This window comes from Emys orbicularis, chromosome 14, assembly GCF_028017835.1.
Source record: "Emys orbicularis isolate rEmyOrb1 chromosome 14, rEmyOrb1.hap1, whole genome shotgun sequence".
In the NCBI taxonomy this organism is placed as follows: Eukaryota; Metazoa; Chordata; order Testudines; family Emydidae; genus Emys; species Emys orbicularis.
In genome coordinates this window covers 38,982,220-39,054,308 of record NC_088696.1, presented here as the reverse complement: position 1 = coordinate 39,054,308, position 72,089 = coordinate 38,982,220, and the positions used below count along the sequence as shown (strand labels likewise).

The following is a 72,089-nucleotide window of genomic DNA, read 5'->3' as shown; positions in this document are numbered from 1 at the left end:
CTGGCTAACCGGTTAGCGATAATTAGACCATGAACTGGTAAGTTTGGAGTCCTGGTCTAGGCCAGGTCGGTGGTAGAGCCTCAGCGCCCCTGGAACGCCTCAATGCCATGATGTGAGTGAGAAAGGGGTGCGGTGCAAGTGCTCCCTGGGCTGCTTCTAGCAACCAAGATTCCACAGGGCTGCCAGCACGTGTTCTGGTGCTTCCTCGGCCTGCAGTGCTGGTGCTCTGAATCTGCGGCCATGCAGTCGAGAGAGCATCGGCCGGGCTGTTGGTAAGCCCAGGCACATGCTTGGCAGTGGAATGAAGCTAGCATGCACATCTCTGTCTGCTAGTGTTAATTGTTAAACACCACTAGACAGAAGAGAGCTTTGAGAGCAGTGGGCCTGGTCTACACTACAAAGTCAGGTCAACATAAGCTGCTTTGGGTCAAACTAGCGGGCATGTGTCTACACTGAAATTTGTCTCCCACCGATGTAAGTGCCCCATTATGTCACCATAGTAACATCACCTCCCCGAGCGGTGTAGAGCCATGGTTGATGTATGGAGGTCGATGCAGAGCACATGTAGACACTGCTTTACTTATTTCAACCCTAACAGTCCTCCAGCCACTGTCCCACAATGCCTGACACTGACCGCTCCGGTCACGATTGTGAGCTCCACTGCCCAGGGGCCACATAGACCAGAAGCCGCCTCCCTCTTTAAAATGCCCGTGAATTTTTGAAATGCCGCCATTTCTACAGCTGGTTCAGCACTGTGCCCGTGGAGCCTCTTCTCCCCACAGACCCAGGACATGCAATATCTCCTGTCTACTCCAGGCCGGAGTGTGACAGCTGCATCGTGCTTTGGAGACATGGCTCAGTCTCATGAGCACTGAGGGACAGACGTAAGGGCTTGTCTACACTTAAAACATAGCATCTGTCCCACTGTAGCACTTCAGGGAAGACACTAGCTATGCTGGGAGGCAGGCTTCTCCCATCGGCGTAGGTAATCCACCTCCCTGAGAGGTCGACCTAGTGCTGTCTACACCAGGGGTTAGGTCAGTTTAACTGTATCGCTCAGGGGGGTGGATGTAGTTATACCAACCTAATTTCCTAGTGTAGACCTGGCCTAAGTCAGGGGCTCCCTTGTTTATCCATATCCCCAGCGGGACAGAGGTTCTAGCATTGAGGTGGCTCCTTACCTGACAGCAGAGTCATAGAATCAATCATAGAATATCAGGGTTGGAAGGGACCTCAGGAGGTATCTAGTCCAACCCTGCTCAAAGCAGGACCAATCCCCAGACAGATTTCCCCCAGATTCCTAAATGGCCCTCTCAAGGATTGAACTCACACCCCTGGGTTTAGCAGGCCAGTGCTCAAACCACTGAGCTATCCCTCCCCCGTCACTGTAGCTCTAAACGCGAGGGTTCATTGGAGGGGAAAGTGTGAGAAGGGTCCTTTCGCTAGATGATCTCTTCCTACCCCATTGTGTTGGCTCACCTTGGGAGAGCAAGTTGTGGGAGTAGTCATTTGCCATCCAATTGCAGATGATTGTCCACCCCCAGCTTGTACATTAGAATTTAAAAGGCTGCATTCTCATGGACAAAAACTCCTGCACTCCAAGGAGAGGCCCTGAGATTAAAAAGGAGAGGAGCTTGGCATTTGGGTGGAGGGGGAGAAGAAACAACTTTTATACTGTAACCTCTATCCTTAAGTGTTGTAGGGACTGTGGGATTCATGGACACAGCCAAGTTGACTAGAACTCAGTGGAAATTGATGAGCACAGCGTGTTTAGGAGTGGAAATTTCCCAGCTTTGGGGCAGGACAGACAAGATACAGTCTCCGCAATCCAAGGTCCTAACCCCATTAAGGAAGTTTGTCCTAAAGTAACTACATAAGTGTGCAAACCCCTAACTAAAGTGAATCAGTCTGAAATGGGGCTTTCACCCATTGAATTGCTGTAGGACAGGACAGGACCATGAGTCTAACTTTGAAGTGAAAAATGGACCCTCCTCACTAGGTGTCTGGTGAGATCAGTCTTGCTGAGCAAGCTCAGAGGGACAAAGTCACCAGCAGCATCAACCCCAGACATGCTAGCTATGGCCAGGGAGTGGCGGTTTCCATTTTCACTTCCCAAAGTGCCAGTTTCTATGTTTCACAGTGCAGGGGTTAGGGGTGCAGGACAGGGGCAGAGGTGAGGGGCGGGGGCTGGGGTTGCAGGAGGGAGGTGCAGGGGCAAAGGGGGGCGAAGGTGCAGGGGCAAAGGGAGGTGCAGGGGTTAGGGGCAAAGGGGGAGTGGGGAGCCCATGGGGCGCAGAGGCAATGGGGGGGCGCCATGCCCACAGGGGTCGGGGCGATAAAATACAAGTTCACCCAGGGCACCATTTTCCCTAAAACCGGCACTGGTTTTATAGCCGTTTCAAGTTTCAGAGTAGCAGCCGTGTTAGTCTGTATACGCAAAAAGAACAGGAGTACTTGTGGCACCTTAGAGACTAACAAATTTATTTGAGCATAAGCTTTCGTGGGCTACAGCCCACTTCTTCGGATGCATAGAATGGAACATATATATATGTATATATATATCTCCTCACTATATGTCTCTAAGGCCTGGTCTACATTGGGGTGGGGGGGATCGATCTAAGATACAAGAATAGCGTAGCTGAAGTCGACGTATCTTAGATCAACTTAGATTGACTTACTTCGCGTCCTCGGGGCGCGGGATCGACGGCCGCCACTCCCCCATCGACTCCGCTTCCGCCTCTCACCCTGGTGGAGTTCCGGAGTTGACGGGGAGCGCGTTTGGGGATCGATGTATCGCGTCTAGACGAGATGCGATACATCGATCCCCGATAGATCGATCACTACCCGCTGATCCAGCGGGTAGTATAGACATACCCTAAGGTGCCACAAGTACTCCTGTTCTTATAGCCATTTCAGCAGCTTCCTCACTTGTACCTCTGAATATAACATCCAGATAACCGAGTGCTCCAGTTAAACCCAGCAGTAATCCAGTGTATCCTGAACTACATCTGGAGCACTAGTTACTCCGTAGGGAAGCCTGTTACAGTGCACCAGTCCGTGATGGACATACGAGGAGAAGCTTTTGATACTTGCACATATTCCACCTGTTCTCCCCTCCCCCCCACCAATTTGGCAAGCAGATTCTAGGCTGTTGGGATTTGATCTCATTCCACACCCAATCCAGGGTTAACAGGTAACCCATAGTCTCCACGGGGCTGGCCTTGTTTGGAATCCCAGAGTCCCTGCTAGATCATAGCCCCCATTTAGTTCACACATTCAGTCAGACGTTGCCTCCGTCAGATGTCCTTGTCGGCTGGTGCTATAATTCACAGTTATGTGACCTTCTCTGCAGCTAATAAGATTTAGTCTGAGCTTTAGATTTATCAGGACTGAGTCATTGTAACAGTTCCTTCACCGGACTCACTGCATCCTCCCATTCACAACCCTGCACACCACCTGACATTCCAGGCCCGTGAAATTCCTCTCTCTCTTCTGTCCTCACGGGATGGAGCAGAGCAATAGGTCAAAGCAACTGACATGGTTAGTGCTGACACAAAGTATTGCCTCACCCACCATGGGGCAGTTCTGTCACTTCCTGTTGGAGCTTTGCGGGCTCTCACTCCTGACACACAGATTTGTAGATTCAGAGATTCCAAGGCCAGAAGGGACCATTGTGACCATCTAGTCTGACCTCCTGTGTAACACAGGCCAGCGACCTGCCCCAAAGTAATTCACATCTGAGCTGGAGCTTTGAAACGCCAGGTTCACCGAATCAGGGGAATCAGGGATGGTGAAGGCCTAGCCAGTTCCATCTAGCATATTCCCCTGGGGTCTGGGAAAACCAGAGACTGTACAATGGTAAAGCATTGTTACTAATTCTTCCTGTCATTACCAATGTCTCTGACTCTCCGTCCAGCAGGCTCTCACCCAAGTATCACTCCAAGTCACTGCATGCATTACCGGCTTCTTCACATCCCAGTGCTCTCTGGGATGGAGAGGAACAAGACCAGAGGGACCTGCTCCCTACCCTCGCTGTAGCACTTCAGTTTAGATGCTCCCTTCTCCAATGGGAAGGAATATCCCCCATCAGTGTAGGGGATCCCCTACCTCGCCAGGCAGTAGCTAGCTTTGGGTACACAAGGACTTAGGGTCAGCTGAACTACGCCGCTCAGGGGTGTAGATTTTTAAACTGATTCATTTTCTAGTGTAGATCAGGCCACAGTGATTTTCTAGGCGCCTAAGATTTAGGTGTGGCAATGCTAAGTGACACCACAGCGAAGTCTCTTTGTGAACCTAGCCTGGACGAGGGCCTGGTCTACAATACAAAGTTAGGTAGACGCAAGGCAGCGTACGTTGACCTAGTCGTGCATGTGTCTACACTTAGATTTGTCTCCCACTGACATAAGTGCCCCGTTACGCTTTCTTAATAACACCACCTCCTCGCATGGTGCAGAGTCACAGCTGAGGTAATTAGGTCGACGTAGGGTGAATGCAGACCCACTGCATTACTTACGTCGACCCTAACTCTCCTCCAGCAGTTGTCCCACAATGCTCCACACTGACTGCTCTGGTCATCATTGTGAACTCTGCTGTCCATGGGTCGCAGAGGCTGGAAGCCCCTCCTCCCATTTAAAGCCCCCTACATTTTTGAAATTCCTTTTCCTCATTGCCACACCTGGCAGCTCTCCATTGTTGTGTGAGGCTGACCATGCTGGCTACACATCCTTTGGCGTACAGAGGAGACATTGGATCTCCTGGGCTTGTGGGGAGAAGAGGCTGTGCAGGCAGAGCTCCGAACCACCTGTAGAAACGTGGACATCTACAGGCTACGACAGGGACCAGCAGCAGTGCCGGGGGAAAGCCAAGGAGCTACAGCAGGCGTACCAGAAGGCCAGGGAGGCCAGCAATCAATTTGGTGCTGAGCTGCAGACCTGCCACTTTTTCAAAGAGCTGCATGCTCTACTCAGTGGAGACACCACCACCCACAGCACCGTGCATACCTCTGAGGAGCCAGAATCACAGGGCCCTGCCGTGAACAGTGAGGCGGAGGAGGTGGCGGACAAGGAAGAGAGGAGGAGGAGAATGGGGGACAGGTGACCAGGGGATCCAGCTGTGCAATGAGTCAGGACCTGGTTTTGACTCCACCACAGCCCAGTCAGTCCCGGCAGCTGAGCATGGGCAAGCCCATGCAGGGGAAGGAACCTCCGATAAGTGTGCAGTTTAATTTTAAATTACAGGGATGGCAAAGCAGCAGACCACATCGTTTGATTGACCATTAATTTACTCGTGCTCGAAGAGGCAGTGGCACAACCAAGAGAGGTAGAGTTGCAATCTGCTTTTCAGTCTCCTGTAGAGTTCGGCAGGGGTGGCCATCCAGAGCCGTTCGTTTATGTACATAGGGATGTCCCTTGAATCCTCCTGAGAGATCTCAATGAAACTTCCATGGAGGTTCTCTGCAATCCTCTGCTGAAGGTTTCTAGGGATGGCTGCCTTATTTCTTCCTTCGTGGCAGGACACGTTGCCACACCGCTCAGTGATCACTTCAGCAGTGCCTGCTGCAGTTCTTGCAGTACAGGCTACCAGCATATGGGCCCAGGCAGCTTTGGGATGCCAGCAGCAGCTGTGCTCTTTCTGCCGGTTACCCGCAGGAGTGAAATAGGAGCTGAAATCACCACCGCCTGTGGAAAACGGTGCCAGTATTCGGTGCCATTGCCCTATGCTACTAGACTCATGCAACCAAGCAATTCCCTCCTCGTTTCCCCAACCCCTGGTGGGCCGCATTCACCACGACTGGTGCTGTGACTGGCGCCGGGCACAAGCAATCCCAAGCAGAAACCAGAATATAGTGCTTAAAACTTTAGGGGAGTGAGTTCAGCATCTGAAGTTTCGCTGACAATGGTACCGCTGTGTGTTTTATCTGCAGCTGCCACCATTGCAACCTTCAGGGTCTCCCCTTTCCCACCTGTGGAATGCCTGAGCCAGATAAGGAGGAGAAAGAAGCGGACTCAGGAGGATATGTTCAATGAGATCCTGCAAGCCAGTGCTGCACTGGACAGTGAGCACAGGGCCGGGAGGATGAACATTGCGGACAGCCTGGAGGATAGAGTGCAGAGGAGAAAGGTGCAGGAAAAGGAGAGGGAGATGCACCAGCACATACTGGGGCTTCTCAGGCAGCAACACACGCTACAGACTCTGGTGGACTTGCAGAGTCAACAATCCCATGCTCACCTCCCTCTGCAGCCCACTGAAACCTGCCTGTACCCCTGTCGTGCTGTCTGGAGTGGTTTACGACCATGCGTGCCAACCGCAGGGCAGACTGTCGAAAGCAGGGCAGATATGCCAAAACTGGGGGCATGTTCTAAAATTAGATTTCACCAACCCAGGAACAAATGTGAACTCCTGGACCACTGTAGCAGTCTTACCATGGAGTCACAGACAGTCCCCATGGGCTCTCCAGTCTATCTTGTCCCCCAGGCAAGCTGGACTTGGTGATAAATGGCCACTTACACCAAAAATCACAAAATATTCACATTGCTCCCAGTCCCAAGAGACTAGTCACTTACCCCAGGTCAGTTTGTACCTTAGATCTCACACCAAAGACAATGCTGGTCGCCAATGAATTAAGGATTTATTAATTAGGAAAAAGAAATGAGAGAGTTATTTACAGGTTAAGGCAGGCTACATATATACAAAGTCTATGGTTCCAAAAGTTGACAGAGATGTAGTCTGTCAGCACTGAATGTCTTTTCAGGGCTAACCCAGGTGACCCTGGAGATCTCTGCTTTTTGTTTCATAGCTCCAGCCCTTCTAAGAATCCAAACAACAAAGAGATGAAAAATCATCATGTTAGCTATTTTTATTTTCCTCGTCCGTTCAAACTGACGGCCTTCTGCATGTACTTCTCCATGGATGGATGGGGCAATTAACAAAACTTGTATTCTACAATGGCCCACTTACATTTGATAGTCCTCCTGGATGGGTGAGTGGAGCCACTCTTCACATCTGAGTTCACACGTTCAGAGCAGGCATTTTTACAATGATAAAACAAACATATTTTACCTTATGGCATGGAATACAGCCATTACAAGTAACATTAATGCATGTGGCAGCTTGCAAGCATTTTATAGAGTGTAAACACATCCTTACAAGTGTTAACACCTATCTTGATCAATATTAACAGATAGGTGAGCTGGTCTGGTTTCTAGCTATGAATTTGTCAGTGCTCAGCTCACGCCTACAGACTTAGGAAGAGAAGGCATGTGGTTTACCTGCATTGCAACCCCCCTCAATATTCAACTTAAAATCAAGGGTCACTGCACTGCCCCTACCACTCCACCCAGAGGACATTAAAGACAATCACTGTTTCACATACTCTGACCTGTGAAAGCCATAGTTGGCGTATGTGAGGCTGAAAGGGAATATGAATGTTCTTTCCCCTTCATAAGTTCTGTTCTCTTAATTTATTAAGTTTTATTACATTTTACATGTATTTGTTTTTAAATTTACCAGGTTTTTCTTTCTGTGATTTTGTAACAGAATAAAATTCTATTACCTGGAACATAATTCATCTTTATTCGTTCACAACATATGCTGGCTGGTGCTCAACAGTTCTGAATGCAACCAATTACCTGTTACTGCACAGTGTCACACAACTCATAAAATCGTTCACAAACAAAATGAATGGGTGCATTGATGATGTTAAATTCCTACATATAAAGCGATTGCCACATGATTCACAAAAGAGCAGGGCCAGATAGAGCACACTACAGCAACACACACTACTCAGGGTCACTATTAAAATGGTCTTTTAAAGCCTCCCTGAGCCGTATAGCTCCACATTGAGTTCTTCTAATAGCCCTTGTATCTGGCTGTTCAAATTCAGTAGAGAGCCGTTCCACCTCCGCTCTCCACCCCTGCGAAAACTTTTCCTGCTTCACAGATATTATGCAGGACACAGCAGGCACCTATAACCATTGGGATATTTTTCTCACTGAGGTCCAATCTTGTGAGTAAACAACATCAGCGGCACATCCCACTGTCATTCTGAGCCAGTAGCTGGAGTGCTCCTTGGTGCTGTCGAGATGGGCGGTGAATGGCTTCATAACCCAGGGGGGAAAGGGGTAGGCTGGGTCACCCAAGATCACTATTGGCATTTCAACGTTGCCAGTGGGAATCCATCGGTCAGGAAGGAAAATCCCTGTTTGTAGCTGTCTGAACAGTCCTGTGTTCTGAAAGATGTGAGTGGGCGGGTGACCAGCTCACACTGATGTCAGTGAGGCGTCCCCAGTGATCCACCAGTGCTTGCATATCCATAGAAAAGGAGCCCTTTCTGTTGATGTACTCTGTGGCAAAGTGGTCTGGTGCCAAAATAGGGATACGTGTGCCGTCTATCGCTCTGCCATGCTTCGGGAACCCCATTGCACATTGCTGAGAGGCCATAGCAGGAGGCAATTAATGGCCCTGCACACTTGCATCACAATGGTCCCAATGGGGGATTTCCTGACTCCAAATTGATTCCCAACTGGCTGGTCGCAATCTGGCATTGCACGTTTCCACTGTGCGATCGCCACTCGCTTCTCCGCTGCCGGTGCAGTTCTCATTCTGGTGTCCCTGCACGGGAGGGCTGGGGCGAGTTCGGCACACAGATCCAGGAATGTTGCCTTGTGCATCCGAAAGTTCTCCAGCCACCGCTCGTCACCCCAAACCTGCATGACAATGCGATCCCAGCAGTCAGTGCTTGTTTCTTGGGCTCAGAACTGGCACTCCACCATCTGCAGCTGCTCTGTGACCACCACCACCAACTGTGAATTGGTTCTTGCTATGTCCCACAGCAATCTGTCCTCCAAGGAATCGTCATGTTCCCTGCGGCTCTGCAAATACTGCAGGATCCTGTGCCCTGTGCTTGCAATGTTCATGACAATAGTGCAGAGCTGTGCAGGCTCCGTGCTTCTATTGGAGATGGTGGACGGCAAGGAAGGCCACACAGGTTTGTGGGATTTTGAAAAAAAGGTGCAAAAATTACAGGATATGGATAACATCACGGGATGGAGACAGTTGCAAACTGGGAAGTTGACCCCATGCTCCCAGTCACCTCAGTATAACTCGTTTTGGCCCCATCATGCATTGCTGAAACGTCCCAAAAGATAGCTATCTGGATCGTGGTGAGTTGCACATGGGTTACCTGCCTGTGGCGCACTGCACCGTGCATCGATACAAGTACTCCTGGTGAGGACACGCGCTGCTGATACCAGAAGCCAAGTTTGCACAGGCACACCCGGTGTATTAACTGCAGTGGCCATATACCCACGTAACCTGAGTCGACATAAGTTTGCAGGATAGACGTGGCCTAGGTAACTGCTTTGCAATGGCATCTCTATGGCAGGTCCTGATTCCGCTGCAGGTAAGGGGCGCTGGCCCCAGGGTAGTCTCTGCACGCTGATGGTGTGAGGCTCGGAACCTGCAGCATGGGAGACACTTGAATTCTGGCCAGGGTCTAAGTTAAACTGACTTCCAACCAGGGACATCGGGGATTGTACAGGTGCCAGGTTCAGTAGACGGGATTTCTTACACTAGCACTATATGCCAGGCCAGCCTAGTGTCGAGCAAGGGGCAGAATGCTGAAGGAAACATTTGTGTTCACTGCGGATGTTGTGAGCACTGCCGAGCCCCTGGCACACAGACAGAAGCTCTCACGGGTGGCTGGACTGCTTCCCCCTGAGGCTGGGAGACGCATGTTTAGAGATGCAATGCTGAAATACTTTTCTGTTTGTTGCAGACCAAACTGAACCAAAGCCCAGTAGAGATCAGCTTCTGGCTGTTCCCAATTTTGTAAGGGGGACATAGACTTGGGGCGCAATCCTGTGCTGTTTCAGTCCTGGACACGCATCCAACGGCCATGCTGGCATCGTCTCGTAAACATTTGGTATGCTGGCTAAGGAGCAGAAGACTAGCTCCTTAAATCCGGGCTTGAAACCTGGGCTGGGAATATTGGCATTGGCCTCCCTTTGTGGGGCACAGCACGGCCCCCCAATGAGCTGTATTTATGACAGTGAAAAAATTGAAGTCTGACTCATTTGCTTGGAGCAGCTGCATAAACTTGCTTGGTGTCCGTCCCCCAGCCACTCCTCACCCATCTCTCCATCCTCCTGGGGGGGCTGAGAACCTGAGGAGAAGAGGCAAGACGCGCTCATGTCTGGAGAACCGCTGCAGCCCTGCACTTACCGCCAGCCATGTACGCCTGACACAGGGCTGGCAAGCTGCCCCGCCCCACCCAGCTGTCAACGGAGGGTTGGGTTTCACAGCCGACTTGTTTTCCAAGCAACTAATTTTGTTGTGTGTCTAGTTGTCACCATAGCACCTTGGGATACAAAGGCCTCACATAAGGGAGCGGGGGAAGCTGGGAATCTAAACCCAGAGTTCAGGGAAGGGCTCGGGGTGGGGAGAAGCTCCTCTAGATGTTAGAAGGGAGCCCAGGACAGAGTGAGGACACGGAGAGAGACGCTCTTGGAAGGAAATATCTAGGTTGGCGGGAAGTGGCTACAAAGCAGCTGTACGTGACCCTCCCCCGCAGGCTATCCCCAGAGCAGGGGCACGGAGTGTGCAAGCCGGGGGATACTGTGCCCCCTCTATTCCTCAGCTGCCACAGGGCCCGGAGGCATCCTTGCAGACAGTGTGCAAATTAGAACAGCCCTCAGCAGCCCCAGGATTGGGGGCCACAAATCACCTCCCCTTACCCCTGCACCAATGTCCGCTCCACGCAGGGATAGCTCCCCGCCAACAGAGATTCCTTCTGGCCGTTCTCAGGAAGCGGGGGCAGGCGGGGGGGCTGCACAGAACTGACAATTGGAGATGTTGGGCAAGGGGATAGTCTGGTCTCCGAGTGCCCGTGCAGGGCATGCTCCAACTCCAAAGGAGCCTCCCAGGAGGCAGCCGGGCAGAGAAAACCTCAAGCAACGAGCTGAACTGAGCACGCATGTGGAAAACAAGCCTGCATTGGGGCTTGGGGAATGGACCGCCATCTCTCCTGTGACCCTGCAACGTCAGAGAAAACAGGAATGGACAGATGGGCCAGTGCTCCGAGCATGGAAGCATTGCCCTGCAGCACAGGCCTCCCAGGACCATTTGCCTTGAGTAAGTTGCAGAAGGTCCATCTGTCCTCCCATTGCACCCCATGACAGTCTAGATTAACAGGCTCATGGCTCCTGTCTCTCTTTGGGACTTACTGAGGTTCTAGTTCCTGAGGCAAAGGCGGGACTGGTCATCAGCCTTCTAACAGGTGAGGCCCTGGATGGGGTGTCCCCTCTGCTCGATCAGAATCACCCCAGGCAACCTTCGCTGACCCCACACTGAGCTCGCACTGCAGAGGTAGCTCTACAGAGACTCCGGCAGGCCTCTGGATTAGCTGCAACATATGCAGCCCGGTTCTGACAGCTGGTGCCGGATATGGCTTGGAATGAGCTGACCCAGCTACACCAGTTCCGTCTTGGTCTCATCAAGGAAATAAAAGATGATCTTGACTAATGACGGAGATACACAATCTCCCTAGGTAATTTATTCCAGTGCTTAACCATCCTGTGAGTTAGGAAGTTTTTCCTAATGTCCAGTCTAAACTGCCCTTGCTGCACTCTCATTGGGTGCCCGGACAATATGAAGGCCCTAATAGGAACATGAAGCTGTCTGAGCAACTGACTGTTGCCTGCTAGGTGCTGCCTAGATTGTCTTGCCCTGCTGCCTCGCTGTCTCACTCGACCTCACCTCCCCATCCCACTGACCCGGGATTGGATCTTCCAGCTACTGACCCCTGTGATGCCCTCAGATCCACTCCCAATACAACAGCACCAGAAATATTGGTCACCACTACCAATGTCCATTTACTATACAGAGACCGCAGATTTGGTGAGGGCTGGATTTCTCCTGTTTGTCTGCAGTGGCTAATGATTAATAGTCACCAATTTAACTCCTGCTATACACATTTTTCTTTCTTTCAACACTGAGTGTTCTCCATGGATCAGACTTATTGCAGATCCTGAGTCCAACAGCACTGTGGTATGCCAGCTGTTGATATCACCAGATACCCAGTAACAGGTATTTGGGCATCTCTTCACATGCGCCATTTTTACAGCTGCTGATGGTGGTCCTACTACATCAGCAACTTCTAATTTCCCTGGTGTGGCTTCCCTCTGGTTGGGCAATTCTGTCTCCGACGGTCTTAGCCCCCACATTGCCTGCAAATGTCATCAGGACTGAGACCCAGTCAGGAAACTCTCTCTTCTGACCCCTGGGATGCCTGTGAATAGCTTGGGCCTCTTCCAGTTCTTTAGCCCTTTCCTAGCAATTATTTCTTGAAGTGCTGCATCTCGTATAAAGGAGTCACTTTGGGCCAGGGAATTAACATCTTATCAGGAAACCCCAGTTACTGCTTCCACAGATATACCTCTGCATATAATCGGGTCCATAGGTTTATCTAATATGCTATCCTCCTGCACCAGCAGGTTATGAAGTTCTCCTGTTAAACCATTTATAAGATGACTTTTCATGCAGGATTCTCTCTTGGATTGCCCCTCTCTGCATTGCCTGTTCCAGGTTTGGCACAGCAGGTTCCACTTCCCTTGAGCCCGCTTCTGACAGCGGACAGCCACCTCGAGCCATGTCCTGGCCAGGATGGCACAGCCCTATCGAACTGTCTCCTCAATGCACACAAGTAACTGTGCAGGGATTCCCCTTCATGCTGCCTCCCAGCTTCTATTCCTTCCAGTGTTTCAGAAAGGCCAATCCCCTGTCATAGCAGTTGTATAAGTGTTTGCATAGCTGTCTGTACGATCCATGATCTGCACTGAGAAGCTGCAGGTAAAAGGCTTTCGCATCACCGTCCAGAGCCACTGCTAGGTACTGTGCTGCTTTCTCATTGGTCCACTCATTCAGAGAGCAATGGGTCAAAGTCTGTCCACTGCTCGCATTCGTAGATTCATAGTTTCCAAGGTCATCTAGTCTGACCTGCTGTATCACACAGGCCAGAGACCTGCCCCGAAAATATTTCCTACAGCAGGTATTGTAGAAAAACATCCAATCTTGATTTCAAGTGTCCATGATGGAGAAGCCCCCATGGTTCTTGGTAAATTGTTCCAATGGTTAATTATTCTCACTGTTAGAAAGTTACGCCTTATTTCCAGGCTGTATTTGTCTATCTTCAACTTTCAGGCATTATTAACTATTTGTTCCCCAGGTAGATATTTATAGACTATAGTCAAGTCACTCCTTAACCTTCTCTTTGTTAAGCTAACTAGATTGAGCTCCTTGAGTCTTCACTATAAGACAGGCTTTCTAATCCTTTAACCATTCTCTTCGCTCTTCAGTGAACCTCTTCAATTTATCAACATCCTTCTTGAACTGTGGACACAAGAACTGGATGCATTATCCCAGCAGCAGCCACACCAGTGCCAAATACAGAGGTAAAAACACCTCTCTGCTCCCACTCGATTCCCCTGTTTATGCATCCCAGGATTGCATTAGCCCTTTTGGCCTCAGCATCACACTGGAAGTTCATGTTCAGCTGATTATCCACCATGACCCCCAAATCTTTTTCAGAGTCACTGCTTCCCAGAGTCCCCCAATCTTGAAAGTATGACCAACGTTCTTTGTTTCTAGCCGTATGCATTTAGGTATATTAAAATATGTATTGTTTGCGTGAACCCAGTTTACCAAGTGATCCAAATTGCCCTGAATCAGTGACCCGTCCTCTTCCAGGTCATTCATTAAAATGTTAAATAGAATAGGGCCAAGAACCAATCCCAGAGGGTCCCCAGTAGAAACACACCCATTCAATGATTGTTCGCCATTCACAATTACATTTTGAGACCTATGTGTTAGCCAGCTTTTCATCCATTTAATGTGTGCTGTGTCCATTTCATAACTTTCTAGTAGAGCTGTTGATTAATAACAGTTAATTCATGTGATTAACTCAAAAAATTAACCACAATTTAAAAAAATTAATCACGATTAATCGCACTTTTAATCGCACTGTTAAACAATAGAATACCGATAGAAATTTATTAAATATTTTGGATGTTTTTCTACATTTTCAAATATATTGATTTAATATACAACACAGAATACAAAGTGTACAGTGCCCACTTTATATTATTTTTATTACAAATATTTGCACTGTAAAAATGATAAAGAAATAGTATTTTTCAATTCACCTCATACAAGTACTGAGGTGCAATCTCTTTATTGTGAAAGTGCAACTTACGAATGTCTTTTTTTTTTGTTACATAACTGCACTCAAAAAACAAAACAATGTAAAACTTTAGAGCCTACAAGTCCACTCAGTCCTACTTCTTGTTCAGCCAATCACTAAGACAAACAAGTTTGTTTACTTTTACAGGACATAATGCTGCCCACTTTTTATTTACAGTGTCATCTGAAAGTGAGAACAGGCATTTGCATGGCACTTTTGTAGCCGGCACTGCAAGGTATTTACGTGCCACATATGCTAAACATTTGTATGCCCCTTCATGCTTCAGCCACCATTCCAGAGGACATGCTTCCATGCTGATGACGCTTGTTAAAAAAAAAATGTATGCATTAAATTTGTGACTGAAGTCCTTGGGGGAGAATTGTATGCCTCCTGCTCTGTTTTACCCTAATTCTACCATATATTTTGTGTTATGGTAGTCTAGGACGATGACCCAGCACATGTTGTTTGTTTTAAGAATACTTTCACTGCACATTTGACAAAACGCAAAGAAAGTACCAATGTGAGATTTCTAAAGATAGCTACAGCACTCGACCCAAGGTTTAAGAATCTGAAGTGCCTTCCAAAACCTGAGAGGGACGAGGTGCGGCGCATGCTTTCAGAAGTCTTACAAGAGCAACACTGCGATGCAGAAACTACAGAACTGAACCACCAGAAAAGAAAATCAACCTTCTGCTGGTGGCATCTGACTCAGATGATGAAAATGAACATGCGTCGGTCGTACTGCTTTGGATGGTTATCGAGCAGAACCTGTCATCGGCATGGACACATGTCCTCTGGAAGGGTGGCTGAAGCATGAAGGGACATTAGAACATAAGAACGGCCATACTGGGTCAGACCAAAGGTCCATCTAGCCCAGTATCCTGTCTTCCGACAGTGGCCAGTGTCAGGGGCCCCAGAGGGAATGAACAGAACAGGTAATCATCAAGTGATCCTTTCCCTGTTGCTCATTCCCAGCTTCTGGCAAACAGAGGCTAGGGACACCATCCCTGCCCATCCTGGCTAATAGCCAATGAATCTTTACTGCATCTGGCACATAAATATCTTGCGACGCTGGCTACAACAGTGTCATGTTTTCACTTTCAGGTGACATTGTAAATAAGAAGCAGGCAGCATCATCTCCTGCAAATGTAAACAAACTTGTTTGTCTGAGCAATTGGCTGAACAAGAAGTAGGACTGAGTGGACTTGTAGGCTCTAAAGTTTTACAGTTTTATTTTTGAGTGCAGTTATGTTTTTGTACATAATTAAGTTCAACTTTCCGGGTAAAGAGATTGCACTACAGTACTTGTATTAGGAGAATTGAAAAATACTATTTCTTTTCTTTTTTACTGTGCAAATATTTGTAATAAAAAATAATATAAAGTGAGCACTGTACACTTTGTATTCTGTGTGGTAATTGAAATCAATATATTTGAAAATGTAGAAAACATCCAAAAATATTTTAATTAATGGTATTCTATTATTCTTTAACAGTGAGATTAATCACAATTAATGTTTGTAATCATGCGATTAATTTTTAAATCGCTTGACAGCCCTATTTTCTAATTTTTCAATCCAAATGCCATGCAGTACCAAGTAAAATACCTTACAGAAGTCTAAGTATCTTACATCAACACTATCTACCTTTTTCAACCAAACTTGTAATCTCATAAAAAAACCCATATTCAATTAGTGTGACAGGATCTATATTCACAAATTACAGTCTCCTCTGCATGACCAGTAAATATCTTAAGTAAAAGTACTTTTGCCATCTTGAAGCTGCTGCCACCAGTTGTAATTAGAGCTAGGTGGAATTTTTCAGTCAAATAGTAAATTTGACAAAAAATGCAGTTTCACCAATTTGGGTCAAACTGAGCTAATAGTTTGGGCCAACTATAAAATGAAGAAAAATGTTTTTGAAAAAGTCAAAATGGGTCATTTTGCCATTTTCAAAATGAACTGTTGAGATATTTAGTTTCGGAATAAACCATGTCGTTTGGAATCAACATTTTCAAAATGTTTGAAACCTTTAGTTCAGGGGTGGCCAACCTGACAAGGCCTGAGAAGGAGCCAGAATTTACCAACGTACATTGCCAAAGAGCCACAGTAATACGTCAGCAGCCCCTCATCAGCTCTCTCCCCCTGCCCCCCACACCTCCCACCCACTGGCAGCCCCGCCGATCAGCGCCTCCCCCTCCCTCTCAATCAGCTGTTTTGTGGCATGCAGGAGGCTCTGGGGGGAAGGGGAGGAGGGAGGAGCGAGGGCACTGCAGGCTCAGGGGAGGGGACGGGAAGGGGTGGAGTGGGGGCAGGGCCTGTGGCAGAGTCAGGGGTTGAGCAGTGAGCACCCCCCCGGCACATTGGAACGTTGGCGCCTGTAGCTCCAGCCCTGGAGTCGGTGCCTCTACAAGGAGCCACATATTAACTTCTGAAGAGCCGCATGTGGCTCCGGAGCCACAGGCTGGCCACCCCTGCTTTAGTTCCACCCAAATAATTTTTTTTTTTTTTTAAATTTCCATTTTGGCAAGCAAAGCAAAAAAATATCCGTTTTGGTTTGACACTGATTTTTTTTCTTTTCAGCCACCAAAACAAAAAGTCAATGATTTGCTCGGCTCTAGTTTGAATACCCGCTTATAGAAATCAAAGGATTTATTGCAATGCTGCAAGTAACAACTCAAGCCCACACAGGCAGGATTTATCATCTGCCCCTCCCAAACCTCTCCGCCAAAAAAAATAACATACTGTGAAAACAAGACAACATTAAGATCAAGATACAGCACCACCTATTAGCAGAGGTGCTATCTCCCCTGTCATTACAATCTCTCTCAGTCCCAGCTCAGTGCATTCTGGGCAATATTTGATTAGCTTTATGGGATAGCTTTGGGGGCCCTGGGGAATTGCGAGGAGGGGCCAACCCCCCAGATGGCCTCCCTTATATCCTTCATCTGCTCTGCCCTACCCTGCCCCTCCCTTGGAGTGTGCACTGCAGGTTTGGCAGGCCTGTTCTGCTGTGCTAAGGGAGGACAGGAATCAGTCACTCGCTGGCTCTGCAGTCTGGGGTGGGAGGATGTTACTATGGGGTCAGGGCTTCTATAATGCGAGTTGCTACAAAACACGGTGAAGTATCTGGGGGGCTTGTGCAATAGATGTACATTAGCCCTGGCAACACCATCACCAGGAGATGGTAACGTAGCTCAGCGGTGTCTGATCAACATCCAGAGCTTGGTCCTGGAGCTTCTTTGGCCCCGTGCTAGAGCAGGGGGAGGAGGAAAGAGGGGACTGTAAAACAAAAGACCCACTGTGCCCGCAGCTTGATAAGTTGCCCTTGAACTGAGAACAGAGAATGAGGACTCTTGTCTTTGGCCCAAGCCAGGAACGAGAGGAGAGGAGTGCTGGCTGCGCCCTCCAGAGGATTCCACAATCCTGTGCAGCTGGCAGTGCGGGGGCTCCTCTCCCTCCTCTGCTTTACCTGGAGGGTGAAGGGGAGCCTCCATGCACACTGAGCCCCTAATGCTGCTCTGTCAGGACCCAGCTCACACAGAGACCGCTCCCAGGAGCAGAGGGCACCAAGGGGTTTAACTGAGAAAAGTTCTCAAATGAACAGGAAACTGACTGGTACCCTCCAAAGGCAGGATTTTTCTGACAAAGCCAAACAGCCATGCTATGCCCTGAGATGCTGCCAGGCAGGGGGCCATGCCCCCACCTGGTGCAGAGTAGACAGACTGCACAGAAGAGACCAAGCTGGAAGGCTTGGACTGACAGAGCAGATGGCAGGTGACCAAGTACCATGATGTTTAAACCAGCATTAAGCCACAGGTTGTTGGGTTTTTTTTCCTGCTTTGCCGCTCCGGCCGCGCCGCAGGTTTGGGGGTTTTTTTTGCTTTGCCATTCTGGACGCCCCAATTGTTTTATTTTATTTTTTTTGCTTGGGGCGGCAAAAAAGCCAGAGCCGGCCCTGCGGGTGAGTGTAGCAATTGAAAAGGCGCTCCCCCTGCGGCGGTCCCGATATTTTGGAATTCTCATCTGGTCACCCTAAGGGCACATGCGCTGCCCCAGTGGGTAACGCTAAGGGGAAAATGGCTGACTCTGGTGCACAGGGCACATGCACATCTGAAGTGGAATGACCATGTGCAATCCTTTGAAAAAGAATGTGCTGATTCAAACTGCAAAGCAAAGACAGCCCCTGAAGCATCTGCCTCTCCACCCTAACATTAACAGGACAGCTGGTGAATACCTCTGGCAGCTGAACACAGTTTGGGAAGGGAAGAGAAAGAAAGCGCTGAGTGGAGGGAGACAGGGAGACAGGTTAGCCATATGAGGACTAGCTGGGACAGCTGAGATAGGTGAAGCTGCCTCTACACCTCTTAATACCCTGGGCACCACCAAATGGCCAGGGACAAGGGAACAAACAGCTATTGCAATGAAGAATGGAAAATGATTAGCAAAGGTCATAGAAAATTTTATTGTAGACAGAGCTGATTATGGAGCTCCACACAACAAGACTCAGAATATTGCTGCATGAGGAGGGAACATTAAAGAATAAGTTGTGATTCAGTGGCTAGTGTTCGAGAGAATTTTCTAGCCCTTTCCAGGCCAATGGGAGTAATCAGCCTTCTGATCATTTCAAGCACAGAGTTTGCACAAGGTGAATTTCACCTAGATGACAGATACAGACAATGACAGATGAGAGAAGTGAAAAGAACACTACAAGGGCATTACCTAGCAGTGATACACCAGTGGTATGATGGCTCTATCCCTGCTTTCAGGCTGAGTGCCCTACAGGTATTGCTCACACACGAACACATGTGCTGCCCATCATGCTCAAAGACCCATGTTACTAATGGGCAGTATAAAAGAGGGAAACTGCATTCTGGACTGAGACCATAGGAATCACCTCTTGGAGATTTAAGCATGTTAATTTCGGTGGCTAGCACATATGGGTCACTCAACCCTCTGAGGGGTCAAACCATCCCAATCCAGGTTCTTTGCAAGGTAAGCCAATGCACAGAGATGGTGAGAAAGCAATCCTCAGAGATCTGGGCTCAATGCACCCCTCTTTCACATATACACCATCTAACAACATTAACGGAGAACAACTTTCCAGAAGGCCAGGATGTTGGTGGATTCAGCACAAGTTTCAGTTGGAGAGGTAGTGTCCCTCTGCCTAGGGGAAGCAGATTTCCATAGTACCCCATAGTAATGTGCCAAGGTAAGCAGAAGTCTCTGATCTGTCACCGTGGTAGCTCTTGCCTCTGGTGGGGCAGCAATAAATGTCTCATTGCAGTCTGGTGGTGACCACAGTTTGGGCGTGGGCTCTCCAGTACATTGGGGAACACCTGAAGTCCCCATATTACAGTCTATGCCCCAACGACACCCACTGCTTCCCCAGGGTAATGGGAAGGAAGCTGAGTTGCTAACATCTCATCCTGCTCTGATGCACATGCTGCTGATCTTGAAGCAGGCAGTAGTCAGGAAGGTGGCATAACAGGTCTCCTTCTGCTCTGCAGCTTGGTCTGCTGGAAAGAAGAATCTTTCCATCAAAGAATCTGAACTAAGTTGACTCCATGGAATAAGATGAGTCACTGGAATCAACATCTTTGGACACCAACATATTTGTAGAGTGAGCCACCTCCTTTCCCTTCCCTTGAAGACAAAATCCTGGAAAGTAAACTTTGGAAGGCGGATGCCTAAGCTGCTCTTGTGTTTGTCCTCATGTCCCACAAGTGTGGGTCCTGCTCATCCACATGCTGTTTGCTAGTGCACTTCCTGTGATGGGGCTTGGATACTATCTCACCAGGTGGGACCGGAGGCTCACCACTGCTCTCGCTCACAAACACAGCAGGTATCTTAGAGAGCAGTTCCAGCTCTTGTTCCCCATCACTGGCTCTCTGGCAGCTTTTCCTTTTTACCAGGTGCCCAGGATATAGATTCTTCTCCCCATCACCTCTGGCATGGGCTGTGGACAAGGAATGATGGTGAAAGTTGTTAAGGCTTTTGTTGGAAGCCCCCGTAGGGGCAGCGCTCCCCAGGCGGGTCTGAGCCACAGGGATCTCATCCATGGACTCTGCAGACTCTGAGTGGTATTCAGCAGGCGGTGCAGCTGCCTGGACATGGCCAATGCTGCTTGCAGGCCTGGCAGCGCTGTGAGGGAAAGCTGGCATAGGGAGATGAAGGCTGTGGGAGGAGGATGAGATGGCAGCAGTGGCTGAAAATTCTGAAGGTGGAAAGAAAGGAAAATGGAAGCATCAGAGGAGACTGTGGTTTCCTTCATCCCCAGATACATGTCCCCAGTCCCAGGGGCGATTAAGATAAAAAAGGGACTGATCCACCAAAATTAAAGGAGCCCATACATGCTCATGCAAAACCAGATGTAAAAAGGCCCACAAGTCAATTCTCAATAATGGAAGAATACATGCACTCAACATTTTACAGTATTCCCAACACCACATGACCAATTCATTTCCCCTTCTAAGGCAGGCTATGTTCTCCCCAATGCTGGGTTCATATACCCCCTTTATCTTCCTTTCCACATACAGGTCCCACAAGCCCCTGGACCCTACAGTTACATTCCCTCATGTATCCTGACATGAAATCACACGTGCATACCATGGCACCTAATGATAAAGTGACGTCAAAGTCCCAAATGTCATGAGTGCATTTCAGAGGACTTGCCCTCACCTTCTAGTGAAGTCTCATTTTCCTGGTGGGTCAAACCCTGCACCACTGAGCTCTGCAGTGCAGAGCTGGTTGGAACCCACTGTGGCACGGCAGCTCTGCCTCACTCCATAGCTGTGGAGTGCCATTAGAGTCCTGGAAAGGCAATGGCAGCTAAATCCTGCCTGGTATTTTCTCATATTTGCTCCTTCAAAAAAACCATTCCCCCAGGCAAGAAGAGGTAGAAGCTGAATAGATTCTACCCCCCAGGTTTGAGAAGAGGATGGGTAGTGTCTGAAACAGCAGCAGCTCCTCAGCTGAACTTCAGAAGTTCACCCATCTGTCAAGTGACAGAGTGGGGAGCAGTGGGGGTCCCATGTGTCACTGCTATTATTTGGAGTCTCCCCCTGGCTCTACAAACAGTGAAGTCATCCTTCCTGCTGCTGGATGCCCAAGGTTCGCATTTCTCCAGTCAGCCATGCTTAAACCCACAGGAGAATAGCTCAGAAGTGCTGCACATCACCCTCCATCCCAGACTGGAGAGTATAGCTCAATTGACACTCCCACCCTCATATCAGAGAAGGTCCAGGGGCATGGGATAGCGAGTTCTCTGGTCCTTGCTGCTGTTCTCAGTCTGGAAGTGCCTTCTCCTCGTTCTCTCCTTTTAAGGGCAGCCATGTGGGAAGGGGCACAGGCAATGCTGCTCCAAGACACGATCACTATAACTGTCGTTAATGTGAAAAGTGTTTGGTCCTTTCCAAAGTTCATCACACACCCTGCTTTGGCTCTTCACTGCATCTCCCCCTTTCCTCCCTCTTCCCTTGCTCCCCCGGCACATACTCCTTTCTTTGTTATGTGGTCTCCTCCCGTCCCCTGCATGTGCTTCCCTGCCACACAGTCCTTTGCTTCCCCTACTTGCACATACTACTTGGTTGCCTCATTCCCTTCCCCCTAAACATCCCTTTCTCATGGGCAGCTCCAGTCCCTGGGGTGGCTCTCATTTCTCCCTTCCTCTTTTGAAGCTGTAGGTCCTAAAAGTTGGGCTGGCTCTTCCTAGTTGTTCCCAGCTCCTCCAGCCTTGTTTCCACTGACGAGCCTTGATATCTGAGGAAGGAGCTACAAGCAAGGGTGAACTGGCATCACGTGACAAGCCAGCTCTCCAGAGAGCTCAGTTTGAAACCAGCTGCCCTATGATATTTGGTATTACCCCCCAGGGATTTGCATTCTTCACTTTGGTTTTCCTCTCTCTTCTGTTTTTCTAACGTTTCCCTGCTAATTCCCTTACATTTCTCCTAATTGTGGGGCTCGAATAGAGGAGCTCCCTGTGGCTCACTTACCTGGTTAGGGTGCTGGGGGAGGAGCTCTCTATGGCACATTCGCCTGCCTGACGGTCATGTAAATGCAGCTGGACCAGAGGGGCTTACTGAAGCACACTCACCTGGTTGGGTAGCTGGGAGAGGGCGTCTGGGCTGACTGCTTGTCTTGGACCTTTCATCCATGACTGAGGATGGAACCTTACACACCTTTTTCTTCTTCCGCTTCTTCTGCTGCTATGAAAACAAGAAGCTCGGATGAAGGAAGATCCACTCATTAGTTCAAAGATGCTGCACTGGCAGCTTTTATAACTCCTGTTTCTGTTTAACTTCCTTCATTTTTTAAATCAGTTTCATAAATGATTTTAGTTTAGAGTTTGGGAGGAAAGGAATTGAGGGGAGCGATGCAAAGAGCCCCTACTGAGTGCACTGAGTCTGGCCTACACAAGCCAAGAAGTTTGCAACCGCCTAGTATGGCCTTCTGTTAAAAGCAACGAGAAACAATTGGGCATAAGCCTTGAGAAAGGCGAGAGCATCACACTACATAGCAACTTGCCACCAGATCAGGAATGAAGAGCAGTGACACCATGGCACAGGTGACTGAATTCTAAGCCCAGTGGAAGCCCCAAACACACAGTCTTTCCCTGGGGAGAGGCTCCAAGGGAAGCCAAGGTTCCTGCCTTTTCCACTCTGGAAATAAAGTGTTCTGCATTGTACTGAGTTGGATGAGACGGTGGGAGAGTGGACACACAGCATGCACTGCTGCTGGGGTACGTCTGTGAGGTGACAGTGCGGTGTACGTGTTGGGTTACTGTGGGCAGGGTGTGTTCTTTGTGAAAGAAAAGAGAAGGTATGCGTATGTGGGTGTTCGCATGCATGAAGTGAGGGGACAGGAAAGCGTATCCATGTGTGTGAAGTGAGGGGATGGGACCATGTGTCTCGGTGGGCGGGTCTACACTAGAAAGTTAGGTTGCTCCAGGGATAAGAACGCTCTGTTTCTGCAGTAAGTGTCTACACTACAGCTACAGTGGTGCAGACATACCCTGTGTGTGAGCACAAGATGAGAAGCCAGGAGGAGGCATGTGCTGAATGAAGTGACAGTAGGGTGCACTGTATGTGTCTGTGCCTGTGAGAGACATGACAACACCGTACAAGCACAGCAGCTCACAGGCTATAGCAGGTCTCCCACTTACCTGGGGGTGGACTATGGACTGAAGAGCTGGGAGCTCAGGAGAAGAGTTGAGCTCGGGGTCTGCTCCATCGTTGTGGACACAGAACTTTGAAAGGCTAAAACACATGAAGAATACACAAGATAGTGCAGCTTTCTTAAGGAACAGTTAACTCTTTGATGCCCAAGTGCCTCAAAACAGCTGGGCTGGGCTCCTTCCTTGCAGGGTGTTCCAAGAGAGTGCTGTGGGGCAATTGCGCCTCCCCTTCCCCCCCCCCAGGGCACTGTTCTGTGGAACACCCCAGGGTTCCATCTTGTTTCCCCTCCTGTTCAACATGCACACGGGATTGATAACTAGGAGGGTACAGAAAAGGGCAACAAAAATGATGAGGGGTATGGAACGGTTTCCATATGAGGAGAGATTAATAAGACTGGGACTTTTCAGCTTGGAAAAGAGACGACCAAGGGGGGATATGAGAGGTCTATAAAATCATGACTGGTGTGGAGAAAGTAAATAAGGAAGTGTTATTTACTCCTTCTCATAACACAAGAACTAGGGGTCACCCAATGAAATTAATAGGCAGCAGGTTTAAAACAAACAAAAGGAAGTATTACGTCACACAACACACAGTCAACCTGTGGAACTCTTTGCCAGAAGATGTTATGAAGGCCAAGACTATACCAGGGTTCAAAAAGGAACTAGATAAATTCATAGGCTATTAGCTATTAGCCAGGATGGGCAGGAATGGTGTCCCTAGCCTCTGTTTGCCAGAAGCTGGGAATGGGTGACTTGGGATGGATCACTTGATGATTACCTGTTCTGATCATTCCCTCTGAAGCACCTGGCATTGGCCACTGTCGGAAGACAGGATACTAGGCTAGATGGACCTTTGGTCTGATCCAGTGTGGCCGTTCTTATGCATCCTCCCCCGAGGCCCTGCCCACCCTCTGCTCACTCCTCTCTGCCCCTGTAGCTGAGGTCCCCGCCCCTCCAAGGCCCTCCCACCTGCCACTCACTCCTCTCCGCCCCCTTCCCGGAACAGCAGGGGCCACCAGGAGGCCATAGGGACATGGCCCCATTACTTTTTCCTGCCTTAGGCGAGCGATGGGAGGGCACCACGGCAGAATATCTGGACAAGTAATGCTCTTGTGTAAGACCACAGGTCCTCACAGCATGTCAATGCTGTGTTTAAAAGTAAGGTGAACAGAAGGATCTGGCTGGTGAAGCCTGTCTGCTACCATCCAACTCCAAGGAAGTAATGCAGATCTCCACAGCAAATGGTGGAGCAGCTCCATTTAAAGTTAAAGATGATCTCAGTACTGGCTATGCAGGACCCTACGTTGGCGGTACCGATGTCTGCATTGATGGCGATCCTGATGAAACTGTTGAAGTAGCTGACTAGGGTGAAATGCTGATTGTACCGCCATTGGTACCAACAGTACCATTATTAATGTCCTGCCACAGGTCAGTACTGGATGATGTAATATAGGTAAATGCAGTACCAATAGACATAACAAGTCTTTTGCAGCCAAAAAAGCTTTTGGCATCCAGAGGACCAAAATAGGAGGCATAGCAGTACTGGTCCCAGTGGTATGGGTATAAAAGTAGCTGAACGGACTTGCGTACAGAGAGTACGTGAAGATGGTACCAGAGTTGGAATGACCTTGAATGCTGAAGGCACCTGTCTTGATGGCCCTGTGCTAGAGGTGACGGTGTTGCCTCTGCCGGTTGGTACCAGAGAGGACTGTTACCTGTGTTCCGACTTCAGCACAGTACCAGAGGACTTGTGTCTTTTACTTGACTCATCACTCCTGGGAGTTGTGGATGAAGACTTTTTCAATCTGGCCTCAGCCTCCAACAGAAAACTGGACTTCTTTGGCTTTGATGAAGCCACAGAGGAAGAAGAAGAACTCCTCTTTTCCCCAAGTTTCACCTTAGGCACCAAGGCAGCTGGAAGAGCACTTTGGTAGATGAGCTTTCAGCCTTCTCATGAGCAGGGCCATTAGGGTCTGCAGAGGGATGTGTTGTCTTCTTGAAGATCTCCAGATTTTTTAGTTCTTGAAGGGAATGGGGTGCAAATACGGCACTTGTCCCTCACATGCCCTCTCTCAAACAAAAGAGACTGTTTATCATTTCCTGGCATTACGGCCATGCAAGTTGAACACAGCTTAAATCCCGGAGATCTCTGCATTGTGACTGAAACACCAGCAAAACTAAATTATCTATAATCTACCACAAAACTAACCTCAGGGCTCGTCTACACTGGTGCCAGACCGAGCTATGGGGGTGTGAACTGCAGAGTGCTCTGTGTTCCGCTCTAACTGCCCCGTGTAGACCTTCCTGGTGCTGGTGCGAAATGAAAAGCCTAGTGTGCGTTAACACAGTCCTCACGGAAACAGGATTCCAAAACAAAATAAACAGTAACATTGGGAGACCAGGTGAAAGTCCAATCTCAAAATGATTTTTTTAAAAGTATTTATTTTAGTTAAATCACGATCTATAATTGAGTTCCTCAGGGGTCATGAATGAGCGGCATCATGGAAGAGAGAGGAATTTGAATAAAGAGGGGGTAGTAAGAAAGAGGAGTTTGAAGAGTAAGGAGCAGCACAGAAGCTGTAAATAGAAGGGAGAGACGGTAGCTGGGAAGGTGGCTTGTGTGGAGGGAAGGGAGTAGGAGAGTGAGAAAAAAGTCATTTTTAAAAGATACTCTGTATGTCGAACAGGACATACTTTGAGTACGTTCTATAGCCTTATGTTAAGGGGTCTATAAACCCCATTCTGAGCACAGACAGAAGAGGGAGGAGAGCCTCTCCGGTTTACAGACAAGCAGCTTGACCACCTCCCCATGCCGAGGCCAGAGCTGCCAATCATGGAGGCAGGCACCGGAGAAGGAAAGGGAGGCTGAAAGGCCTGGGACAGCAAAGGGGTGACACCTTTGCACCAGGCTGCCCGCATGAACAGAGACAAGAGACCGAAGCAGACTGCTAGACTTAAGAGTTGAGAGTCCAAGAACTGCCCTGACTGAGGTCAGACTAAGGAGGAACAGTCAGGAGCAGCAGAGCCCCCTCAAAAGACCACACCAGGAGCTGGGGATGTCTGTGTTATGCAGGTCAGACTAGATGATCACAGTGGTCCCTGCTGGCCTTGGAGTCTATGAATCTAGGCAGAACTTTGAAGGATCAGAAGTTTGAATATAATGTGGACAGTGAGAAGGCGGCAGTGAAGGGAGTGGAATAGTGGAGTGACATGATCTGAGTGTCATGCAAGGAAGACCCATTTTGGATGAACTGGACAGGGGCAAAGTGACAGGCAGGGAGACCAGAGAAGAGAAGGTTGCAGTAGTCAAGGTGAGAGTTAACCAATTTAGCAGTTGGTCTGAAAAAGAGAGGATGGACTTTTGGGTACGGTAAAGGAAATAACACTGTATGGTTTGGTGTGTGGGTCCTTTCTGATACCCAGGGGCTAGTGGTGTGCGTATGTGGGAAGGAGAGAGGAAAGAGTGTGTTAAGTATTTAAAGAGTCTCACACTGCACAGTCGTGAGGGCCTGGGAGTTTTGTGTCCAGCATGAGGGAGGAAGAAAACAAGGGGCCGGATTTTGAACACATCCCAAGCAGGACCCCAACGGTGTGTTCCGAGTACTGAACTTTATAGTAGCATGTGCCATGGAATGTGACAGGGCTGTACGTGAAGGTTAGCCATGCAGTCAAACTTAGTAATTTTCCCCTTATCAGTGCGGTGAGAGCAGGGGATCTCAAAGTAAAGTCGGACTGGGGAGAAGAACCACTTCTACAGGGAGTTCTTTATGTTGTAAGTCACAGGGTTCCCAATCAGAGAGAAGGAGAGTCCTGGAAGTGCAGGGCAAGTGGGAACTCTCTCTCATATTCCTACTGCAGCCCTAAGGGAGCAGATGCCAGGGGCATGTGGCCTGGTGCATATCCCTCTCACAGAGGAACAGTTGGTTGATGCTGGTGTTTCAGAGGAGGGTTATACCTGGGACGGAGTATATCCAGTTGTCCAATTCTGGCTTTTCCTACTGTCCTAACTGCATAAAAGTAGTGGCATACATTCCTCTCTGTCCTTTTTCTCCTCTCCTCTCTATCCCTGGCCTGATGCTGTAGTCCTGGGTGAAGAGAGAGGTTGGAGGGGGAGCACAACGAAGCAGGTTTCCTAGACACACACACCTCCTTCCACTTACATTAACAACATGCTCTCACTGCTCCCTTACCCACACAAACCCCTTCCCTAGGTAAACACATTCAGGCTTGAATTAAAGTCTGTTTTATTAAACACTTATTGATCCTGAGATACCTGCAGGAGCTGTGGGGAAATTTATTAGACACGGAGAATCAAAAGCACCTCAGATAGAGAAATCAGGGTTCAGCCCCACCATATAGAATAAGAGTACCTAGCACTCTTCTGCCTTCAAAGCACTACACAAACACTAACTCATTAATCGTCATGGCACCCCTGTGAGCTAGGTGACTATTATCCCCAATTTACAGGTAGGGAGACTGATGTAGAAAGGTTAAGTCACTTGTCCAAGGCCACAGAGTGAATCAGCATCAGAGCCAAGATTAGAATGCAGGAGTTCCTGGCTCCCAGGCCCAAGCTAAGACTACTAGGTCATGCCTGTCTCTTCCGGAGGCAGATGTTGGATGGCATTGCTATCATTCAGAGAGAACAGCTGGAAGGCATGGAGGGAGGTGCATGATGGAAGGATAAAATCCCCTAGTTTCACTAAAAGGTACTTGGATAAGAAGTCGTCTCTGCCAGTTGACTCCTAGGGCAGGAGTAAGGAGTATTTTCCTCATGCATTTATATTAACCAGCCAGACAGTAAAGTTCCCTGCTTCTTACCCAGGGTAGTTTTCTGTCAACATGCTGTACTACAGGGGTTTCGTGAAATGGTGCCCAAGGACAGGTCAAAATCTCATGAGAGTGGGGTGGCAAACTCTCAGAACAGCAGAGCCCTTTTCATGGTAAGGCAGTCTCAGATACCCAGTTGCTGCCTGCTACTATCTGAAAGCGATCCGATCCCAGTCATGTTCTCAGACATGCCTGTGGAGCTCCCATGTACTCCAAAGACAAGCGCACACCCCTAGTGGAGGACAAAGCTTAGTGTTCTGGTTTTCAGTCATAGTGCACAGAATTTTTCAAGACCACAAGCAGAATTTTCAACAGCAAAGATCCCATAAGAAATTTTCATGTAAGACAGTCCCGCTAGAGCAGGGGTGGGCAAACTTTTTGGGCCGAGGCCACATCGGGGTGGGGAAATTGTATGCAGGGCCGGGGCAGGGGGTTGGGGTGTGGGAGGGAGTGGGAGGTGTGGGAGGGGGTGCGGTGTGCAGGAAGGGGCTCAGGGCAAGGGATTGGGGCAGAGGAGGGGTGCGGGGTGTATGAGGGGGCTCAGAGAAGGGGGTTGGGGTGCAGGAGGGGCGCGGGGTGCGGCAGGGGCTCAGGGCAGGGGTGCGGGGTGCCACAGGGGTGCGGGGTGCGGCAGGGGCTCAGGGCAGGGGGTTGGGGGGCAGGGGGCAGGAAGGGTTTGGGCTCCGGCCCGGCGCCACTTACCTAAACTGGCCCCGGCCCCACGCCACTCCAGGAAGCGCTGCGGCCCCTGGGGGAGAGGGGCTGGAGGGCTCCGCATGCGCTGCCCTTGCCGCGCCTCCAGGTACCTCCCCCGAAGCTCTCATTGGCCACGGTTCCCCGTTCCCGGCCAATGGGAGCTGCAGGGGCCGGTGCCTGGAGGCAACACACGGAGCCCTCTGCCCCCCAACCCGGGGGCCGCAGGGACATGGTGCTGGCCGCTTCTGAGAGCGGCGCGGGGCCCATAGTGCCACAGGGGGCAATCCCATGGGCCGGATCCAAAGCCCTGAGGGGCCGGATCCAGCCCGCGGGCCGTAGTTTGCCCACCCCTGCGCTAGAGAGTTCTAGAAAACATGTTTTCCTGGTAGGTTAAAGAACCTCTGGAGGTGTTTACACACTCTTAGGCACCAAGGTTAAAGCATGGCATGCTCAAACACACAAATGCATTGCCTCAGTCTCCTAAGCACTTTTACCCCCACTGGGGCCTCAGGGGGTGACTTTGGTGTCAATTTCATACACAGCACACACCATGCCAGGAAACCTCTGCTAGTGTTAGCTGTACTCACTCTCTGCCTGATGTTACTGTTGATGAGTCTTCCACCTGTATCTCAGGGTTGGTGTAGCCAAGGTTTCCTGCATAAAAATCCACCTCCTGAAAAGAACAAGAATAAACATTAATAAAACTATATGGGCACCTGAATGAAGGACACACATCAGCAGGGTTAAGGAGCGGGTTTTTCCCCTTATCACAAGTCGGAAGGAAGGCTTTCTGCTCAGCCAGCCAGCAAATGAGACATATCATATTGTTTAATGAGAAGAAAAAAATAAGACTGAGACACCACTGTATGAAATACCGACTGGATCAAACAACAGACTAGATCTGCAGTCCAATCAGAATGGAGAAATGAACACCAACCTCAGTTTCTTTGGACCTTAAAAAAAGTCCCTCGGAAAAATTTTCACCAGGCCCAAACAGCTGGATTAAAGAAAAAGTTATTAGAATATTAAATGCAACAATTCCTGTTAATTCAACATTGAGGTTTCAAAGGGAAATGTGCAAAGGCCAGGAACCACAAGAGTGAAGGTTAACGCTACTCCTTTGGACGAATGTTTTTGTAGACGTACATACATCCAAGATAACATATGATCTGGAATTTACATATTACATTATGATGTCAATATACAAGAGGGCTGAGTTAATACATCTTTTAAATCCCAATAACTGGATTAAGGGGAAGGCCCCCCAACCTACCCACCACCCCAATAAGGAAATAAAGAAACCTGACCACGCAACGGAGATGGCCAGAATACAAAAGCATCAAGATTGATAGGCAGCCATCAGAGAAGACAGACTTGGTTCAGGAGAGCCAGGGCTGAGATACTTCAGTTCAGTTCACTTTTTCCAACTGATTTGAAACCTGAATAACTACCAAGCCAGTCTTCTCCAAAACTGATTTAGCTTGTAGGTTTCATGGAGACTTTAAAGACAAGCTTAATGAAAATCACTACGGTCGATTTAAAGTTATGATGGCAAGATTGTTAAAAGTGATAGTGACTTCGGGTGCCCACTGTGAATACCAAGATGCAATTCAGACCAGTCAGGGGCTATGTCACCCCTGCCCTGCAACCTTGGGTACTTACAATGCCTTGCTGCAGTAGGTCCAACCGGGGCCGCTCACAAACAGCCTTCCAACATACAAGTCACACCCTGAGTGTCTGTGTGAAACTGCAACTTGCCAAACATGCTACACTCTGGCTCTCACCAGCCTGGGTTACTTCTCCAGGGCAACCCCAACACACTGCCAGACCTGGATTATCCCCCAGAAATGAATGTCTTGCACTGCCCAGCCCTCTCCGGACAGTCCAAATATATTAAGTCTATTATTTCTTTACAGGAATCATATACACCAGCTTATTACTTTTAAATAGAGATACCCAGACACTTTAATTTAAAGACACTGGATTAGGTAAAACAATAAAGCAAGTTTATTAACTATAAAGAGAGAAATTCTAAGTGAGTACAAGCAATGAGGCATAAGAGTCAGAAATGGTTACAAGAAAAATAAAAGATAAAACGCTTTCTACTGCCTAACTTAACAAACTACATTAGATTTAAAGCAAAATTCCTCACCACATGCTTCCTATACTGACCAAACCTCTAGGTAGGATCCCTCCCCCAAAGTTCAACAGGTGCTTCTTTTGTCTTCTCAGGTGCAAAGAGTGAAATGGATAGGGAGGGAGAGGAGAAGTGTCATGGGGGGTTTGCCTCTCCTTTTATAAGTGTCAGTCCCCCTCTTGAAAAGCATTTCCAGCTCAGACCCAGGAGACAAAGAGTCTGTCTGAAAGGATGTTCCCTGCTGGGTTTTTTCACCAGTGTATGCTCACATGCAGGTTTCCTTTTGTTTCCTCCATTCCCCTTTCTGCTTGATGATTCTGTTTACTGCTTAAATGCAAATTAAGGCAAGCCCACATTCCTTTGTTTAGGATAGACCTGTTTGCCGACTTCTGCCTGGGCAGGGATGTGGGATTTGGAACATGTGCTAATAACACCATACGGGAGAATCTTATAACTTCACATACAATGTTGCTACATATATTTCACCATGACAATACTGACCGGGAAGTTATGGGTTTTTAAATGACACCTCACAAGGCATAAAGGTATAAAGATTATTACAATAGTGTGTAAGATGGGAATACAGGGGTGCATTCTGTCACACCCACTTTGGGAAATCTTGAAGGGGCTTGCTCTTCAGAAAATTCTGAGCACCCAGCCTCTGAAAATCAGTCTCAAGTCGGGCACCCAAAACTGTAGGCACCGAAAATCTTGGTCTGAATGTTTGAAGTCCTGGTACCATCTTACCTCATGATTAAAGGAAAGCAAAACGGAATACTTCAGAGCTGCCAAATTTTCAAAAATGCTCTTGTCTTAAATTTTAAATGTTCATAACTTTCGAACTATTGAACCAGTTTTCTTAAATATCAAGACAAGTTTGAAAATAATTGGTTTAGTAGATTTAAAGATATGAACTTTCTCAAGTCAACAAACCACTTTGGGAGTGTGCAATTACCTAGCTGTTCACATTATATGAGCAGGGTATATGTCAAATGAGGCAACAGGGAGGACACAGTAAGAGACAATCTCACATCAAGGCAGACATGTGGCAGGAGAGATTTAGATCTTTTCAGAGAAAACCACCTTGTGGCTGAAAAGAGCTGCTGTTGGAGAGATCCAAGCAAGACTGTGGCCATTACAGGGCACAGCTATTGGGAGTGATTAGGGCTTAGTGTTTACAAAGAAGGGGTTTCTCAATGCTGAGTTCAACCCTACAATCTGCTATCCAAACAGTTATTGCTCAGTAACAAAGTGCGACATCTTCTCCCTTAACAGAGTTGGGTGAGAAATGTGTTAGTGACAAGGCGCTCTCAGTTTTCCTCTCATGTTGATCTGTATAATCTTTCATCACTAGACAAAGTATTCTGTTGTCCTACAGACAAAGAAGCTACCCATTAAGACAAGAGGAACATTGATCATCTGTTGCATCACACATTCTTGGAAAACATTCTCTGCTATGTCCACAGAATGCAAACACGTGAGTGAACAGCAACGCAGGCCTGGCAACACCAGTAAGGTTAACAAAGGACACATCTCAGGAATTTTCTGAGCAACACTCTCCTAGAGGAAAAAAAGCTTTCTAAAATCCACTTCATTCATTTTAGTCTTGTAAGTCACATATAACCATAATGGTCACATGACACCCGAACAGAGTAAGGCAGGAGTGGCCAACCTGTGGCTCCGGAGCCACATGCGGCTCTTCAGAAGTTAATATGCGGCTCCTTATATAGGCACCGACTCCGGGGCTGGAGCTACAGGCACCAACTTTCCAATGTGCCGGGGGGTGCTCACTGCTCAACCCCTGGCTCTGCCACAGGCCCTGCCCCCATTCCACCCCTTCCCGCCCCCTACCCTGAGCCTGCAGTGCCCTCGCTCCTCCCCGCTCCCCCCCAGAGCCTCATGCATGCCACGAAACAGCTTATCGAGAGGGAGGGGGAGGCGCTGATTGGCGGGGCTGCCGGTGGGTGGGAGGCGCTGGGAGCGGGGTGGGGGAGCTGATGGGGGGCTGCTGACGTATTACTGTGGCTCTTTGGCAATGTCCATTGTTAAATTCTGGCTCCTTCTCAGGATCAGGTTGGCCACCCCTGGAGTAAGGCATAAGGAATAACAAATGGAAGCGGACCTGACAGCTAGTAAATGTGATGAACTCTCACTGTGTTACAAGAGGAATACTGCACAACACAGCCATAACCCCCTCTTTGGCTCAGAGCATCAAGTAATGGGACACAGTTCTTTAGTCTCCTCCCTCTAGGAGGGCAGAAGAATCTATGCCTTAGATTATCCAAACCCACCTCCCAGCAACATAGTGGTCAGAAAACTTAGCCTCCATCTCTGCAGCAACATAAAATAAATATTACCGCCATGACTGCGTAGTGCTTCAAATTAACCAGCTATCCCGAACCTACCGTACATGAATAATGCCAGGGTACTCTTTTCACCGCTTCCACAGCCTTCGCTGCACATCCCAAGGCCAAGGCCATGCCTACACTACAAACTTTTGTCATCGCAAGTTACACTGGCATAAAGCCAACGCACATAGTATATCGCTTGTGCGCATACATACTTGACTCCTTGCACTGGTGCTGTGCGTACTCACCAGGAGTGCTTGTGTCAATGCAGTGCGGTGCATCATGGGTAGGTATCCCAGCGTGCAACCCACCACCATCCAGGGAAGTTTTGGCAATGCATTGTGGGCCCAAAATGAGTTGCACGGGGTGACAGGGAGCAAGGGGTCAACTTACCAGCATGCAACTGTCTCCATTCCATAGTCATCTATATCCCATCATTTTCACACCAGTTTTCAAAATTCCATGAACCCACGCAGCCCTCCTTGCTACCCACCATCTCTGACAGAAGCACGGGGCTTGCACTATTGTCATGAGCATTGCAAGCACAGGATGCACGATCCTCTGGTATTTGCAGAATCACAAGAATAACCAAATCAGCGGGGGAACATGACGATTCCTTGGAGGACAGACTGCTGTGTGACATAGGCCTGGTCTACACTAACCCCCCCACTTCGGACTAAGGTACGCAAATTCAGCTACGTTAATAACGTAGCTGAATTCGAAGTACCTTAGTCCGAAGTTACCGCGGTCCAGACGCGGCAGGAAGGCTCCCCCGTCGATGCTGCGTACTCCGCTCGCCGAGCTGGAGTACCAGCGATCGATCCGGGGCACTTCCGGGATCGATTTATCGCGTCTTAACCAGACGCGATAAATCGAACTCAGAAAACCGATTGCTTACATCCGGACCCGGATGTAAGTGAAGACGTACCCATAGCGAGACTCAATTAAAGGTTGATGGTGGCACTCACGGAGCAGCTGCAGATGGTGGAGCGCTGCTTCTGGGCCCAAGAAATGAGCACTGTCTGTTGGGGTTGCACTGTAATGCAGGCTTGGGATGATGAGCAGAACTTTTGGATGTGCAAGGCCACATTCCTGGATCTGTGTGCCAAGCTCTCCCCAGCCCTCCAGCACAGAGACAGCAGAATTTCAGAGCTGCCCTGACAGTAGAGAAGCAAGTGGTGATTGCACTGTGGAAACTTGCAGCGTCAGATTGCTACCAGTCAGTGGGACATCATTTTGGAATTGGAAAATCCATTGCAGAGACTGGTATCATGCAAGTATGCAGGGTCATTAATTGCCTCCTGCTATGCAGGTCTGGGCCTCTCAGCAACGTGCAGGACATAGTGGATGGATTTGCAGCAATGGGGTCCCTGAGCTGTGGTGGAGCGATAGACAACATGCATATCCCTATTTTGGCATCAGACCACCTTGCCACAGAGTACATCAACAGAAAGGGCTACTTTTTTAATGTTGTGCAACCATTGGTGGATCACCAGGGATGCTTCACCGATATCAGTGTGGGCTGGTCAGGGAAGATGCACGACGCTTGCATCTTTAAGAACACAGGACTGTTCATAAAGCTGCAGCAGAAACTTCCTTTCCCAACCAGCAGATTGCCACTGGCAACGTTGAAATGTCAAGTGATCCTGGGCGACCAAGTTTACCCCTTGCTCCCCCGGCTCACCACCCACCTTGACAGCATCAAAGAACGCTTTAACTACCGGCTCACCAGATGCAGAATGACAGTTGAATGTGCCTTTGGTCGCTTGAAGGGACTCTGGCATTGTTAACTCACAAGGTTTGACCTCAGTGACAAAAATATCCCAATGGGTATAGATGCCTGCTGTGTCCTGCATAATATCTGTGAGGCAAAGGGGTGGCGGGAAGTTGCCACTGGGGTGGAGGGTGGGCAGGCATAGAGCAGCTGCCTGCTGAATTTGAACAGCCAGACACAAAGGCTATTAGAAGAGCTCAACAGAGCTATACGGCTCAGGAAGGCTTTGACTAAACACTTTAACAGTGAGCCACAGCGGTATACAGTTCTCTATCTAAGCCTGCTGTTTTGGGGCCTGTTAGGGATGGTGTGGTCCTTGGTGGACATGTATGAATATAACATTGTCCATGCGGCTATTAATTTGGTAGCGCTTGCTGTACATTTATGATTATTACACTGTGTTTGTCACTGATCCTATGAGTTGTGTCACACTGCACAGTAACAAGTAGGTAGGTGCTTTCAGAACTGCTAGGTATTCTGCAGCATATGTTGTGAACTAATAAAGATGAATTATTTTCCAAATAATATAACTTTATTGAGTAACAAAATCTGTGCAATTTAAAAGCAAATACATTAAAAACTTAATAAATTAATAGAACAGAATTTAACAATGGGAAAGAACATTCATGTCAATTTTAGCTACACATACAGCCACCATGTCTTTCACAGGTCACCCTATGTGAAGCTGTGGTTGTCCTTAATGTCCTCCTGCATGGAGAGGTAGAGATAGGGGTGGGGCCCCTGATGCCTTGCGGAATGTTTAGTGGTAGGGCAGAGAGGTGCAGCAGTGGAGTTCTCCATGGACTGCAAAGGGAGGTGAGCCTGAGATTGTTGAACCTGTAGGTTCCACAAGAGTCTGCAGCATCTGTGTTTCCTGGCGGAGAAGGCCCATTATATCCTGGTGCATCTTCCTCTCCTTTTCCTGATGGGACACCTGGGCCTTTCTCCTCTCCACTCTCCTTCTCCAGGCTGTCTGCAATGTTCATCCTCCAGGCCCTGTGCTCACGGTCTGAAGCAGCACTGACTTGCAGGATCTCACTGAACATGTCATCCTGAGTCCCCATCTTTCTCCTCCTTATTTGGTTCATGTGTTCTATGGATGTGGAGGGGAACCTCTCCAGGCCGCAATGGCAGCAGCTGCAGATAAAACACAAAGAGATAAATTGTCAGTATAGTCAAAATAGAATGTGAAACTTAATATTCAGAACTCCCTTCCCTGGCTCCCCTAAAGTTTTAAGCAAGACATGCTTATTGACACTTCTGCTCCAGAGCGCTTCTGTGCAGCGCCACTCACAGCACCAGCCATGGTGACTATGGCCTTCCAGGCTTGAGGGAAATGAGGAGGGAATTGCTTGGTTGCATGAAACTATGAGTATAGGGCAATGACACTGAATACTGGCACCATTTTCCACAGGTGGTGGTGATTTTAGCTGATACCTCACACCTGAGGGTAACAAACACACAGAGAGCACAGCTGCTGCTGGTGTCCCAAAGCCACCCGGGCCCTTATGCTGCTAATCTGTGTACTGCAGTTCTGCCTGCTGAAGTTATCACTGACTGACCTGGGAAAGTGTCCTACTGCGGAGAAAAAAGTAAGGCTGCCATCCCTAGAAACCTTTGGGAGAGGATTGTGGAGTACATCCATGAACGTTTCATCGAGACATCCTTGGGATGGGATATTCTTACATATCCAAACAAACTGCTCCATATGGCTCTCCTTGCCTAGGGGAATGAAAAGCAGAGAACACTACCTCTCTTTGTTGTACCGCTACCTCTTTTGGTACGAGTATATTAATGCAAAGTCGATAGATGTGTCCTGTTAAGTTGGGGGCCCCATCACTGTAATGGGAAATAAATTTACACACTTACCCGAGGATCATTCTCCTGCATTGGGCTGGCCTGTGCTCGACTGCTGGGACTGACTAGACTGCAGTGGAGTCTCGAACAGGTCCTGGCTCATGGCATAGCTGGACTCCCAGGTCACAACCCCCATTCTCCTCTTCCTCCTCCTTGTCCTCATCCTCACTGTTCAGGCCAGGGGCCTGTGGCGCGGACTTCTTGGAAGTATCCACGGTGGTGTGCAGGGTGGCAGTGGGGTCTCTGCCAAGTATGGCATGCAGCTCCTTGTAAAAGCAGCAGGTCTGCGGCTTGGCATTGGATCAACTCTTGGTCTCCCTGGCCTTGTGATATGCCTGCCACAATTCCTTTGCTTTCACACTGTACTGCTGCTGGTCCCTGTCATACCCCTTCTCCTGCATCCCTCATGCAATCTGCTCATAGATGTTGATGTTTCTATGGCTGGGTCTGTAGCTGTGTCTGCACAGCCTCTTCTCCCCACAGACCCCGGAGATCCAATACTTCCTATCTACTCCAAGTCAGAGCCTGAATGGAGTGTGTAGCCATCATGGTCAGCTGCACACAAGAAGGGTGAGCAGCTAGGTGTGTTTGCCAAGCTGAGCAATCAGGATAAGGTGTTTCAAAAATCCGCAGGGCTTTAAAGGGGCAGGGGGCCTTCTGGTCTCTGTGACCCCTGGGCAGTGGAGCTCACAATTATGCCTAAAGCAGTCAGTGTCTGGCATTGTGGGAAAGCTGCTGGAAGAATGTTAGGGTCGACACAGGTAACGCAGTGTTTACATTTGTGCTGCATCAACGTCAGTACGTCAGCCATGGCTCAGTGCTGCTCGGGGAGGCGGTGTTGCTATGGCAGGTCACACTTAACAGCACAGCTGCACTGCTCTAGCGCATCAGTGAAGATGCCACCTACGCCAACAGGAGGGCTTCTCCCATGGGTGTAGGTGCTCCACCTCCTCGTGAGGCGGTAGCTATGTTGATGAGAGAAGCCCTCCCATTGACTTAGCGCTGTCTACAGGGGTTAGGTCAGCATAACTGCATGCTCAGGGCGTGGTTTTTTTAATGTCCTAGTGTCTCCTCCCCCTTCCTTTCAGTTTAGCTAATCTCCTCACAAGGCTACCCTCTTCCCCCCAGATATCATGGCACTAACCTGATATTTGCCATGCTTCACACTGTGTGCACTGCTTGTATCTAATATCCCTTTCCACTCATCCCTTGTCTGTCTCGTCTATTTAGATTGGAAGCTCTTTGAGGCCGAATCTGTCTCTTCTTACACTGTTTATATACAGTGTGTAGCACAAATGGGGCTCAGATTTCAGTTATGGCCTCGGACACTACCAAATAATAAACAACAACAAATGCAATGTGAAGTTAAAAGTTCAAACGTCTGGAAGTGTGCGCCGGAAGCTAGAATTGTAGCTCTGCCGCTTGTTCAAGTGCATTAAAATACCATCTTTATTTACATTACCGTGTACTGTTTTTCATGTCTCCAGATGGATTAAGGATGGAGATAAGTCAAATAATTCATTTCTTACAGAATATCAAACCGGTTCTAGTAACAGGTAATTTAGCTGTAAGGGACTAGGTAAGAGAAACAAGGAATTGCCTTCCTGCAGAAGAAAAGACGAGAAACCTCCCAATTTATAACATAACCCAAAAGGATTTGTAAAATATGGAGACATGTTTGTGTAGCAGAGTATAACACACCAGTGCACCGGTTTTGATAAGATCCCTGAAACTCACCTTTGACTCTGGGGTTAAGCTTAAGACTATGGGGAATGGCTGGCTACTCTCCAAACATGATTTACACTCCTTTTCTTTCCTAGATGGTACAACTTGCTACTTGGTATTCCCAAAATGATGCTTTCTCTGAGCTAGTCCAGTCCTGGAGCCTTGTATACCTCTGTCAATGCACCTCAATTATAAACTGCTACTCCTGTTTGGAGCCCCACACAACTCCACCAAAGTACCCTGCCTTCAGCACCTGCCCAACATCCTGAGCAGAGATTCTGGACAAATCTGGATTTCCCACTGAAATGCACCAAAACATTCTGCAGCAAACAAAAGGTTATTTTGAAAGAAAGGCTGAAAGCGCAATCAGTACCTGAGTGGGCCTCACCGGGGAAGGACAAGACTCTAGCTGTTTGTTGACCTCCTTCATCTCTTGTCGGGGACGCTGCTGCACAATGTACTCATAGGTGGTCAATTTGTTCCACACTGGGAGGAAACAAATAGACATTTCAGTGTGTGGAACTCTGTCTGTTTTCTCATTAGGAGCATTCGAATTACTAGGCTGCTTAGTTAAGTGTGGATGCACACACAGCAAAGTCTACTTTCCCTCTGAATGGCAGCAGGAGCTGGTAAAAATACTACAATCATTGTGAAAACTGTACTTCACTTGCACTAAGTAAGACTTTTTAAATCCTCCTGACCCAGCCAAATCTAAACCAACTTTCACTGTGACATTGAAAGGCAGCAATTCTCAGATAGGGAATATTCCTTGCTATACTTCAGCTGTCGCTAGAGCTGGCCATAAACAGGTCACAAGAATATTTTTTTAAAATATTTGGGAAATTGTATTTCCCCTGACCCTTAATGTCATGTCCCAAAATGCTACATAGTTTTTTAAGTCTCTCTAGGTATGAATGTAAAACAATTAATAAGGATAATAAATAAAAATCTCTTTCACACTTATGGATCACAAATGCTTTTAAAACAAAATTCAACTTGGCTCAAAAACTTCCTCTAAAAAAAGCAGAGTAAAATTGGTTCAGCAGGTGAAAATCCTCCTTCATACAAAGGAAAGGCCATCTTTTGTACCAACAATCTGCCAAGAATGACCTTGAGCAGATCACTGCAGACTATGTGGCTCTGGGAAGAAGGATAAGAGTCTGGGTCGCAAGTGACTGTCTTGTCCATCCTCCCTGTTGAAGGAAAAGGCCCGGGCAGGGACCGTTGAATCGTGGAAGTAAATGCATGGCTACACAGGTGGTGTCGGTGAGAGGGCTTTGGCTTCTTTGACAATGAGCTGATGTTCCAGGAAAGAGGATTGCTATTCTGGGATGGGCTCCATCTATCAAATACTGGGAAGAGCATCTTTGGACATCATCTGGCTAACCTAATAAGGAGAGCTTTAAACTAGGTCCAATGGGGGGTGGTGACAAAAATCCGGCCAACATGCATCTAGGCTCAAGTAATGAAAACAAGGGGAAGGGGCTAATTTCTGGAGAAGAGACTAGAAATCACAATTGCATTAAAAAGGCAAGAAAAAAAGCAGCAGGGCAGTCTTCAAAATATCTTCGATGCCTGTATACAAGTGCAAGGAGTATGGGGAACAAGCAGGATGAACTGGAAATCATGGTATATGAAGAAAATTATGACTTAATTGGCATTACAGAGACTTGGTGGGACAACTCCCATGACTGGAGTACCAGCATTGAGGGATACAGCTTGTTCTGAAAGGACAGATATGGGGGTAAAAGGAGGAGGTGTTGCACTGTATGTCAAGAATGAATACACTTCCAAGAGGAAGTGAGCAACGGACCTGCTGGAAGTCTCTGGGTGAGAATAAAAAGGGAAAAGAATAGTAGTAATGTTATGGTGGGGGTCTAGTATAGACCACCAAATCAGAAAGAGGAAGTGGATGAGTCATTCTACAAGCAGGTAACAATATTAGCTAACATACATGAGCTAGTTTTAATGGGGGATTTTAACTTCCCTGATATCTGTTGGAAGACTATTACAGCAAAACATGATATGTCAGGCAAATTCTTAGCATGTGTAGGGAACAACTTCCTGATTCAGAAAGTTGAGGAAACAACTAGTGGGGGTCATCCATTTTGAATCTGGTTTTGACCAAAAAGGAGGAATTAGTTGCGAATGTGAAGGTGGTCGGGAACTTGGGAGGAAGTGATCATGATCGGATAGAATTCAAGAGCCTATGGAAAGCAGGACATGAGAACAGCAAAACAAGGACACTGGACTTCAGAAAGGCAGATTTCAACCAACTCAGAGAAATAGCAGGCAAGGTTCTATGGAAAGACCAGTTAGGAAGAAAAGGAGTCAAGGGATGCTGGCAGTTCCTAAAAGATGGAATACTAGAGGCTCAACATCAAGCTATTCTGATGCAGAGGAAAGACAAGAAGAGCCACAGGAGGCCAATGCTATCTAAGAACCAAAAAGGATACATACAGGGCATGGAAGGAGGGGCATGTCACCAAGGAAGTATACATGGGAATAGCGTGAGTGTGCAGGGACAAAACCAGGAAAGCCAAGGCAAAGAATGAGTTACAGATGGCAAGGAACGTTAGAGACAATAAGGAGTTCTTCAAATATGTTAGACAAAAAAGAAAGATTAAGGACAGTGTGGATCTGCTGCTCACTGGAGAAGGTGTGCTGGTAATGGAAAAGAGCTGCTCAATGCCTACTTTGCTTCAGTCTTCTCACAAAAAATAACATGTGATTGGATGACTAGCAAAGTTACCACAGACAATACAGGGAAAGGGATGCCAATCGGGATAAGCAAAGACTATATCAGAGATCTTCTGACCAATTTGAACGAATTCAAGTCAGCGGGGCCTGATGCTATTCACCCACAGAGGGCAGGACAAGAGCCAATGGGTTCAAACTACAGCACAGCAAATTTAGATTAAATCTCAGGAAAAAATTCCTAACTGGAAGAACAGTAGGACAATGGCACAGACTTCCTAGGGAGGTTGTTGAAGCTCCTTCACTGGAGGTTTTCAAAAGGCGGCTGGAGCCATCTGTCTTGGATGGTTTAGACACAACAAATCCTGCATTTTGGCAGGGGGTTAGACTAGATCAGGGGTCGGCAACCTTTCAGAAGTGGTGTGCCGAGTCTTCACTTATTCACTTTAACTTAAGGTTTCGCCTGTCGGCAATACATTTTAACGTTTTTTAGAGGGTCTCCCTCTATAAGTCTATATTATATAACTAAACTATTGTTGTATGTAAAGTAAACAAGGTTTTCAAAATGTTTAAGAAGCTCAATTTAAAATTAAATTAAAATGCTGATCTTACGCCGCCGGCCCACTCAGCCCGCTGCTGGCCTGGGGTTCCGTTCACCTAGTTCGGCAACGGGCTGAGCGGGGCCTGCCGGACCCCGGCTGGCAAGGGGCTGGCAGCCGGGACCCCAGACCGGGGGTGCAGGTGGGAATGTGGGGCGGGGGGTGCAGGAGCTCCCGTTTGGTGCTCAGGGTGGGGGTGAGGATGTGGGGGGGGGTGCAAGAGTCAGGGCATGGGGTGTGGGGGGCCTGGGTATGTGTGGGAGGTGCAGGAGTCAGAACGGGGGCTGGAGGTGTGTGAGGGGGTGCAGGGGTCAGGGCAGAGAGCTGGGTGCGTGTGAGGGGATGCAGGGGTCAGGGCACAGGGCTGGGTGTGTGTGGGGGGTTCAGGGGTCAGGGCAGAGGGCTGGGGTGCTCGGCTCGTGGGGGTGCTCACAGCAGGGGGCTGGAGAGGATATGCCCCGTTCCCACCCCTTTCCCCAGGGCCCCGTCCACACCTCTTCTCTGCTTCCTCCCCAGGGCAGCGAGCACGCTGCGGCTCGGCTCGGCTCCCCCTCCCCCTCGCAAGGGCGATCAGCTGATCGGCGGCAGGGAGAGGGAGTGGGAGTGGCAGGAAAGCACCACACTGGGGGAAGAAGCGGCAGAGGGGGGAGCTTGGCTGCCGGCATGACCAAGCTTCTGCCTCCTGCCCCCGCAGGAAAAATCGGTGGGCGGGGGGGCTGAGTGGGGCCAGGACCCCGGCAGGCAGCAGTGTACCATCAAAACTTGGCTCGCGTGCCGTCTTTGGCACGTGTGCCTCAGGTTGCCGACCCCTGGACTAGATGACACTTGTCCCTTCTAACCCCATGAATCTATGATTCCATGAGCCTAATCCCAATAAATCAGCACCACCTTGTGGAAACTGTGTATCGATACAGTAACCACATCGCTTGCATTAGATCTGCACTTAACTAAATAGATTCTAGCCATAGGGAACTTTTTCTGATACCGCCACAGCATTTATTTTGTTTGTAGTCTTTTCTATATTACTAAAATGGCCCTTTCATTTTCCAGATGTTATCGTTATTCCAGTACTGGTGCACTCAACTTCCCTTCCACTCTGCTACCACTGACAACTGCCGCTTGCCAGATAGCTCTGGTGAAAGCCAGCTGGGAGTTGTCAGCTTCACTGTTGTTGGAGACTGATACAAGGGTACTCAGAGAGGTTTTCAATGCCATCTATACTTTTAAATGGGAACGCGCCTCCTGGATGAGGCAGAAGGTGGGAGCGACTGTAAGTAGCCCCTCCACTGTGCGTCCATCTATATCCTCCTCCAAATCTCACTTTGGGCAAATGCAGTGCAATGTTCACAATGATTATCAGGGGACCGCAATCAAGAAGTTGAGCTTCCTAATGGAAAAGGAGTTATACAGTTCTTTTTATTTAAATAAAAGCCCTGTGTTATTATATTAACCAAGAGACTCCAATGTGTTAACCGTTTAGTTAGACAGTTTATTGCCTCCTTTCAGCCTTAAATTCAAGAAGCCATCACTTGAATTAAGGACTTAGCGGCTACTGCCCAGGCTTAAACCTTTTTCATAGGGTGGTTCTGGAGAAGGTTATTGAAATGGTTGCAGAAGGGTAACTCTGAATTCAAGGCTGGGTAGAGCAATGAGAGAGCATCAGTATACTTGGTCGGCGATCTCCTTGTGATAGACAAGTCAGGTGTCCATGCTGATTTTATTAGATCTATCAGCAGCCTCTGATACCATTAACCACAAGTGCTGCTCACCCACCTTGGGGGACCTGGCAGAGGTGGGACTTTATTCATGAGTGGCTTCATTCCCTTTTGGAGAGGTACAATGGGCAGCTACCCATCCACCCCAAGAAAGATGGACCAGTGATGATTCCTATAGAGAATTTAGGCACAGCTGAGGCTTAGCATACCTCAGCCAAAGGCTCTGAGATATAAAGAGTTGTTCTACAACTGAAGAACTCCAAGATTAATTTGAGTCTTAGAGACATCATGAAATATTAGTTTACAGACCTGCAGGCCGGAGGACCAATAGGTACTGTGTTGTGCTGTCTCATCACAAACCAAGCATTTGCAGGGCCTTTTCTCCCTGCTAGATTCTGCACTGTACCAAAATAATCTTACTTAAGTTAGGCCTGGTCTACACTAACCCCCAAATTCGAACTAAGGTACGCAACTTCAGCTACGTGAATAACGTAGCTGAAGTCGACATACCTTAGTTCGAACTTACCGCGGTTCAGACGCGGTCCACACGCGGCAGGCAGGCTCCCCGTCGACTCCGCGGTACTCCTCTCGCCGAGCTGGAGTACCGCAGTCGACGGCGAGCGCTTCCGGGATCGATTTATCGCGTCCAGACCAGACGCGATAAATCGAACACGGAAGTTCGATTGCCAGCTGTCGAACTACCGCGGTAGTGTAGACCTGGCCTAAGAGAACATTTCAGGAAAAACGAGCGAGAGACAAGAATTTCTTCTATTCATCCTACAGAAGGCAGAGCAAAACCACACGCTCAGGAGAGAGGCAGGAATGCCAAGGTGTGGGACAAAATCGCTGTGCTTTCATTGGTGCTCTTGCACAATGTGTGTGAGATACGGGTGAAAGCCCAATGAGTGTACAGCATGAAGTGAAGACAGAATCAAGTGGACAGTGCAGTGCAACCGGACTTCGATACCTACTAAGATAGATGTGGAAGATCAGCAGGTGACCTAACAGGGTCACAGTCAGCAGGCCCAGCAGAATGAGACTCCCAGCTAAGACCAAAATGGCAGGCGCTTGGGTCTCGATGGGAGCTGCAGGTAGAAACACAAACCAGATGTCCGTGTCGTTCTTTAATACTGAAAAAGAGAAACACAACAATGGACTGAAAGCACAGCAATAGCACACATCGGGAAGGGAGAGTGAGCAAGTCACAGTGGTGGGGACGGATGTGGGGCGGAGAAGTGGTGAGGCCAGAAAGTAAGGAGCTAAGAGGTGGAGGGAGAAGGTGACTGGGCCAGAGAACTAAGAGGGGGAGTAGAAGGTAAGGGAATGAAAACAAAGGAACTGGTGGGGAGGGGAACAGATTATCCAGATATTAAACACCTCTCACTAATAAAACCTCATAGCTGGAAATATTGTAATTTCGATAAAAAGCTAGCTATAGGCCTGATCTGCTGTCCTGAAGCCCCAGAGTGCCTCTGGATCTTTCAGGCTGTCTAAGAACCTCCTTGGAGAGCAAAGTCATTGGGATCAGGAGGGAATCATTTGGGTCATAGAGATGGTTGCAGTCACATAATAGTTTGAGGCAGGGTAGAGAGCTGGAGGCTACTCTTGCACGAAAGGGCCCAGAGGAGTCCAAGCCCAGTGAACAGCTGAAGCCCAGGCATTTCGGCTGATGCAGGGATCACAAGCAGCTCTCACCGAGAGTGTGGCCAGATACCTTCAAAGTGCTGGTCGGTGCGCAGCATCATGGGGTTAACGAAGAACTCCACAAAGACATAGAATGCAATGAGCAAGAGGAGGACGAGGCCTAGGATGGCAGATACCACGCTGTTCAAAAAGAGCCTGCCAAGGAAGCATAACAGACCTCAGCATCTTCAGAGCAAAATGCAAAACCCACTCCTTCAATAATACCACATACATACAAATAAACAACCCAACCTCTACTGACTGGAAGGAAAAGACAGAGACAGTAAAACAGCTTTGTATACATGCCATAATTTTAGTTTCAGAGTGGTAACCGTGTTAGTCTGTATCAGCAAAAACAACAAGGAGTCCTTGTGGCACCTTAGAGACTAACAAATTTATTTGGACATAAGCTTTTGTGGGCTAGAACCCACTTCATCAGCCCACAAAAGCTTATGCCCAAATTAATTTGTTAGTCTCTAAGGTGCCACAAGGACTCCTCGTTGTTTTTGCATAATTTTAGTGGTGCTCAGAAAAACGTGTCATGGACTGTGAAATTAGCCCTTCCCCGTGACATCTGATCTCCCCCTTGCTGCTGGGAGTGCCCCAGCCAGGGGGCTCCTAGCTGCATGGTAGCTCTCGGGGGGAGATCAGATCCACCTTCGAGTGCCTCTTCCTGCTGCAAGAAGCTCCAGTGCTGGGCAGCAGCCCCAGAGGTTCCTGCAGCTGGAGGAGGTTTGTGGAGATGGGTTTGATCTCCCCCTGCTGCTGGAGTGCCCCAGCTGGGGGGCTCCTAGTTGCAAGTCCCCGCCAGGCTGGGGAGGGACAGGATTTGTCTTTCCCCTGTAGGGCTGTTAGGGGATTGGGACGGGGGGGAGATCAGACCTACCTCCAGGTACCTTTTGGGTTGGGACCCCCACGGTTACAACACCCTGAAATTTCAGATGAAAACATCTGAAAACATGAAATTGACCAATTTTAAAACCCTCTGACCATGAAATTGATCAAAATGGACTGTGAATTTGGTAGGGCCCTAGAGATAACCATCTAGACCAGTGGTGTGTCCAATATGTTGTACTGGAGGCTCAAAATTGTGGCCCTTTAGATCAGGTGTGGTCAGAAAACCAGTGTGTATTTGATGATGAGTGGAAAATGAGCTCCCTGCACAAGAACTTGTGTGGCTGAAAGGAGACAGTAGGGGACAACACTTGTTCTCCTTGTGGTCCCAGGAGCGGCTCTGAGCATCTGCTCCCCTTTCCCCGGGCACCTGCTACTCCCTGTCTACTGCTTCACAAGCGAGGAAGGAGAATAGCTCTGGCTGTTCCATTTCCTGCACCTAGCACAGGAGGGCCACCCTCCTCCACACAACCACCCAGTGCAACCCAGGAGTGAAGGACAGGAGAAGCCGAGAAACAATCACTAGTTACGGCTCCCTGATTCTATGCCTCAACCCCAGCACAGGTTAGAGCAGACTCTGCATTGGCCTAAGTCATGCCAGCTCCCAACAGTCCCGTAAAGAAAGTAGACAAGCTGAGGATAACCAGAGCGGAATGTGGACCAGTTACTGCCCATCCCACCGTCTGCACCAGGAGCTGTGGGGAGGGAGGCGTAGGAGCCAGCTTGGCCAGCTGTATGCCCATTGGAGACAGAATCATAGACTATCAGGGTTGGAAGGGACCTCAGGAGGTCATCTAGTCCAACCCCCTGCTCAAAGCAGGACCAATCACCAGACAGATTTTTACCCCAGTTCCCTAAATGGCCCCCTCAAGGATTGAACTCACAAGCCTGGGTTTAGCAGCCAATGCTCAAACCACTGAGCTATCCCTTCCCTTCCCACAGAGAATCCCAGGAGGAGATCTGTGGGTAGTTTGCACTCTTTGTTCTGCAGCACAAAGGGAGCAGAATGGGATAGAGAATCTGCCCCAAAACATTGATTGTGGCACCTTACCTTAGCCTTTTTGAAATAACATATTCAGTGCTCTGGCTGAAAAACCTGGATACCACTTCCCTTGACAGATAGATTGCTGGAAGGAGTAACACTCCTTTTCCTTTCCCCTCCCCAACACACACATACACTGGCTGCTCCTCCAGTCCCTGGACTTCACTGACCTCACAGTAGACAAACAACACATGTTTTTTCTGCTTTCCCTGCTGCTGCCCCTTCCAGAGCATCACAAACTGAAACTGGTGCCTGGAGACAAGAGTGAGAAGGCAGAATGCTTTAAACACCTGATCAAGCTAGGTATATCTGCCCAAGCCTGCTTAAATAACTCCCTCCCCTTCCCCTATAAAGGGAGGGGCCACAAAACAATCCCTCACTTAAACCAGGGCAAGTATCCCTACATGACCACCACTCCCTCATCTTAAAGCAGGACAGGGGTCCTAGAATAATCACCATACCAATCCCCGAAACAAGCTGACTGTGGTCCTCTAACCACTCTACGCCTCGGAACTTTTAGGGATACCTGTACAACTTCCGATAAGTATTTCTTAACATTGCTTCAGAAGCAATTATGAAAATATTTATTATTTAGCTTTTGGTCTGAAAGATGTGTCACGTGAAACACCCTAGACATACATTTAAAATTACAAGAGCGCAAAAGATACAAACCACAAATCATCCAAAACAGCAGTTCTTTCCCCCGCATCCCTATCACACATCATCTGATCACCACTCTTGTGACCCTACCACTTGAGGGGGAGATTTTTAAAGACACAAAGAGCAGATAGGTACCCACCTCCTACCGAAAGTCAATTAGAGTTGGGCGCCTAACGCCCCTCTGTGCCTTGGAAAATCTCCCACTAAATCTCCACTGCACTTTCCGACCAGACACATGCCAACTGCCTCAGTCCTGGAACAATGTTCACTCAATCAGATGGGCTTTGCCGCACACCTGGCTAGTTTGGACCTTGGGGAAAGGGTAAGACCATGCCAGCAGCTCCTTCCCTCTAACAAAGAGGTGATCACGCTCAAGGACCTCTGCTGATCCCAGCTGTGGCACTATTGCATCGGGATCAGTTACTTACAAGAGGTTTAAGCATGGAGCAGAGGTCTTGAGCGGATGTACTAATGAAGCCCTTTTACAACCCTCTAGCCCAAGTCTAGGGCAGCAGCAGCGATTCTCAGCCTGAACATCACAACCCACTCCAGTTGTCTGGGTGTCACAAGCCTGATCCCATTTTCAATTTCTCTGGTTTCTGCATGAATCGAATGTATTTGGCTCCTTGCCAGCAGTAATCTATAAACCGTTGCACCAATTCTTGCGGTCCTCCAACATGCAATGAGAATCAGTTCAAAGGAATCTGCAATCTCAGCATAGGGTGGTTTTGAGGAGCTGAATATAAATTGGGCCAAGATACGAGAAAGGCTGAGAAGTCCTGTACTAGCATTTCCTGGATGGCTTTGCCCTGGTATCAGAGGGTCAGACCCTTACCAGTAGTTCCTCTCCCCCACGCAGTTATTGAGCCATTTGCAATGATGATCAAAGCCACATACACACTTGTTGCAGGTTCCACAGTGTTTCGACTTGGAGCTTCTGCCAAAGAAAGGATCATGTTAATGCAGCTAAAACCAGAATAGCAACAGTAACTCATCTTCATCTGGCTAGAGACCTTTCTTGTGAAACAAATGTTCAGAGAAGGGCTGGGCCACAATGAGAAAACTAACAAGGATCAGAAACACTTAAACACCCTTTATTCACTTTTCTCTCACTGAATAAATGAGCTTTTTAAACAATACACCTGTTAGAGCCTCTTAGAGTCCACTGGACATGCCCTACTCCCCTTCTCAATTCCTATTACTTGCAGTCTGCTCTGTGTGCTGGCCCTTCAGCTCTTTCACTTACTTGGCCCTACGCTGTACCTTGGGGCTCACTGCAGCTACATCTTTGAGTTGGACCATTCTGGCCTCTAGCCTTTGTCACCAACCAATGTACACAGCACGGAATTAGTATTGCTCTTGGTGTGAGCAAATACAATAAAGCAAAGCAAACACCCCTCTTTGATTCATTCTGATATGCCAATCTTTTCCTTCACTTTCTGCCATCACCCAAAGTTCTCCCCACAAACACAGTGACAGATACAGTGAAATAATCAAGCAAAAACTTCTGGATAAACTACACCCTTGATAAACTATGCCCACTGGTCACAATATTTACAAAAGAAAAGCCTACCATATTTTTCTCCTTCAAATCCCTCCATAAAATTCAGTTTTACCACAATTCCTACCTAGTGTTGCCAGTAGATAGCACATATGCAAGTAGCAGTGTGCACAGTGTAGCTTGTTAATCTACATGAAAACGTGCTCCTACTGTTGCTACCACATCCTTCCTCTCCCCCATCCCTACCTGCTTGTTTGTTTTCTCCACCTCTTGCATCATCATTAATCAAGACTGCAAGCTGTTTAAGGCAGGGAACTCTTTATTGTGTGTTGGTAAGGTATCTAGCACAATGGGGCCCTGATCCCCCGGGGGACCACTAGGCACACTATAGGAATGATAAGAATCATAACCTCCAAGACACAGCTACCTGTACAAATATGATAAATTCAGTACTAAACTGATAATACAGTGATCTGACAGCTCTTCTCCCATAGCCCAATGAAGTCAAAAAGACTTCAGTTGATATCAATGCCGCACTGCATCAGACACATAATCCCATGGGGACTAGCCTTTCTCGAGCCATAATGCTAAATATTCCCAAATCTGCCTTTTCTGAGTTTCTGAGGCCTTTCCCCCAAGTTTCGAGTTTTCTAATCTGGAAATGACCACTAAGATGCTTTCAATCTGTGAATCTCTTTACAAATTCTGCTACCACATGTTAAGCTTAATGTCTCCCAAGCTAAATATATCCAGCTTCAAACTGGTAACTGCCCAGAATCCAAACACAAAGAAATTCATAGAATCATAGATTCCAAGGCCAGAAGAGACCACATCTAATTTGACCTCCTGTATAACAGGCAGGGAATTACATGTTGCTCTCTGGGATTCAAGTAACACAGAACTAAACCCAATACAATCTCTCCCCCAAAACAGGAGCTCAATTAAAAATACAGTAGAGACACAGATACACATGGTGGAGAGCTCAGAAGTCTTTATGGTCGTGAGTTTGGAGATGAGCACATTATGCTCAGTTTGCTATCCCAAAGTCACATCCCTAAAGACTTTAGGGTACCCATCCCATCTTCTAACTGTGATGAAGAAGAAAGAAAAAAAGAAGGGGAAGGTCCTGGGTGGTACTTACACATCCACATCACAGACATGGCAGTGACGGTTTTCAATGACATGAGCATGTTGGTTACGGCTGAAAGTGGCCAGCTGCCCTAGGTACTTATTCTCTCGCACATTGGCATCAGCTGGATCAATGGAGACTGCAGTGAAATGAACCACTAGGTGGCAGATAAAAAACACTCCTGGACACTGAAATACATAGTTAAGGAATGGCTCAGAAGATTAACGCTCATGCTTATCATCAACAAACTAAGTCCAAACAAGCAAGAAATTTATGGTCTGCAATTAGAAAGTCTTACGCAGCTGATCACAGTATCACTCAAAAATCTGCTCCCCATTAGGACAGAGAGTTGCCCATCTCACCCCCAATAAGTCTTTCTCCAGGCAAACTTAGCTAGGTCTGAAGGAACAATGCTTCCTGCGATCTTGTGAGGGAGTACCATTACCTTTCTGTTACAGAGATTTCAAAAAACTTAACTTTACTTTCCAGCAGCTGTCCTTCGTTGAGTGGATTTTTGACAGGTTCCCCCCGGGGTGCCACCTGAAGCTGGGGTACCACTGAGCCCTCTGACCCACCAGCGTGGGCTCCCTCTCACTGTACTGCTGTGACAAGCTGCAAAGCCCTCCAGCCTGCACTTTCACCAGCATTCACACAGGTAGGGACATGCCCAGCTGCAGTTACACGCAGGCTCTCTAACCACCAGCTTCCCAGCCTAGGATCCCAGAGCAGTACCGTCCTGCCCTGGTCAAATCTGGCCAGTATATGTGTTTAATACCTGGTCCGCCTCTCCCTCAATGTGAAGAGAACAATGCACTCTTGTGGTAACCAAGCAGAGATTTTCCCCAAGCACTCCAGTCAAAGCTTACTGGTTTAGATTAAAACAAAAACAAGTTTATTAACTACAAAAGATGGCTTTTAAGTGATTATAAGTGATAGCAAACAGATAAAAGCAGATTACCTAGCAAATAAACAACACACACAACTTAAGCTTAATATACTAAATAGATTGGCTATGAATTAGCAGATTCTCACCCTGAGAAATTATACAAGCAGGCTGCAGATTCTTAAGGGGCAAGCTGCACTTGCTTTACACCTTGGACTCCCCAGGTCTTTCATACATAGGCTAGAAATCCCTTTAGCCTGGATCCAGCGCTTCCCCCAGTTCAGTCTTTGTTCCTCAGGTGTTGGCAGAAGTCTTCTTGGGTGGGGAAGTGAAGAACCCCAGATAATGTCATTCCCTGCCTTATACAGCTTTAGCATATGGCGGGAACTCTTTGTTTCAAAACTTGGTTCCCAAACCAGTTTGTGGAAAAATACTGACATCCCAAGATGGAGTCCAGAATCAAGTGGCCTGGTCACATGTCCTTGTAGACTCGTGACAGCCATTACTGTGGCTTGTAGAGTCATGGCTGTCTGAAGTGTTCTCAGGAAGGCTCAGGTGGGGGATAAGCTTCTCCCTAGGCCTATTGTTTTTCCTAATGGCCCATTATCCTGAATAGGCCCTTCCCCACCCACTATCTAGACTGAAAGCATCTTGTCTACTGGGCGTTACCCAGGTGTAACTACCATTTGAAGTACAGATACATAGTCAGTATTTATAACTTCAGATACAAAAATGATACATGCATACAAATAGGATAATCATATTCAGCAAATCCTAACTTTTCCAATGACACCTTACATGATTTACATAGAAGGAGACTAGTCTGTAAAAGGAAGCTTACTGGAACACCACGGAGGGTGAGATTTTGTCTGTATTCAGTTTTCTTACTGTATTAGACTCAGACTTGTGTGTTTTATTTTATTTTACTTAATAATGCACTTTGTTCTGTCTGTTACTACTTGGAACCACTTAAATCCTACTTTCTGTATTTAATAAAATCACTTTTTACGTATTAATTAACCCAGAGTATGCATTAATACCTGGGGGGGAGGGGCAAACAGCTGTGCATATCTCTCTATCAGTGTTATAGAGGGCGAACAATTTATGAGTTTATCCTGTATAAGCTTTATACGGGGTAAAACAGATTTATTTGGGGTTTGGACCCCATTGGGAGTTGAGCATCTGAGTGTTAAAGACAGGAACACTTCTTAAGTTGCTTTCAGTTAAATCTGTAGCTTTGGGGCACGTGGTTCAGACTCTGGGTCGGTGTTGGAGCAGACTGGCATGTCTGGCTCAACAAGACAGGGTGCTTGAGTCCCAAGCTGGCAGGGAAAGCAGGGGCAGAAGTAGGCTTGGCACATCAGTTGGCAGCCCCAAGGGGGTTTCTGTGATCCAACCTGTCACAAGGGCCACATGTATGTTCCCTCACAGAACCAAACTTTCAGAATGAAGTTAAATAAAAGAACTGTGACTCTGATGCCGCCAGTTCCTTTTGCTTTTTCAGAATTACTACAAAAGATTGAGGAAGTTTGGATCTATACAGATAATCTACTCGAAGAGCCACAGTTCCTAGAAAGTAACTTTCCTTTCTGCAGCTATTGTCTATACAGATCTCCACTACTGTACTGGCTGTACCAATTCTCAAAGGAGATGGGTCTTATTATGGAGAGGGAGTTATCGTGAGTGCTGATTAAGTAAATACTACTCTTCTTCATCAGATCTAGAATGTGTGCAAATTATTTTATGCAGTATTGTTTTAGCCATGTTGGTCCCAGGATCATAGAATCATAGAATATCAGGGTTGGAAGGGACCTCAGGAGGTCATCTAGTCCAACCCCCTGCTCAAAGCAGGACCAATTCCCAACTAAATCATCCCAGCCAGGGCTTTGTCAAGCTGGGCCTTAAAAACCTCCAAGGAAGGAGACTCCACCACCTCCCTAGGTAACGCATTCCAGTGCTTCACCACTCTCCTAGTGAAATAGTGTTTCCTAATATCCAACCTGGACCTCCCCCACTGCAACTTGAGACCATTGCTCCTTGTTCTGTCATCTGCCACCACTGAGAACAGCCGAGCTCCATCCTCTTTGGAACCCCCCTTCAGGTAGTTGAAGGCTGCTAACAAATCCCCTCTCATTCTTCTCTTCTGGAGACTAAACAATCCCAGTTCCCTCAGCCTCTCCTCATAAGTCATGTGCTCCAGCCCCCTAATCATTTTTGTTGCCCTCCGCTGGACTCTTTCCAATTTTTCCACATCCTTCTTGTAGTGTGGGGCCCAAAACTGGACACAGTACTCCAGATGAGGCCTCACCAATGTCGAATAAAGGGGAACGATCACGTTCCTCGATCTGCTGGCAATGCCCCTACTTATACAGCCCAAAATGCCGTTAGCCTTCTTGGCAACAAGAGCACACTGTTGACTCATATCCAGCTTCTCGTCCACTGTGACCCCTAGGTCCTTTTCTGCAGAACTGCTACCTAGCCATTCGGTCCCTAGTCTGTAGCAGTGCATGGGATTCTTCCGTCCTAAGTGCAGGACTCTGCACTTGTCCTTGTTGAACCTCATCAGGTTTTTTTTGGCCCAATCCTCTAATTTGTCTAGGTCCCTCTGTATCCGATCCCTACCCTCTAGTGTATCTACCACACCTTCTAGTTTAGTGTCATGTGCAAACTTGCTGAGAGTGCAGTCCACACCATCCTCCAGATCATTAATAAAGATATTAAACAAAACCGGCCCCAGGACCGACCCTTGGGGCACTCCGCTTGAAACCGGCTGCCAACTAGACATGGAGCCATTGATCACTACCCGTTGAGCCCGACGATCTAGCCAGCTTTCTATCCACCTTACAGTCCACTCATCCAGCCCATACTTCTTTAACTTGGCGGCAAGAATACTGTGGGAGACCGTATCAAAAGCTTTGCTAAAGTCAAAGAATAACACATCCACTGCTTTCCCCTCATCCACAGAGCCAGTTATCTCATCATAGAAGGCAATTAGGTTAGTTAGGCAGGATATTAGAGAGACAAGGTGGGTGAGGTAATATCTTATTTGACCAACTTCTGTTGGTGAGAGAGACAAGCTTTCAAGCTACACAGAGCTCTTCTTCGGGTCTGGGAAAGATATTCCGAGCATCACAACTAAATACAAGGTGGAACAGATTGTTTAGCATAAGTAGTTAGCACATATTCTAAGGGACCATTCAAGGTGGATTGGCGCATTAACACGCAGACTCATCATATCTGGTCACGGTACTCTTAATGAACTAATATCAGGATTCAGAAACCATCCTCAAACCACTCACCACACTCACCAAGAGCCAGCTTTCTCTAGGACACAAATGACTTCCTCCACAAACTCCACAACATCTACAGCCTCCCTTAGAACACCAATCCTTGCCACCATGGATGCCACTTCCCTAACGCCAACATCACTATGACGGCATAGCCGCCTGCCTCAAATACTTTACAAGACAGTGGACAACCCTCAGATAGCACCCCAGATACATGTCCAAACTCATCCATTTCATCCTCACCCACAATTTTACAAAGCCCTGGCTGGGATGATTTAGTTGGGGATTGGTCCTGCTTTGAGCAGGGGGTTGGAGTAGTTGACCTCCTGAGGTCCCTTCCAACCCTGATATTCAACCTGATACATTCAGCAAACACTTTGTCCAAACCATGGGAACAGCCATGGTTACTAGGATGGCTCCCCAAAATGCCAACTTCTTCTTGGGATGCCCTGAAGAAGAATTTCTGGACAAATGCACCACAAAACCAATGATATAGCTGAGATACATCCATGATATTTTAATCCTCTGGACAGATGACTTCAACTCCCTCATAGATTTCCACCACAACTCCAACAACCACTGTCTGTCCATTAAGCTCTCTCTGGAACACTCCATACCAGCAGCAACTTCCTGGACACCACCATCAGCTTCAGACAATCATATACAAGAAACCCACAGGTCACTACACCTACCTTCATAGTTCCCTACCCCAAACAACCACCCCAAACAAACCAAGAAATCTGTTATCTATGGCCAGGCACTCAGATACCACAGAAAATGCTCTGAGGAGAAAGTCCGGGATATATGTCTTAACACACTCAAAACCACCTTCACCAAACAAGGACACTCCACCAGAGAAGTAGATCACATCATGGACAGGCCACCCAAATACCCAAGAAAACCTACTTCAATAAAGAAATAAAACCTCCTTTGACTGCACAGCCTTAGTTATCACCTACCACCCCTCAAAGGAACCCATACAAGGTATCATCAAACCACTATAACTCATACTCGATGGGGACCCCATCCTGAAATAAATCTTTCCTGATCCCCCACGTCTAGCCTTCAAACAACCCCAGCCCCTTCAAGCTCGTTGTCAGAAGCAAGCTCCCCACAGACCAGAACATACCCACTCTGTCGGAGAAAAACACAGTTTTTTATTATTTTGGTTGGGTACAGCAAAGTTAGATACTTTATTATTGATTGTAGGAATGGGACACCATTCCTTACCCATCCTGGCTAATAGCCATTAACAGATTTAACCTCCATGAATTTATCCAGTTTTAATTGGTAAATAATGTTCTTGTGATATGTACATACAGACACTATGTAAGGAGTTATGTATGTACACTGAAAATGTTCCTGAAGTCTGTATCAAGGCAGAGGTGGAGAAACAGGTTTTCCGTCACACACAAGATTCACCTGTTTCTCTGTCGGGGTGGACTTTAACAACGGCAATAACAACAGCTCCAGCCCATCTCAGCTAACCTCTTCTCTTTTCTCCCCAAACGAAAGTCAGACAAGAGAGGGATTCCTTCTAAAAACTTTCTCTAGCTAAAGAGGAAGGGAACATGATGTTGTTAAAAACATTGTAAGTTAGCACAATGGATAACTATTTACATATGAAGTTATCAAAGAGATGGGAAGTCAATAGGGAAGAGCACACAGGAAAGAGAAGCCACTGGGTTTATACTGTGTCTGAGTACAGACAATGAACTTTGGCGATATAAGAAGAAGGCAAAGAACAAATCCCCTTATCCTGCAGGAAGTAAAGAGGCAGCATGTTTACATTTGCAAAAACAGGATCTCAGCCAATCTTGGCTGAAGACGCTGAATAAAAGAATTTGAATGAGGTAAGTTTCTTTAGACAAGAGAGTTGCTTGTTAGTTAAGTTTAGTCTCTAGAAAGCGTGTTATGATTTTGTTTTATATATAACCATTTGTTTCCAATTTCCTTAGTTACTCTCACTTCAATCTTTGATAATAAACTTGCAGTTTTCACTATAAATATACCTCAGTGCTGTGATATTAAGCAAGATGCTGATCCTGAGTTGAATCATACAAGTTGGTGCATACGCTGCCCCTTGGGGGAGAGCAGACCTGGTACTTCTGTGAATGTTCAGTCAATAAGGGGCTGAGCATTACAGGGGGAACACTTCACAGGGTCTCGGGGACTGGGGTGCACCTATTGTTAACCTGCAAGGCAAACTAAGGGCTGGCATAGCCCAGATCACAATGCTTGGGTAGTATGATGGAATGCACCCCTGTAGTCACACCCAACACACTACTGTAATAGTCTTTGTTTAAAAATGACTTGTAAGGTATCATTTGAAAACTATTAACTTGCTGGTCAATATTACCATGGTGAAATGTATGTAGCAACATTATATGTAAAGTTATGAACATAAGCTGAAACCATGACTGAAGTGTGTTTATCAGGCAAGTCTGGGAAGTGAGTAAACCTGTTTCTCAAAGATAAAGGACAAGTTGACGCCCCCAGCCAGGTGTTATCAAAGCTAATGGGCCATCACCTATCAAATGGCCATTCTTTGGCATGGAAGGGGGGGAGACAAGAGACAAACAGATTTGCATTTTAGCATACATAGGTGAAAAGAAACAGCGTAACACCTCTTCCCCACCAGACTCCATGTCTCCTTGCTCTCCACTGGATAGAACTTTATCTAGGGGTCACTCTTAGGAAAATGCATTTCAAAGGACTAAACTATAAAAGTGAGGGGCAAAAACACCCCAAGTTATGTCTCCCTGTCCATCTTTTCACCCATGAAGACAAAAGAAACAGCCACTGGACTTGGGAGCAGATTCTGGACTGAGAGTTTGGTCAGCAATGTACTGAATATCTCTGGTAAGAACATCACCTGAAACCAAGTCTGGTTTGTTTAGTATTAGGAAGCGTTTTATCTTTATTTTTCTAGTAACCATTTCTGACTTTAATGCCTTAATACTTGAACTCACTTAAAACCTAAAATCTTTGTAGTTTAATAAACTTGTTTTATTCTTTAATCAAAACTAATCTAGTGTTGTGAACTGTGTGGGTAACTCCATTTGAGATGGGAAGCTGTTGTATCTTGATCCCCAGAGTGTCCAAGGGAGAGCTGGACAATGCTGAACACATGTTTTTGGGGAAAATCCAGAACTGGGAGTGTGTGGGGGTCACCGTGCATGTGGTAACAAAGGCTGATGGAAGCTAAAGTATTGCTGGACTGTGCTGGCAGGCTGCAGTTACACACAGGCACTCAGGGTGTTTCTTGAATGCTGGAAGGCTGGTTTGTGAACAGCCCAGATGGGAGTTACAACAGCAAAGCATTGTGAGGCACCCAAGTTTGCAGGGTGAAAAATTGTGTGCAGATCGCTGCCTATTCCATGCTGGAAAAAAGCCAGATGAGCTAATGGGCTGGTGGTGTCAGGGAGCTGACACCCAGTTAAGCACAAGCAAGACTCCCACATGCTGAAGGCAAGGAGGTAACAAGGTGACTCACAGTCCTGGGTACTCCGAGAACCATCGCAGACTGTGACTGGGTTATGTTAACTCCTTTGACTCTTTGGGCCCATATATTCCATCTAAATTAATACAACAGAGCCCACTGTGCTGGGAGCTGTACAAACACAAAACAAAAAGACAATCCCTGACCCAAAGAACTTGCAAGAAAAGACCTCAAGGTAGCAACTGTATATGTCTCTGCAGCATAGACATTTCTCAGACGTAACGTGGAATCTACTTTGAACCTTGTGGGTGGAATGTGTTTCAAGATTCTCAGGTAACTTTAACACATACATTTGTATGCAAAATTTTATCTGTGTAGAGAATCTCTGAGCAAAGATAGTCCTGGAATCTTCTTCTAGGTTTTCTGTCACATACAAATACGTGAATAGGATTTTAGTCCTACAGAAGGCCATTTGTACATTAGGACTATGTAGTCTAGGCTCCACTGGTAAAGTATGCTGCTTATGGAAAAATACCAGTTCAGGTGAAAAACAGATACAACTTAAGCACAAACTAAAGATGTGGGCATAAGACTACCTTCTTTACAGAACACTTTATAAGCAAGTTCAGGTATTATAACTTGGATCTCATTGATCCACTGGCTGATTTTATTGTTACTATGAAAGCTGTTCTCAGGGACAGATGATATACAGAACATTTACCCAAATGTTCAAACAGAGAATTGGCAAGACCTCGATTCAAGTCTCAACAAGGAGGTGATTCACAAATAGAAGAGAAGGTAGAAATTAGTTCTTATGGAAATCTTTTGATTGTAGGATGTCTGAACACAAAAGATCTTTGAATAGTGACTGGATAAGTTGATGATATGGACACCACATAAACGTCTACATTTTGGTTTTGGCTTAAGCAGGCAGAGTTAATAAATATTTCAGGATAGCAGAGATGGGGCAGATGATGGAACTTGAATGCAAGGACACATGCTTACCTAGAGATATTGATCTATCTGGTGCAACCTTAAATATGGATTCGTGTCTGCTCCATCATAATACAGAAAATATTCAAATAACTCTTCCTGAACACTCTCATTATGGAAAACAGGAAAGGTTATTAATCCAGCAGAACCTGCCCTGTCACTCATAGTTACTGTTACCGCATCTGTTCCATGGATAAATATTTATAGCAGGGATTCCCAAACTTTTTCCATGGTGTGGGCCAAATTTAGAGAGACTGTCTCCTAATAGACTGTTCCTCCAACACCATATGCAGTGTAGATGTAGATGTGTTGGTCCCAGGATATTAGAGGGACAAGGGTGAGGTAATATCTTTTATTGGACCAACTTCTCTTGGCTTGAGAGACAAGCTGTCGAACCACACAGAGCTCTTGAACAGCTGAAGAAGAGCTCTGTATGGCTCAAAAGCTTGTCTCTCTCACCAACAGATGGTGGTCAAATAAAAGATATTACCTCATCCACCTGACCTTTCTGCTCCCTCAACATTCACATTTGAATAGACTAACTCCCCTCCCATTAATAATCATATAACATCCTTTGGACAACTATAGCAATTATTGCATGGAAAAGTAATATTAGGAAATTAATGCATTTGTAGCTATCTTAACATGATTTAGCAATTGGAAACAAGAAAAGCCAACACCATATAACTAGCCATCTTTCTGCAGCTCACCAATAAATACTCCTTATGCCAGAGATTGAGACTCTGATTTTATAGAATCCCACAAATTTATGTAGCACTATTCAGAATACAAAAGGGATGAGGTTTGTCTCTGATGTGCTTGCAATCCAATGCAAACAAATATCAATACAAACATGGGACAGCAGTTCATAACACGAGAAATGCGCAGATATCCCTGGAAGAAAGCTCAGCACAGGAAGGCTTTATGAAATAAATTAATTTTAAAGAGGGATTTGCAGAAGGAAACAGAAGCTGTTCCAAGCACAGGAGGCAGCATGAGTGAAGTCAAGACGACAAGATTAGGAGAAGAGACAAAAGGAAGCACAGGAATATAGGGAGTGCAGGATGAAATGAGAGAGACATAGGCAATGGTAGAGATGGAAAGAGCCTTGGAGGTAAGGACCAATAGCTTCAATGTAAAAAGTATAGAGATAGGAAGGATAGAGCAGAATGCTAATAACACAATTAAAGTAGTGGAAGAGAAAGAATCTCAGAAGTGCTTTATGTAGACTAGAGGAGAGCAAGCTGGTAGTTATCTCAAGGCAGGAGATGACACACAGATTATTTCAATCTCCAGGGCTATCTACAGTACCTAGATAAACTTAAAAATACCATCATTGTTCCATTACAGTTGAAGTTGTGTTTGCGATAGAACATTAATTGTCAGTTGAAAGGATACAATGTATCCAGCAGGCACCCAGTGGTGAGGCAAGAGAGGCACAAGGATTCCAAAACCAATCAGTGCGAAGAAGAGATATAACAGCCAGGCAATAATCTGGAAGGGATGTAGAGGCCAGCTCCAGCCATTCCTTCGGGTGTGCTGAGATTGGACTTCAGCAGTTGCTTCACCCTCCTTTTCTGGAGCTGTCTTATTAGGAGGTTTGTTGCAGATGTTCATCTACAGAGAGCAGGAAAACACAACAAAAAGGTAATCCTTAGGAAAATCCCTTTCCGCTACACTGGGCATTCTCAGAAGGTATGTCTAGAGATTCCAAGCCAGAAGGGATCTATTGTGATCATCTAGTCTGACATCCTGAATAACAGGCCATTGAACTTCCCACCAAAAATTTGTAGAGCAGACCCTTTAGAAAAATATCCAATCTTGATTTAAGAATGGTCAATAATGGAAAATCAACAACAATCCTTGGTGGATTGTTCCAATGGTTAACTACAAATTCACACCTTATTTCCAGTCTGAATTTGTTTAACTTCAGCTTCTAGCCATTGGATCGTGTTATACCTTTCGCTACTAGATTGAAGAGCATATTATTAAATAGTTGTTCCCCATGTAGATACTAATAGATTGTAATCAAGTTATCCCTTAACCTTCTCTTTGTTGAGCTAAATAGCTTGAGCTCTTTGGCTCTATCACTATAAGGCGTGTTTTCTAATCCTTTAACCATTCTCATGGCTCATCTCTGAACCCTTTACAAGTTACCACCACCCTTCTTGAATTGTGGACACCAGAACTGGACACAGGATTCCAGCACTGATCACACCATTGCCAAATCCAACGGTAAAATAATCTCTCTACTCCTACTCAAGATGCCCCTCTTTATGTATCCAAAAATTGCATTAGATCTTTTGGCCACAGCACTGGTAGCTCATTATCCACCACCATCTCCAAATCTTTTTCAGAGTCACTGCTTCCCAGGATCAAGTCCCCCACTCTGTAAACATGGCCAACATTGTGTGTCTCCAGATGTATAAATTTACATTTAGCTGTATTAAAACGCAAATTGTTTGCTTGCACCCAGCTTACCAAGCAATCCACATCGCTTTGAGTCAGTGACCTGTCCTCTTCATTATTTTCCACTCCCCCAATTTTTGTGTCATCTGCAAATGTTATCAGTGTATTGGAAAATGTTACTGTAATGGAGCCCTGATCTTGGGTCCATTCTCATTGTAACTGGAGCTCTCAAACCTAGAGAGTTCTGTGAGGATGAGACCTTCTCCCCACCAATCAAAGATGGCTTTGTTAGACTTTATAATTGTTTATTAGTTTTTACTAATATTATTTTAATAAGTTTTAAAACATCACACTTTTGTATATAAAATAATTATGTTATCAAACACCTCTCCCTTCATTCTGATTTATTTCCCTGCCCTACTTGTGAATGAGCTGAATATGAATCAAACGCTGATCAGATTCCTAGCTTGTATGGGAGACACGCCAACCAGTTCAGAGAAAACAAGAATCCGCTTTCCTCCCTCACCATTCACTCAAACCAAATAATCAAACTGTTCAAAGATTTAATTTTTTCTTCTTGGTCATTACTGCTTCCTTTGCCCCAAACCATAGTGGTTGCCACAATTCCACGGTCTAGTCAACACCAAATAATAATACCTCCTGCAACAAAGTGAAATCTGCCTTCGTTTTCCATCAAACAGCTTGTTGTAGTGTAGACAATGCATTACCCATGTTGACCCTAACAGTCCTCCAGCAGGTATCCCACAATGCCCGACTGACTGTTCTGGTCACAACTGTGAACTCCACTGCACAGGGGACACAGAGACTGGAATGCCCCCTACCCCCTTTAAAGACCTGCATATTTTTGAAATGCCTTTTTCCTGATTGCCCAGCAGCACACCTAGCAGTTCTCTATTGTTGTATGCAGCTGACTATGATGGCTACATGCTCCAGACACACTCCGGCTTGAAGTAGACAGGAGATATTGGATCTCCTGGGCCTGTGGGGAGAAGAGGCTGTGCACGTAGAGCTACTGACCAGCCACAGAAACAAGGATATCTATGAGCAGATTGCATGGGGGAATGCAGATGCAGGGATATGACAGGGATCAGCAGCAGTGCTGTGTGAAAGCACAGGAACTTCAGCTGGCATATCAGAAGGTCCGTGAGGCCAACAGTTGATCCAGTGCCAATCCGCAGACCTGCCCCTTTTACAAAGAGCTGCATGCCATACTTGGCAGAGATCTCACCACTACCGCACACACCTCCGGGGATACTTCTGAGATGTCCGAGCCACAAGCCCATGGCGTGAACTGCAAGAATGAGGAGATGAAGGAGGAGGAGGAGGAGGAGGATCGGGGACATACGGCTGGGGGAGTCCAGCTATGCTGTGAGCCAGGACCTGTTTGAGACTCCACTGCAATCAAGCATGGGTGAGCCCGATGCAAGGGAAGGAACCCCAGCTAAGTGTTTAATTGTTTTCTCCATTATAATGATGTACTGATGGTGCCCCCAATTTAACAGGACACAGTAATCGAGCTTTCATTAATTTCCTTGTACTAGAAGAGATAGTGGTACAACAAAGAGAGGTGGAGTTATTATCTGCTTTTCATTCCCCTGTTGAGTTAGGCAACGAGGACCACGCAGTGTAGTTTGTTTATGTACATAGGGATGTCCCTTGAATCCTCCAGAGAGATCTCAATGAAACTTTCATGGAGGTTCTCTGCAATCCTCTCCCGACAGTTTCTAGGGATGGCTGCCTTATTTCTTCCTCAACGGTAGGACACTTTCCCACGCCAGTCATCAATAACTGCAGGCACCATTGCAGTACACAGGCTAGTGGCCTACAGGCCCAGGCAGCTTTGGGACACCAGCAGCAGCTGTGCTCTCTGTGTGTTTGTTACCCTCAGGCATGAGATAGCAGTTAAAATCACCACCCCCTGTGGAAAATAGTGCAAGTATTCAGTGTCATTGCCCTATACTCAGTTTCATGCAACCAAGCAATTCCCTCCTCATTTCCCTCACGCCTGGAGGGCCGTAGTCACCATGGCTGGTGCTGTGAGTGGCGCCGCACAGAAGTACTCTGGAGCAGAAGTGTCAATAAGTATGTCTTGCTTAAAACTTTAGGGGAGCCAGGGAAGGGAGTTCTGAATATTAACTTTCACCTTCCGTAGTGACTCTATTGACAATGATACCTCTGTGTGTTGCGGCCTTGAGGCATTCCCCCTCCACACTTGTGGAACACCTGCACCAGATAAAGAGGAGAAAGAAAAGGACTCAGGATGACATGTTCAGTGAGACCCTGCAAGCCAGTGCTGCATCAGACTGTGAACAGAGAACCTGGAGGATGAATACTGCAGCAGACTGTATGGAGAAAGAAAGAGCAGACAAAAGAAAGACCCTGGAGCCAGAGAGGAAGATGCACCAGAACATAATGGGGTACCTCCACCAGCAAACACAGATGCTGCAGACTCTTGGGCACCTACAGGTTCAGCAATCACTGGCTCGCCTCCCTTTGCAATCCATAGAGGTCTCCATTGCAGCACCTCCATTCTTCCTCCCCCCCCCTCCCCGCAACATGTCACATGGCATCAGGGGCTGCAGACCTACACCTACCATTCACCGCAGGAGACATTAAGGACAACCACAGCTTCACATACAGTGATTTGTGACAGCCACAGTAGCTGTATGTGTAGCTAGTATGGACAGAATATTCTTTCCCCTTGTTAAATTCTGTTCCAGTAATCTATAAAGTTTTTAATGTATCTGATTTTAAATTGCATGGATTTTTCTTTGCATTGGTTTTGGTACTGAATAACGTTCTATTATTTGGAAAGTAATTCATCTTTATTAGTTCACAACATATCTGTGGAGTGCTTAGCAGTTCTGAATACTCCTGCTTACTTGGTACTGCAGTGTGACAACTCATTGGCTCAGTGAGAAACACAGTGGAATTGTGTAGAGCAAGCACCACCACATGAATAGCTGCAGTGACACTGTTATAGTCATAGATGTACACCAAGCACCACACAATTTGTAACCGGCCAGGGAGAGAACACTACACCACAATGCATTACTGTGACTCACGGTTAAAGTCTCCCTGAGCAGTAGAGCTGTCAGAAGTAAGGCCCTCAGTTGCACCTGCTCAGTACTTCTGATGCCCTAACGAGCCAGCCAGATTGCTTGATGGTCCACCCTGCCTGATTGGCTGAGGAAGCCAGCAGACTGGCAGCTCACTGGCTGCTCAAAGCACACGTCCACTGACGCTCTGCCTTCCTGTGCTCGTCCCTCCAAGCATTGCTCCTGCTTTGCTCGTCCAAGCTCCAACTCACATTCTGCCCTGCACCGTCTTGTTCCCACCGTGCTCCTGCCTCAAAACCATCCCTCCTCCTGCCTTCCCTGATTCCTGGTAATCCAGTTCTGACCCTCTGCTTTGACTCCTGACTCAGACGGTCTCTCGACCCTTGGCTCTGGCATTTGGACTCCGATCACTAGGCCCAACTCCCATTCCAACCACCAGGCCCGACTCCCACGCTGACCACCAGGCCCGACCTCCCTGCGTACAACCAGGTCCACGGGTTGTATTGCTGTTCAAACTCAACAGACACGCCACGTCCGCCCTCCACCACTGCAGCAACCTTTCTCTCTTTGCTTCACAGGTATTATGCAGGACATAGCAGGCAGCTATAACCATTGGGATGTTTCTTTCACTGAGATCCAGTCTTGTGAGTAAACAATGCAAACGTCCCTTCAATCTACTAAAAGCTCATTCAACTGTCATTCTGCCCCTGCTGAGCCAGTAGTTGAATCTTTCTTTGGTGTGATCAAGATGGCCAGTGTATGGCTTCAGAAGCCAGAGGAGCAAGGGGTAGGCTGGGTCATCCAGAAACACTATTGGCATTTTATCATTGCCACCAGTAATGTGAAGGTTGGGAAAAACTGTCCCTGCTTGCAGCTTTCTGAACAGTCCTGTGTTCTTAAACATGCGAGCATCATGCACCTTCCCTGACCAGCCCACACTGGTATCGGTGAAGCGTCCCTGGTGATTCACCAACATTTGCATAACCATAGACAAGGAGCCCTTTCTGTTGATGTATCTTGTGGCAACGTGGTCTGGTGCCAGAATGGGGATATGCGGGCAATCTAGTGCCCTGCCGCAGTTCGGGAACCTCATTGCTGCAAATCCATCCACTATGTCCTGCACATTGCTGAGATTCACATTCCTGTGTATCAGGAGGCAATTAATGGCTCTGCACCCTTGCATGACAACAGCCACTACAATAGATTTCCTAACTCCAAAATGATTTCCCACTGACCGGTAGCAATCCAGTATTGCAAGTTTTCACAGTACGATCACCACTTGCTTCTCCATTGAGTGCAGCTCTCATTCTGGTGTCCCTGTGCTGGAGGGCAGGGACAAGCTCAGCACACAGATCCAGGAACGTGACTCTGTGCAGCCAAAATTTCTGCAGCTACTGCTCATCATCCCTAGCCTGCATTACGAAGCGATCCCACCAATCAATGCTCATTTTTCAGGCCCAGAAGCAGCACTCCACTATCTGCAGCTGCTCCGTGAATGCCATCAACAGCCTTGAATTGGTTCCTGCTATGTCACACAGCAATTTACCCTCCAGGAAATTGTCCTGTTCCCTGCTGATTCAGTTCTTCTTGAGGCTCAGCAAGATTATACATCCTCTACTTCAACATTCATGACAACAGTGCAGAACTGGGCAGGCTCCATGCTTCTGTCAGAGATGGTGGACAGCAAGGAGAGCCACGTGGATTCGTGGGATTTTTTAAAAAAGGTGTGAAAATGATGGGATATAGATGATATTATGGGATGGAGACAGTTGCACACTGGGAAATTACCCTTCTCCTACTCACCCCTGCACAACTCATTTCTACCCCCCCACACACCCTTCCATGCATTGCCAAAACTTCCCAAAAGACAGTGTGCTAGACGGTGGTAGGTTTAGGTTGCACACTGGGATACCTACCTATGGTGCAACGCACTGTGCATCAACACAAGCACTCCTGGTGAGTATACGGCGCGCCAATGCAAGGAGTCAAGTATGCATGTGCACAAGCGATATACTAACTTCGTCTGCTTTATGCTGACCGGCAGATTACCACTGGCAATGTTGAAATGCCATTAGTGATCCTAGGCAACCCAGCCTTACCCCTTGCTTCCCCAGCTCATGAAGACATTCACCACCCACCTCAACAGCACCAAGGAACACTTCAGCTACTGGCTCAGCAGGTGAAGAATGACAGTCGAATGTGCCTTTGGTTGTTTGAAGGGATGCTGGCATTATTTACTCACAAAATTGACCTCAGTGAGAAAAATATCCCAATGGTTATAGCTGCCTGCTGTGTCCTGCATGCTATCTGTGAAGCTAAGGGGGAAAAGTTTCCACCAAGGTGGAGGTGGAGCAGCTTTCTGCTGAATTTGAACAGCCAGATACAAGGGCTATTGGAAGCGCTCTATGTGGAGCTATACGGTTCAGACCATTGTAATAGTGACCCAGAGTTGTGTGTGTTGCCGTAGTGTGCTCTATCTGGCCCTGCTCTTTTGCAGCCTGGTATGAATTGTGTGGTGATTGCTGTATATAGGGGGATATAATATTGTCAATGCACCTGTTAATTTTGTTTGTGAATGATCTTATGCGTTGTGTGACTCTGTGCATTAACAGGTAATTGGTTGCTTTCAGAACTGCTGAACACCAGCCAGCATATGTTGTGAACAAATAAAGAAACTGTGTTCCAAATAATAGAATTTTATTCTGTAACCAAACCTTTGCAAAAAACAAAAAACAAAAAAAAAACAAAAAAAAACATCATTTAAAAACAAATAAATTTTAAAAAATTAATAAAACTTAATAAATTAAGAGAACAGAACTTATGAAGGGGAAAGAACATTCATGTCCCTTTCAGCTACACATAAACCACCTGTGGCTTTCACAAGTCTGCGTATGTGACACTGTGATTGTCTTTAATGTCTCCCAGGATAGAGTGGTAGGGGTAATGCAGCGACCCCTGATGCCACATGGAATGTTGAGGAGAGACATAGGGAGTTCTCAATGGGACTGATGAGTCTGCAGCATCTGTTTGCTACCTCAGAATCCCTATTATATCCTGGTCCATCTCCCTTTCATTTTCTTTCACCTTTCTCCTCTCCACTCTATCCTTCTCCAAGCTGTCCGCAATGTTCATCCTCCCGGCCCTGTGCTCACTGTCCGATGCAGAACTGGGTTGCCGGATCTCCCGGAACATGTCATCCTGAGTCCTCTTCTTTCTCCTCCTTATCTGGCTCCGGTGTTCAGTAAGTGTGGAGGGAGAGACCCTGAAGGCCACAATGACAGCAGCTGCAGATAAAACACACAGTGGTAGCATTTTCAGTGTATTCACTATGGAAAGTGAAACTTAAGATGCTGAACTCACTCCCCTAAAGTTTTAAGCACTATATTCTCACTTCTGCTTGGGATTGCTTGTGCACTGCGCCAGTAACAGCACCAGTCATGGTGAGTATGGCCCACCAGGGGTTGGGGAAATTAGGAGGTGTGACAAAGTTCCTCCTCTACCTTGGTGGGTCCTGCGCTTATTGGCGGATTTGCTCACTTCACAGATTCACCCTGTGGGTCAGGAAACAGTCCAGAGACCTTCCCCTCTGGTAGAAGCTATAGTCCAGGTCAATTCCTCCTGTGTTTGATCAGGAGTTGGGAGGTATGGGGGGAACCCGGGCCCGCCCTCTACTCCGGGTTCCAGCCCAGGGCCCTGTGGACTGCAGCTGTTTAGAGTGCCTCCTGGTACAGTTGCACGACACCTACAACTCCCTGGGCTACTTCCCCATGGCCTCCTCCCAACACCTTCTTTGTCCTCACCACCGGACCTTCCTCCTGATGTCTGATAACGCTTGTACTTCTCCGTCCTCCAGCAGTACGCCTACTCACTCTCAGCTTCTTGCACACCTCTTGCTCCCAGTTCCTCTCACACACTTCCTCTCCTCTGGCTCCCCCTGGCTTGACTGGAGTGAGCCCTTTTATAGCATCAGAGGGGCCTTAATTAGAGTCAGGTGCTTAACTGCCTCATCTGACTCTTAGCAGGTTAATTGGAGTCAGGTGGTCTATTAGCCTGGAGCAGCCCCTGCTCTGGTCACTCAGGGAACAGAAAACTACTTATCCAGTGGCCCGTATATCTCCCTTCTGCTACTCTGCTGTTCCCAACTGGTCTGGGTCTATCACAGAGGGAACTGCTTGTTTGCATGATTCTAGTAGTATAGGGCAACGGCACTGAATGCTGGCACCGTATTGCACAAGCAGTGGTGATTTCAGCTCATATCTCACTTCTGAGGGTAACGAAAGCAGAAAGAGCACAGCTGCTGCTGGCATCCTGAGGCCATCCAGGCCATAACATATGCTGCTAGACTATGTACTGCAATGATGCCTGCTGAAGTTATTGCTGAATAGCGTGGGAAAGTGTCCTACTGTGGAGGAAGAAATAAGTCAGCCCTCCCTAGAAATCTTTGGCAGAGGATTGCAGAGTACCTCCATGGAAGTTTCACAGAGATCTCTCTAGAGGATTCCCGAGACAACCCTGCACAAAAACTGCTCTGCATACCCCGCCCCTCTCATAATTCTAGAGGGGAATGAAAAGTAGATATCAAGTCTACCTCTTGGATGTACCACTACCTCTTCTAGCAAGAGTAAATTAATGATAAGTCAAAAGATGTGTCCTGCTACTTTGGGAGTGCCTGTAATTTTAAATTATACTACACACTTACCTGAAGTTCCTTCCCCTGCATTGGGCTTGCTAGTGCTTAACTGGTGGGACTGGCTGGACTGTGGTGGACACAAAAACAGGTCTAGGCTCGCTGGCCAGCTGGATCCCCCAGTCAGCTGTCCCTCCTCCTCCTCCTCGCTGTTCACAGCAGGGGCCTGTGACTCGGGCTTCTCAGAGATATCCACGGTGCTCTTGGGAGTGGGGTGGTGTCTCTGCTGAATATGGCATGTAGCTCTTTCTAAAAGTGACAGTTCTTGTGGCTCGTCACTGGTTCGATTGTTGGCCTCCAGGGCCTTCTGGTACGCCTGCTGCAGCTCCTTGGCTTTCACACTGCACTGCTGCTGGTCCCTGTTGTAGCCCTTGTCCTGCATCCCCTGAGCAATCTGCTCATAGATGTCCACGTTTCTGCAGCTGATTTGGAGCTGTGCCTGCACAGCCTCTTTTCCCTACAGGCCACGGAGCTCCAATACCTGCGGTCTACTCCAGCCAGGAGCCAGTCTGGATTGTGTAGCCGGCATGGTCAGCTGGGAAGTTGCACTCAACAATGGAGAGCTGCTTGGTGTGCTCCTGAAGCTGGGGATTCAGGAAAAGGAATTTCAAAAATTCACTGGGATTTAAGTTGGGCTTCCGGTCTATGTGACCCCTGGGCAGTGGAGCTCACAATGATGACCAGAGTGGTCAGTATGGGGCATTGTGGAATAGCTGCTGGAGGACAGTAACAGTTGAATAAGAAAGGCAGGGTCTACTCTCACTCTGCATCTACCTAAGAACTTCGACCTTGGCTCAATAACAGGGACAGAAACAAGTTCTGCATATCCTCAAGATCCTTTCCTAGCCCATTAGCATCACTTCCACTTCCACAATCAAAGCCTCAGCTTGCCTTCACATACAACTCCTGATCTCACTTCAAGGGTTCCTACCGTTTCAGGCATGCTAGCAGCTCTGCTGAGTGAGCCACACTTGAAAAGGGAAATTGAGCCTCCTACATCACTAGCAGCTTGGCACGTCTGCTTCTCCTTATACCTAGAAGCAGCGTTTGACTTGGTGCCACGTGACATTGTGATTAAAAAATTAGAACGATATAAAATTAACACGGCATACATTAAATGGATTAAAAACTGGCAGGTCTCAAAATGTAACTGTAAACTAGGAATTGTCATCAAGTGAGTCTGTATCCAATGGGGTCCAGCAGGGATTGGTTCTTGGCCCTACGCTATTTACCATTTTAATCAATGACCTGGAAGAAAACATAGAATCATTACTGATAAAGTCTTCAGATGACACAAAAATTGGGGGAGTGGTAAATAAAGAAGAGAAGAGGTCACGGATTCCGAGTGAACTGCATCGCTTGGAAAACAGGGTGCAAGCAAACAATATGCATTTTATACATTTAGCCATATTAAATCTAGGAACAAAAACTGTAGGTTATATTTACAAGATGGGAAACTCTATCCTTGGAAGCAGTAACTTTGAAAAAGATTTGGGGGTCATGGTGGATAATCTGCTGAACATGAGTTCCCAATGTGACACAATGGCCTAAAGGCTAATGCGATCCTGGACCGCACAGACAGAAGAATCTCAAGGAGAAGACAGGTTATTTTACTTCTGTATTTTGCACTGGTGTAAGCATTGCTGGAATATTGTGTCCAGTTCTAGTGTGCACAATGCAAGAACAATGTTGATAAATTGGAGAGTGTTCAGAGCCATGAAAATGATTAAAGGATTAGAAAACATGCTTTATAGTGAGACTCAAGGAGCTCAATCTATTTAGCTTAACAAAGAGAAGGTTAAGGGGTGACTTGATCACAGTCTACAAGTACCTACATAGGGAACAAATATTTAACAATGAGCTCTTCAATCTAGCAGAGAAAGGTCTAATACAATCTAATGGCAGGAAGTTGAAGCTAGGCAAATTCAGATTGGAAATAAGATGTAAATGTTTGATAGTAAGGGAAATTAACCATTGGAACAATTTACCAGAGATTGTGGTGGATTCTCCATCACTGAAAATGTATAAATCAAAATTGGATGTTTTCTAAAAGATATGCTCTAGGGGTTTTAGGGAGAAGTTCTGTGTGTTATATGGATCAGAGTAGAGAGTAGATTATCACTATGGCCCCTTCTGGCCTTGGAATCTGCAAATTATGAAATTCTATGGTCTGTGAGACAGGTTTGACTAGATCACCTAATGGTTCCTGCTGTCCTTAAATTCTATGAATCATGAAAACCTTTCACCAGTCCTTCTACACAAACACTTTTACCAAAGTTTTCCCCTCCCTGTGGATGTTTGGTGTAGGACTTGGTAGCATCCGTATTACAGATCATAAAAGCTTCCTTTTGGAAAGGTAGACAGCACCAAATTATGCAGGAATTCATGAAGAAATTTTCCTTCTGTGTAAAAAAGGGTCTTAATACAAGTAATTAGGAATGCTTATAGTTGCATGCATGCACACACACACACAGGCACATACACATTCTTAAAGTACTGTATGTCACCAGTGATCAGCACTAACAATAACAGCAACAATTGCTCAAACAGTTATAACAAAAATTGCAACTTTTTTCTTATTTACAATTTCTTATTTTACAATTACATTACAAAG

At 47.1% G+C, this 72,089-nt stretch overlaps 1 protein-coding gene across 1 annotated transcript; it reads right to left on the bottom strand.

Annotated features, from left to right (window-relative positions):
• Positions 1–19,922: 19,922 nt before the first annotated feature.
• On the bottom strand, positions 19,923–60,916 carry ZDHHC1 (zinc finger DHHC-type containing 1). The gene is made up of 10 exons (XM_065416833.1): positions 60,698–60,916; positions 50,707–50,882; positions 48,900–49,001; positions 45,500–45,624; positions 44,757–44,915; positions 39,148–39,260; positions 29,521–29,606; positions 23,396–23,489; positions 22,328–22,439; positions 19,923–20,449 (listed from the first exon to the last, which is right to left on the bottom strand). Exons 1-10 carry the CDS (start codon positions 60,914–60,916, stop codon positions 19,923–19,925), a joined length of 1,713 nt encoding a protein of 570 aa, XP_065272905.1.
• Between the last annotated feature and the right edge of the window lie 11,173 nt (positions 60,917–72,089).

What these genes read in the sequence shown, in the direction of transcription:
- ZDHHC1 (XM_065416833.1), bottom strand. Translation starts at nt 60,916, where the DNA reads ATGAACATCTGCAACAAACCTCCTAATAAGACAGCTCCAGAAAAGGAG. An exon ending in GTGGGGGAGAGGAACTACTG is followed by an intron (nt 45,625 to 48,899) that starts GTAAGGGTCTGA and finishes CTTCCTTGGCAG; the next exon opens with GCTCTTTTTGAACAGCGTGG. An exon ending in AGTCCATAGTCCACCCCCAG is followed by an intron (nt 22,440 to 23,395) that starts GTAAGTGGGAGA and finishes TTGTTTTCATAG; the next exon opens with CAGCAGAAGAAGCGGAAGAA.